General features: G+C 41.7%; 1 protein-coding gene across 6 annotated transcripts; it reads right to left on the bottom strand.

The window, feature by feature from the left end:
• Positions 1–48014: 48014 nt before the first annotated feature.
• LOC138833389 (endogenous retrovirus group K member 18 Env polyprotein-like) lies at positions 48015–67906 on the bottom strand. 6 transcript variants are annotated; one of them, XM_070031747.1, is made up of 4 exons: positions 67539–67898; positions 61683–61767; positions 57996–58216; positions 54956–56909 (listed from the first exon to the last, which is right to left on the bottom strand). In XM_070031747.1, exons 2-4 carry the CDS (start codon positions 61748–61750, stop codon positions 56614–56616), a joined length of 585 nt encoding a protein of 194 aa, XP_069887848.1. In that variant the 5' UTR covers positions 61751–61767; positions 67539–67898; the 3' UTR covers positions 54956–56613. The 6 variants fall into 6 exon arrangements, 1 of the variants encoding a protein (XP_069887848.1); XR_011373870.1 differs by lacking the exons at positions 54956–56909; positions 61683–61767 and adding an exon at positions 48015–48862 and having other exon boundaries at positions 57774–58216; positions 67539–67897; XR_011373871.1 differs by lacking the exons at positions 54956–56909; positions 61683–61767 and adding an exon at positions 48015–48862 and having other exon boundaries at positions 67539–67892.
• Positions 67907–71844: the final 3938 nt, after the last annotated feature.

The raw sequence follows: 71844 nt of genomic DNA, 5'->3' as shown, positions 1-71844 counted from the left end.
GGCTGAAAGGAAAATGGAAAAGTAGCCTGAAGGTGTCTTTACCTTCAGAGGTGGTAGGGGTTGCAGCTTGATCACATGGTGACTTCACCTGACAACCATTCACCTTTGTCCTTGAGGTGGTTTTGTTCCAAATGCTACAGCAAGTAATCACCTTACCTTTCATGTAGGTTTCCTGTATGTTTATATACTTATTTGTTGTATTTACATTTCAGCTGAAGCCCATAGATCTGAGGGTCAGGAGGCATCCTGGACTCTGCTCCTCCTACTGTGGCCTCTAGATGACTGGGTCCAACTCCTGAGCACACCAGTTACACTGGCTAGGTTGGAGCATAAGGGCAAGTCTTCATTGGGAAAGAAATGAGACCTGTCTCCATGTACCATGACAGTGGTTTCTGCCCCACTTTCCTCCATTTCAACGCCATTTCTTCTGTGTGTGTTTTCTCTATAATCCTTTACTCATCACTATCCCAACATAAAGCCATCATCCAGGAGGACCCGATTTCTCATTTATTTGCTCACAATGGTAAAAGATAAAACACATATTTGAAAGACCCTAATGCATACACCCTGAAGTCGTTATTGCAACTTCCTCTGTTAGCCCAATTTTTCTCCTCAGGTAAACAGAGTGTTGTGAGTGCTGAGTTTCACATATGAGACCACTGTGAACATGTAGAGCCTATTTTTGGAATCACAAAGTGTATTAATTAAAATATGTTCTCTTCCTTTCAGTGAGAGCTGGAGAAACCTCTGAAGGAGCAGGAGACCTGAGAGAACATGGAGGTATAGTGGTGCCTGTGGATGGACCAGGCCTCTGTGGACTTGGTCTGGGATGACTACTTCTGGACATGAATGGAGATTCAGTAAGATTGGATGTGACTCTCCACCACTGCGTTGTTTGCGTTGGTTCATCCAGGGCTATTAGATTTCCACACAGAGGAAGTGCTGAGGGCTGATGCTGTCTTGGGTGACAAGTGTGTGATGGGGAGGAGTTGGGCACAGCTGGACTTTGCTCTGTGTACATTGGGGTTAGGAGGCTGAGCCTGCAGAGCTGACTGATGAGATTTGTAGCAAGAGGAGGACTGGGTCTCCTGGTGGACAAGTGCAGTTCAGGGTTATTTGGGGAGCAGATCTCCCCTCAAAGAATGAGGTGGGATTCTGGTGATAGAAGCAGTGAGGGCTAAAGAGGGTAAAGGATAGGCACCTGGTGAATGACAGGGTTGACACTAATGCTGAAGGAGAACTGAGAGGCGGAAGGTCATGAAGGGTGCTGTGGGATCCTGAACTCCTCGTGGTCCAGTGTTCAGTGAAGAGGGTACGTGGGGAGGGAAATACTGTTAAATTCCATGATGTTTCCATGCCTTTTATTTTTTTCCTTTTGTTTCTTTGTTGTGTGTATATGTTTGTGAGTGTTTGCTCGTACCAAGTCTTTATCTCAGTGCTTTTTTTCTTAATTCTCTCTCTGCTTCCTTTTCCATCACTTTCCTCTTTCACCTTTCCCCATCTTTCCCCCTCTCTACTTTCTCTTCCCTCCTCTTCTTCTACCTCATACCGTCTCTTAGTCTACTTTTCCTTCCCCTCATCTTCTTCCTCTCATCTCCCTCTTCTCTTACCTCTCTCTCTCTCTTCCTGTTCTTGAATCTGTCTCTAATTCTGTCCATTTCTCTGTCTTTCATCTCTCTGTTTCAGTCTTTCTTTTTCTTTCTCTCCCTCTTTCAATTTGCATGTTCATGCCTGGTGCTCTACCACTTGAGTCACACCTCCAGGTCTGCATTTTTCTAGTTAATTGATGATGGAGTCTTCCTAGACTGGCTGTCACTGCAATCCAGGTAGCTTCTAGGATAGTTAGGATTACAGAGCCTCCAGCATCAGGCAGTGCACTTGACTTTGCTAATCTCTTGTGGCACAGGTTTGTTTCTCTGTTCTTATGAAAGGTATTTGTGTATTTATCTGAAGGACAGCTGTGTCAGTGACACATTAAAATGGGTGTGGAAGGAAGGTGGTGTTAGTCTGCTGTGCAGAATGGACAGGGAGAGAAGGACATGTATAGTGCAAGTGTATCAAGACCCTTAGAATATCAGAACATGTGCACACTCAAGGACATGTGCACCCCCATTTCCTAGTGAAAGAGCAAGCAGCTCCCTTTGCATGATTGATTAACAGCTTCCTTCTCTCTTTACCAAGATGTCTCAGAAGCACACAAACAGATGGCTGCTCAGGAATTCCTCTGGGAATCAGCCTTCTACAAACCCAACCTGATGTGCACGTTGAGAGGGAATTAGGAAAGAAAATGTGCTCTTTTCTTCCTTCAAGTTCAGCTCTCAATGCAGAGCTAGATGTGTCAGAAATGATCTCCTCTGTGTGATGCAGAGACTGCCAGGAGACAAGGCCTTGCTGCCCCAAAAGCTGCAGTTGAGGCTCAGAGTGAGGGAGTGGGCTTCAATTCACATCTGTGGGTTTGGCTTAAGAGGCTAGTGTCTTGTAGTCCTAGTGCAGTAGAGAGTGTGCCTCATCGCTGCTGTTATTTCAGTGTTGGGTTGCATTGTGGAGATGGGGGAGAGGGGTATTATGCCAAGCAGGAGGCAAGTCATTTTATGATTCCATGCCAGTCTTGTCTTAAGGGGCAAGATGAGCTCCCTGTCTAAAACTCAGGTCTACCTTTGACTTTTCAATGGATAGTCTGATACACAGGCATGCTAGACCACTCCTAAACCTTTGTGGAACAGTTGGAGTGCATTTGGCTCAGTAGGTGAAGGAGACAGGACCAAAAGTTGGCCCAGAGAATGAGGCTCCCACAGCTTAGCTAGAATATCACACAGACCATTACATGGGCTTCTAACCAGCAGGATGGGACCAGTGCTGGAGGAAAGACTTGGAAGAACTGAAGAGGGAGGAGCCAGTGTGGGATGGAAAAGCTTCCCAGAGGAGGAGCAGGTGAGCTGGTGTGTGCACACCTTCTCCATATGTGAGATTGAGGTGCACAAGGCTTCAGGCAAAGGGCATGGAAACACAGGTGTGGAGACCACAAGGCAAGGGTGAGAAGGGCTGTGGAAGGGAGTCATAAGAAAGCAGTGGGAAAGAGCTTTGACCATGTGCAACAGGACACTTGTCAAATAAGTGTGTGAGGGAATGGGTAGGCCTTCAGTCAATGGACATTTATTGAGTGACCACAGGGTGAGAGACATCATGCTGAAGACTGACACAATGCTGAGAACAGCACAAAAATATCTCTCCTTGTGAGTTTACACTCAAGCATGGAGAAAGACTTTACCCAGATTTACATAAGTAATAAAGAGAATACATCAGAAGGAAGATGTAAGGCAGAAAGGATGAGTGGTGGGAATATTCTGTGTGTGTCTGCACCCATGTGTGTGTGTGCATGCATGTGCACAAGGTTGTATTTTTGAGCAGGGTATCATAGAGTAGATCTCTTTGGTGGGTGGGAGTGGGGGAGGATGGGGGATGAGCAGCTGGGTGTCTGGAGAAGAGCATTCCAGGCAGTAGAATAACAGTGGCCCCCAGCCTGGCAAGGTTATCTTGGGCTGCTGCAGAACAGTACAAATGCCAGTATGGCTGCAGCGAGGAAGCATGCGCTCAGTGGTAAGAGACAGGATCAGAGAAGGCACGGGAGCCTCAGGCTCTGCCCTTCACTGAAGGAGGACTATGAGCAATGCTTCAGCAGTGTCCTATGGTTTTCCTGTCTGCTCTAAAGCCACATTTCTTAATCTTCAAATATAAAAGGGTGTGTCTGATATTGGTGTTTCTGTACCTGCATTATTTCTTTTTTTTTTTTTTCTTCTTTTATTGTCAGTTGTGGGGCTTGTACTCTGAGCCTGGTCACTGTCCTTGCACTCTTCAGCTCATGGCAAGCACTCTACTGCTTGAACTACAATGCCACTTCTTGTTTTATAGTAGTTTATTGGAGATAAGAGTCTCAAGGGCTTTCCTGCCTGGCTGGCTTTGAACCGTGATCCTCAGATCTCAGCCTCCTGAGTAGCTAGGATTATAGGTGTGAGCTACCAGCACCCGGCTCTGCATTATTTCTTGAAGCTTAGTGTTCTACTGTGCAATTTATATTGTTGAAATTGTTTTCTTTTTATTTGTTTGAACATGGGTCTAGGGCACTGTCTCACTAGCACTCTACCATTTTGAACCATAGATCTGCTTCTGGTTTTCTGGAGGTTAATTGGAGAAAAGAATCTCATGGACATTTCTTCCCAGGCTGACTTTGAACTTTGATCTTCAGATCTCAGCTTCCTGAATTGATAGGATTACAGGCGTGAACCTGATTTTATTTTATTTATTTATTTATTTTTTACTTAAGGCTGAATAACATTCCACTGAATGTATATGCTCTCTTTTTATTGGTCCAATGATGTACACTTGATTGATTCCCTATCTTTATTGTGAGTGGTGCTACTGTAAATGGAAGTACATGCAGACAAAAAGAAACAAATAACAACAACAACAACAACAAAAGCAAGTATTCCTTCACTGGAATCTGATGGCTCATGGAATCTTGCCTTGGTAGGAATTTGCATGAGAGTCTTTTCTCTAGTTAATGACCAAATACCTGGTAGTTGAGCTGTGGCTTAAAGTAGTTGAGCATTAACCTTGAGCTAAAGAGCTCAGGGACAGCATCATGGCCTCAAGTTCAAGCCCCATACCACCACCACCAAAATCACTAAAAATATATTTGTTAAACCGTCTGGGAAGGTGGCTCAGGGGTAGAGTGCTTGCTTGCATGCATGAGGCCCTGGGTTCAATTCCTCAGCACCACATAAGCAGGGGGAAAAAAAAAGAAAAAAAAACCAGAAGTGGCACTGTGGCTCAAGTTGTAGAGCATTAACCTTGAGCTGAAGAGCTGAGGGACAGTGCTGAGGCCCAGAGTTCAGGCCCACGACTGGACCCAACACCCCCCCCTCCAAAAAAAATATTTGTGAAAATCAAACCTCACACAACTTACCCATTTTGTTGTTTGGTTTGGAAATAATATAAATGATTTCAGATTGACTACATTTAAATTCCAAAGCAAGTGACCAACCCTGCAACAGAAAGGCAGGGATGGGGGCTCAGGGGTGGTCTTTACCCACCCTGACTCCAAAGACCCTAAAATGAGCCAAGACATGACTAGAAAGATCTACAGCCAAAGAAACATACATGTGAGGGCTGGGAAGGTGGCTCAGTGGTAGAGCGCTTGCCTTGCATGCCTGAGGCCCTGGGTTCGATTCCTCAGCACCACATAAGCAAAAAAAAAAAAAAAAAGTAATGTACATGTGTTGTCAGGAGAGAGGCCACAGGACCTAGAGGAAAGTTCTAGCTGGGCTCCTGAGACTCTAGTCTCCATTTTCTATTTGAAGCCTCTGGTACCTTCTATGTACAGATGATTTTGCCAATCTGAAAGTCATTCTAAACTGACTTCCCACTACAGGGTGTTATGTCAGTGTCAGCCCTATTGAACTGAACCCAATTCTCAGCATCACTGTTTAAAGAAAGAACAAGAACACAACTTGTTTTCCATACAATACTTAGAAAGCAATCTTGTTCCCCAGTTATAAGCACCATAAAGACATCTCCAAGGAATAAGAGCACACAAAGTCTGTCAGATGACATTGTACAGACTGAACTCAGCCCTGGCTTGAGCGAGCATGCACTGCCCTCTGCTGGTCAGAGATAGGCAACAACTGACTCTTGGGAGACCTGAGACAGGGACTTTTGGTGAGCCCAAGGCTTTTGGTGTGAGTGATGGTGCTGCTTTATAAAGCTCTTTTCTCCCTGTTCACCCAGCAATTGCAGGGACTAGGTTTGCTCTGTTTGAGAAAGCAAAAATTTCAAAACTTACTTTCTTCCCTTTGAGACATCGGCAATCTCTCCTGTTCCCATCTCTTTTATTTACTTATCCTAAGCACATACGTTTATTCAGCAAATATTTTCTGATTGCTACTAGTAATGTGCAAACTCTTTCTGGTTACTAGGAATGTCTGTAGGAAAGATAAACATAATCTTTGTTTTGGTGTTTATTTTAGGGGCTCAGCGAACATGAGTGTTAGTAATTATGGGCAAAGTTTACCAGTGGCAAGCAAGGGTGCCAGGTTCACATTTTCTCCTCCCTGTAGAGCTGAAACATGAAAGAAGTGATATTTTTCCCACAAGGCCTTTCTGGCATCTTGGGGGCTTTTTTGTTTGTTTTGTCAATCGTGGGCATTGTCCCTGAGCCTTTTTTTTTTTCAGGGTATCCCTCTACTACTTTGAGCTACATCCCTGCTTCCACTTTCCTGGTGCTTCTTTACAGATAAAGAGTCTCAGGACTTCCTGCCCAGGCAAGCTTTGAACCATGATCCTCAGAGATCAGCCCCCTGAGTAGCTAGGATTATAGAGATGAACTGCAACTCCAGGCTTCCCTTGTTATTTAAAATAGAATCCCCTAAATTGCAGAAGACTTTCAACTGAAGTTGATTCAAAGTCCACTAGATGGCAGGATTGCCTACTTTAATACCAAAGGCAAGCAGAGTCACAGATTCTCCTTTACAACTCAATACAGAGCCTCAGCTCTTCTGACAACTCTGGGATGTCCATTTGACTTTTTTTAAAAAAATCAATGATCAATCATTAAGAGTCAAGATACAGTGCTGTCAAATTACATCTAAACTTACAAAGAAAAATTGCTGTGGAGGCAAAAAGTAGTAAGTAGGGAAATACAAGGTTAGTATTTCTATTTCTTTTTTTTATTGTGAAAATACCGTACAGAGGGGTTACAATTACATGAGCAAGGTAAAGGTTAGTATTTATAACCTTGTCTCTAATTCTCTATTTTCCATTCTTCATGGTCTTCTGGTGAACTCTGACGTGAATCACAAGTTTCTTCTCCTCACAATCCTTTATTTAGCTGGAGGACAGATTGCTAAGAGTGACAAGGGGCAGGTATAGAGGATTCCTTTGAGTTGGAAACAAAACTTAGTCTAAAGCTCTGGCTTGAAAAAGAACTGGGAGCCAATGGCTCATTCTGTAATCCTAGCTACTCACGAGGCTGAGATCTGAGAATCACTATTTGAAGCCACCTCAGGCAGCAAAAATCCATGAGACTCTATTTCCAGCCAACCACCAGAGAAGTAGACCTATGGCTCAAAGTGGTAGAGAGCTGGCCTTGAGCAAAAGAGCTCTGGGACAGACTCCAGGTTCTGAGTTCAAGTTCATGACTAATAACAAACAAAAAGAAGGGGAGTGTGTTTTATCACCATGGTTGTATTGGTCAGCTTTGCTTTACTACAGTAACATACTTGAAGCAATTAGCTTATAACTGAAAAGTTCCCTTAGCTACCCACAGTTTGTGGGTTCTAGTCCAAGGTCAAGTAGTCTCTTGCTTTGAGCCTCTGGCAAAGATTGTATATCCTGATAGGAACATGTGTCAGAGAAGATGCTCAGATGACAGGCAGAATAGGGGAGCAGGAAGCTCTTGACCTGACAACCTCCCCATAAAGACTCAACTCTTAAAGGGCCCCTAATATCTCCAGTACTGGTGTTTTAGAGATGAAATCCTTAGCACATTCAATACCCAAACTATAGCAGTGACTTTTTCAGGGTGAGACCTTGAGAATTTTAACATCTTTGAGACACAACATCTCCAAGGCAAAGTTATAAAACTAGGAGACTGTAATATCCAGTGATTATGAGAACTAAATAATATCATAATATCATAAGGAAATCCTGCTAAAATAGAATTGGAGGCAGGCACTGGTGGATCACACCTGTAATTTTATACTTACTCAGGAGGCTGAAATCTAAGGATCCAGGTTCAAAGCCAGGCTGGGCACGAAAGTCCGAGAAACTTTTATCTCCATTGCACCACTAGAAAACCAGAAGTGGTGCTGTAGCTCAAGTGGTAGAGCACTAGCCTTGAGCTGAAGAGCTGAGGGTCAGTGCTCAGGCCCAGAGTTCAAGCCCCATGACCAACAACAACAACAAAAAAAGAATGGATCCGGGAGCCTTATGGCATCTCCATCCTGCCTGTACCTGTCCCTTATGTATAGGGTCTTAGCTTCTCCCTCTGAGGCATGGCTTGGTCCATTTGGTGGGTATAGGGTTAGATAGGGTGTAGGGAGTGCTGTAGGGAGTCTCCTTGGTTTCTCTGTCTCTACTGAGTCATTACTGCATTGTGAGATTTGCATGCATCATCTTGCTGGGTCCTTCTCCTCAGGCATCTTGTTGAATCATCTCTCTCCCATATTGGAGCTGGTCCTTGCTGTTATCCTTTACCTAGCCAGGGAGGCCTAACTCCTTCATGAAGGAATATGGAGGGAAGCTCAGACACAGAGCTACCTAAGAGAAAAATCTCCTCTTAAGTAGCTACCATATTAGGAAACAAAGGGACAGAGAGAGAGGCAGATTTGCCACAACTCCCCAATGTCTCTTCAAACTAACAGCAGTAAACATTGGTGGAACAATGAGTCTTCATCCCATCTTTCTACCTCTAAAATATGCATATTTCTTCATCAGTCTTTCTCTTACTCTCTCTTATTCTTATCTTCACTCCAACCTCCATTCTTCCATGGCCTTTTAGCCCCAATTGCCTCTACCATGCCTCTAATTTTCTTCTTTTCTTCCATCCATCCTCAAGCTTGCTCGTGATTCCCAAAGGTAGGGCTTGGAGATATTCAAGACCTTGAGAAATAGAGAGGTTGATGACTCCTATGTTGAATGAGAAAGAGGGGGAGTAAATAAACCTAAATGCAGCCTTCAGCATTCAGAAACATGGCTCGTGTTTTCATTGGCCCCAGAATTGTTTTGGAAAGCAGGAGAATGTTCTCTCAACACTTTTAATTTATTTATTGTTGCAAAGGAGAAGTGTAGCCTTGGAGATTTGAAACAAGTGAACTTCCAAGGCATAGTCCTAGGTATCAATATCACTTCCATCCCATTTGCACAGTTGTCTAGTAACGTGTGAGTGAGCCCCATCCATCTCTGACCCACTTGCATGGTCTTGCAGCCTCTCTCCTGTGGGAGTAAGACTTGTGTTAGTACAGTGCCAATCCCCTTATTAACTGTCTTCTTTGCAAGTGAAAACAATGTTTTAAAAAATGCTCACAGGTTTTAAAAAAATGCTCACAGGGCATAAGAGAGCAAGGCATGATTGGCTCTGAGAGATAAAGTGGGATGAAGCTGTATTTCAAAACTGTTATTTAAACAGAGTTGGCAGCTTCATCCATAGTAACTCTCTCTTCAGGATGGACAGAAACACAAACTCCCAAAAACCAGTCTGGCCAAGAAAGCTACATGGACGTCCAATGATTCTGACCTTTTATTCTGTTTACAAGAGAGCTGAAGTCCTGGCAGGAAAGGGGACAGGTCCTATAGGGACAAAATCCAAGTGGTGGTGTCAATGCAGTGATAATAGTCCCTTGTCATTCTGGTGTCATCTCTCAGTCTGTCCAAATCCAGGTGTTGTGAACTCCCTGGGGAGTAGTCTATGAAGAGATAAAAGGGGAAATGCAGTTCCTTGATCAGTTTCTCAGGAAGTGCTGAGAATCATGTCAGGCAAAGTGACATTCTTTTTCTATTGCTGGAGTTTTCTTTTTTTTTGGGGGGGGTCCGGTCTTGGGGCCTGAACTCTGGGCCTGGGTGCTGTCCCTCAGCTCTTCAGCTCAAGGCTAGCGCTCTATCACTTGAGCCACAGCGCCACTTCCGGCTTTTTTCTTTTTGCTTATGTGATGCTGAGGAATCGAACCCAGGGCCTCGAGCATGCAAGGCAAGCGCTCTACCACTGAGCCACCTTCCCAGCCCCTCTATTGCTGGAGTTTTCTGAATTGTCAATATGACACCATGCCTAGTACATCTCCAAGTGTGTATCTATAGGGAAGAGCATCATTTTCTGTTTTACTTTGCAATACAACACTTCCTCTTGCATTCTTAAATAGCATCTTTTTGTACAGATCATCCATGAAAGCTCTACTTTGGGACTTAGCTATATAATAGATATGTCTTACATTTATGGAGCTGACCAAGTCCATCTGCAGTTCACCTTTGTCTTATTAGAAAGAATTTGCATGGATCCAGTGAAACCTTGTATGATGTGTTCCTCAGGCAGTGGTAGGAAAGGACTTACAATTATGTGGCATCTCCATCCCTTCCATAAACTCCTTTCTCCAATCTTCCATCTTGTCTTGATTCCAGTAGGAATGGTAGGCATCTCTGAGGGAGGTATATTGGGCCAACATACAAGTCAGTAGCACTATATTTTCACAGAATACATTTCCCTGATGTGGTACAAACTCTATGTGTATCTGTGAGGGAAGCAGTCGTTGAAGGGGAGGCTTGACCTGGGAGGACACCAATGAGGTTTTACTGGGATAATTCAGGAAGGATGTGATACACTGCTGACACAGTAGCTACAGAAGAGAAGATGGACAGTGCTCCCTTTGTGTGTGTTCAAGGAAAAGATAGCAAGACAATGGTGAGGGACCTGAGGTGTGGTAACAAGGGTTAAAAATTTGATTTTTACTGAGTCCTCATCCATTCCGAATTAGCTAGTGTGAGGATGCTAATATTTGATCAAATTTTTTTAATGAAATGTCCCTCTACAGTCTAAAGAGTCATTTTACTTAAGTCAAATGATTGGGAAGCTATAAAGAAGCATGTAAGGCCAGGTGCCAGTAACTCATGCCTGTCATCCTAGCTACTGAGGAGGCTGAGATCTGAGGATAGCCATTTGAAGGTAGCCTGGGCAGAAAAGTCCCCATGAGATTCTTATCTCCAATTAACCACTAAGAAACTGGAAGTGGCACTGTGGCCAAGTGGTAGAGGGCTCACCTTCAGTAAAAGAAGCTCAGAGATAGCACCCAGGCCCAGAGTTCAAGCCCCAAGACTGGCTAATTGTGTATATATACTACATATATATGTGTATATATGTATACACACATATATACATGCACATACCTATATACATGTATATAGATAGATATGTATATGTATATAGAGAGAAACATAGACATATATACAAAAGCATACAGGAAGCTATGGGCTCATTAATAGGAATTATGTGGAGGAAGAGCTTTTTTGGACAATGGTTCCAATGTATACTGAACCAAGACTGTTGCTGGTGGCTCATGTCTGTAATCCTAGCTATTCAAGAGGCAGAGATTTGAGGGTAGAAGTTCAAAGTCAGACTGAGGAGGAAAAGCTATGAGAAATCTCAAATTAACCAGCAGAAGTCCTGAACGTGGAGCTGTGGTTCAACTGATAGAGCGCTAGCCTTAAGGAAAAAAGCTCCGGGACAGTGCCCAGGACCTGAGTTCAAGCCCTAGTACTGGCATGAAAACCAAACCAAACCACACAGAATAATCATAGGGCTTCTATCGCAGGCAGCTCACCTTTATACTCCATGAGCAGCCAGAAGAAATCTCCAAATTATCAAAGCCACCATATTGGATAATCTTTTTTCCTAAACAATTAACTTTATGTAATCCAAGACTTCAGTCAAACAAGAATCTCACTTTAAGGCTCATTTAAAGTGAGATATATTCCCAAAGTAATCAGAAGGTAAACTAGCTAGAAAGGATTTCTCAGTAGTGGGATGTTAAGAAAGAGAAGAAAAAGTGACACTCAGAGTTCTCTTACTAGTCTTCACAGATCATGATGTGTGAAAAGAATCACTTGAATTTATGTGTAACAAGGAAAGACAGTGTGGTTAATTTCCAGAAGGCCAATTAATGAGATTTCTGAACCAGGAGCTCAGCCTGAAATCCTAGCTATTAAGGAGACTGAGATTAGAGGACTGTGATTCAAGCCAGCCTAAGTAGGAAAATCTGTGAAAGTCTTATTTCCAATTAACCACTATAAAGCCAGTAGTGGATCTGTGGCTTAAGTAGTAGAGGGACAGCCTTGAGTAAAAAAACTAAGGGAGAGTATAAGGCCCTGAGTTGAAGCCATACTACTGACAAAATAAAGGAAGGGAAGAAGGGAATGAGGGAGAGGAAGTTAGGGAAGCAAAGGAAAGAAGGAAGGAGAATAAAATTGAATCACTGATGATAATTACTCTTAGTGATTCAGGAGTTCTTGGTTGTAATGACTTTTCTGTCATTAGAGGGCAGTGTTGAGTTTCCTAATGCAGTAATTACCAGAGCAAAATTGTGAGATCCTTTAGAGAGCTCATCAGAACTAGATCCTAATTTTGGCTCCACTAATTGCTCATTGCTGCTTTGCATCATTTTGAACTAAGTCCTTCTATGTAAAATGTGGTTCATATTTATACATAGTTACAGGCAACAACAACAACAAAAGACCTATGAAAGTCTCTTCAAATAGGAACCTAGATGGCCTTATTGAGTGGGGGATAATAAAGCAAGGTTTTGTTATTATCTAGGGAAATAGAGGGCAAGCATGATTAAGATTGAGATTGTGTAATATGAATTCGGCTTCCATCAATGTCTAAGTGTGATCTTTCATGATAAAGGCTGGCTTATGTTCCTCTTCCATATTACATGTTCCATGGTCATCATTCTCTCATCCTGACTGGGCAGGGATGTTTTCTTTGTTCCAAACCAAGTGAGAGTCAGTTCATTAACATGAACTCCTTACAATGACACAGATCTTGAATTTTTCTACCTTTCTATCATCAATATCTAATTCTAAAATAGAATGAGTATGTGGTGTTTTGCTTGTTTTTGTTTTTTAGTTTAGGCTGGACATCAGTGGCTCACACCTGTAATCCTAGCTACTCAAGAGGCTGAGATCTGAGGATCATAATTCAAAGCTAGCCAGGGCAGGAAAGTCCATGAGACTCATCTCCAATTAGCCGTCAGAAAAGCCAGAAATGACTTTGCTTTTACTGTGGTTCAAGTGGTAGATCATTAACCTTGAGTAAGACAGCTTAAGGACAGCACCCAGGCCCTGAGTTCTAGCCATAGGATTGGCACACACACAAAACAGTGTTCAATGTTTTCAGAAGTGGTGAGGTGTGACTCAAAGTAGTAGAGAGCTAGCTAGTAGAAGCTCAGGGATAGCACCCAGTTCAACAACAAATACCACACATATACATTGAAGCCAGCTCAAGATTTTTGTCTTCAGCTTTATTAGTATATAACTGTCTCTTCTAGTGCATAGACAGTAAGATCTCTGCTTAGTGTCTTCAGCTTCACAGATGTTTTAGTCTGTGAACCCTGGGGCTTCCCACTGTGTGACATTCACATGCAGAGGGAAGGCCTCCCTTTCCTGCAGCTTCCTGTATGTTATGTTCCAGCAGCTTCTGTCACCTTCTTGCAGCTCAGGCAGGCTCTTCCCCCAACCCCCCCCCAACCCCTTGGTCCCCACTCCCCTACTCCAGCCTTATCCTTTCAGGTCTCCTGCTTGGGACTCTCTGAATTATGTCCAGTCAGAGTCCTGCAGATTAAGTGATGCCTTGGGTAGGATTAAATCCAGAAAAGTTCCTTCTCCCATAGTCCAACTTCTTCTCTCTTTAAAAAATATCATTTTGGCCATTTCTAAGGTCTTCATAAGTCCTTTGTGGCTGAATGCTGGTGGCTCACACCTATAATTCCAGCTACTCAGAAGGCTGAGGTCTAAGGATCTTAATTCAAAGCCAACCCAGGCAGGAAAGTTTATGAGACTTTTCTCTCCAGTTGACCACCAAAAAGCTGGAAATGGAGCTGTGGTAGAGGACCAACCTTGAGTGAAAAAAGTGAAAAAATTAAGAGACAGTGCCCAGGTTCAAGCCCAGGTATGGGAACAAAAATTAAAATCTTTTATCCGCTATTTGGCTCCTTGTTTAAATACTGTCTGTGGGAAGGGTAAATTTGTTAGAATCTTTATTATAAAGATTAGAACATCACTCAGTTGGTATTCCTAGGTTATAAAATGAGCTGAACTAAACAGAAATAGTGGCTTAGAGATACCATGTCTCATTAGATTTTATCTAAACCTTCTAGCAACTTTTTGTAAATTTGAAAAGGTACATAGAATAATAATTTCAGTAGTCTATTTTCTTCAACTCAACTGATTGCAAGTGTTACTATTTCTACAAATTACCAGTACAACATTAAGATGCTTTTCATTATTTTTACATTAAACCTGCAGTATGGATAATGGATTTTCAGCAGCCTAATTTAGGTGCTAAATCTTCAACAGTTTAAAAGAAATAATGTACTATTAAAACCATAGCTAAGTTCAATAAAAATCTTTAGATTGGTTCTATTTTAGTTGGACTTCAACGCAGGGCCTAGGTACTGTTTCTTAGCTCTTTCACTCAAGGCTAATGTTCTACCACTTTGGACACACAGCTGTACTTCTGGTTTTCTGGTTAATTGGGGATAAGAGTTGTATGGACTTTCCTGTTCAGACTGGTTGTGAACCACAATCCTCAGATATAATCCTCCTGGGTAGCTAGGACTACTGATAGGCATGAGAAAGTAGCTCCTGGCTTGTTTAAAACTTTTTTTGGGGGGGTCCAGTCGTGTGGCCTGAACTCTGGGCCTAGGTGCTGTCCCTCAGCTCTTCAGCTCAAGGCTAGCGCTCTACCACTTGAGCCATAGCGCCACTTCCGGCTTTTTTTCTTTTTGCTTATGTGGTGCTGAGGAATCGAACCCAGGGCCTCAAACATGCAAGGCAAGCGCTCTACCACTGAGCCACCTTCCCAGCCCTTGTTTAAAAGTTTTAAGGTAAATCAACAGAAAATAAAATAAAATTCAGTCACATGTTAAATGTCCCCAGGTGCTTGTGACTATTGGCTACCATATTGGACAAACTAGGCTTGGATGACAAGAAAGGATTTATTTTTATTTTTATTTTTGCTAAGCAAAGGAGATTTTCTAGAAGACTTGAAGTATAATGTTACAGAAATTAACATCTAATATGCCTGTAATCACTTTTAGGAAATGCAAGAAATAAATTATGTCTTTAAATATTTTAATATCTATGGGGCAGAAAAAGTTCCCTATGTGGGAGGCTGAGTATGGGAGGATTGTGATTTGAGGACAACTTAGGCAGAAGCTGGATGTGGTGGCACACAGCTGATGATAGCTAAAAGTAGGCATATCTGTCTATGGATCATGCCAGGGTGGAAAGTGAGACCCAATGCTTCACAGCAGCCAGTCAGAAATCTGGGCAGGGAGGTTGGGTAGTATCATGCCAGTCTAGGAAATACAAAGCCCTGAGTTCAAACTCTATTATGGAAAAAACAAATATTCCCCCATTTTACAAAAATCTTTTTCTAACACCAAAGCCAAATTAGTTTGCATAATGTACATCATTTGTGTGCAGAATATGTCAACAAATTACTGTTGTTTTAATACAACATATGTTCCTCCTTCTATGAATTTGCCCTTTTGGGATTCACATTTAATAATATCCTGGCTATAAAAGCCCACTGTGAAAGTGTTCCTTTTGTTATTGTTGACTGAATAATTAGAATGGTGATGTTGACTGTTTAAAAAATGAACTTTTGGTATGGTGGTTATAATTGCCTTCACTCCTGAGACAGAAGAGTGCTTGAATTGGCTGAGGTGAAATTCCAGCTTAGTGAAATAACTCTCATAAATGGTGTTTGACTGTGGGAACTAACATGTAGTTACAATTCAAATTTAAATAGATAAAATGTTTTCTTTTTCCAATTTGAAAAAGGACCATAGGGGAACTATCTGTTCCTGAATCAGAGTAGGAAACCCAAGGAGGACTTTCTGCTTTCTACCACCTAGGGAGTGTGGGAGGAATTCTTAGTAACTATAGCAGAGGAGGGGATCATGACTGGGAAGATTTTTTTTTAGAGGAGAATCTGTGCATGTGTAAGATTGTTATCCCATAATGTAAGTATATGAGTGAGATGCGACCTGTGTGCATGAGGCCCTAGTAGGACTTTATTGCCCAAAGGTCAAGCTAAAGGCACAAGGGGTTCCACTACACACATACCTCAATTTCCATTAGAACTGGCCTAGAATTGTAAGCACTCCCTGACCACAAAGGAAGTGGCATGGGAGGTACTGGGGAAGAGGAAGAGCTCAAGGTGTCTAGGCACCCATGACTAGGAGAGGGGTGTTGATCTGTGCATTCTTTCTCTGGGATGTGGAAGTATTAACATTTAGATTAATTTCTCAAGGCAGTTGTGCTATCGGATTTCTCTCTCTGGCCAGTTCACTTTAAATGTCTGTAACGCCTAAGGTCTCCTGTGAACTTCAGGAGTAGAAATGTTTGTGGAGAAGGGATTGAATCCATTCCGTCGTCCCTCAGCACCTCTGCACAGACCTTCTCTGTGTTCAGAATGGCAATGCATTTGTAAAGGTGTAAGCCTTTACATTCCCAGGACCTTAAAAGGGCAGTTTCTCCAGGTCTCTGAATGGGGCAATTGCTTGGCCAGGTCAGAGATAGAACCTCCTCCCTCCTCCTCCTCTACCTCCTCCTCCTCTACCTATTCCTCCATTCCCTCCTCCTCCATTCCCTCCTCCTCCTTCTCTCCTTCTTCCTCCTCCTCCTTCTTCCTCCTCCTACTCCTCTTCCTCCTCCTCCTCTTCCTCCTCCTCCTCCTCCTCTTCCTCCTCCTCCTCCTCCTCTTCCTCCTCCTCCTGCTCTTCCTCCTCCTCCTCCTCTTCTTCTTCTTTTTCTTTTTCTTCTTCTTCTTCTTCTTCTTCTTCTTCTTCTTCTTCTTCTTCTTCTTCTTCTTCTTCTTCTTCTTCTTCTTCTTCTTCTTCTTCTTCTTCTTCTTCTTCTTCTTCTTCTTCTTCTTCTTCTTCTTCTTCTTCTTCTTCTTCTTCTTCTATTCTTCTTCTGTTCTTCTTCTCTCCTTTCCTCCTTCCCTTCCCTGAAAGTATTCCAGCCACCCCATATTTGGGAAGTAAGTCTAAATTTATTGATAATGCTAAGTTTTGTGTCTGTATATGCTTTGTAAAATAAAACAAAAAAAAGTCTTATGCATTGCTTATCAAAAAAGATGTGTTTTATCTCTTTGAAAGACTTAACTCTGAGCTGTCTCAGGACAGCACAATTTCAGACGTCTATACTCCTGTGCATCTGTTGGTCTGCCGAGGTGACAATAAAGACTCCTATAATTTGGCTTATTAATTGTGGCATCTTTTGTTTTGTTACTGATTGGGTTACAACAATCAGAGCTCAGCCTCCTAAGTAGCTATGATTATAGGTGGGAGCCACTGCCTTTCTGTTCACATCAAATATTCATGCAACTGTTTCAAGTCAAGTACACTGAAGGGAGAGATTGGGAGAAGAAATCTGGGGTTTGCAGGGTGGCTATCAGATGAATGATTCTAAATTACAGAACGGAGACAGATTTATATGTAATCAATTTGGATTTGCTTTCCCATCTTTAAGTGTAAGAACCAGCCAGGCAGTTCATGTCTTTGCAACCAACTGAATTCAGTTCTGAGTCTCAATTTTCTAGTTGCCAAGTGTTGGGGTCTCCCTCTCCTTGTCTCAAGAAGTAACGCTGATCAAAACGTATTGTATTTACTTATTAAATGAAAGCTCCTATGCATAACTACTTAAAGATTATTCTTTGAAAAGAAATTTTTTTTAAAAGAGGAGAAAACTTTAGCAATGTGGCTTAAGTAGTTAATGTAACTAAAAAGGAAAATTTTAAAGGCCATAAAAGCTGGCCAAAGCAGGAACTTGTAACAGGATGTAACTAATACAAGGAAATAGGACTTAATTAAAATAGCTTTTTATTTCAAAGGTTATGCAAAGTTGTATGGAGAAAGAAACCAAATTTTGACCAAAGATTGTAACTCTTTTTTTTGTCCTAGGACTTGAACTCAGGGCCTGGGCATTGTCCCTTCCTCAAGATTAGCATTCTAGTACTTTGAACCACAGGTCAACTCCTGGTTTGGGGGTGGGTAATTGTACATAAAAGTCTCACAGATTTTCCTGCCAGGGCTGGTCTCAACCCTTGATCTTCAGATCTCAGCTTCCTGAATAGCCAGGATTACAGATATGAGGTACCAGAATATAGCTTGAAGACTGTACTTCTTATACTCCCTCCCCCCAGTTATGTATTCAAAGCTACTGATCCTGTCTATATTTCTGAAGAAGGGCTGAAGTGCTGTCTTCCCCCCTGTTTACAAGGTAATAAATGTCCTTTCTCTCGTCTTCACTGTGTGTCTTTATTTGGTTTATAGGGACAAGAGGCTGGAGCTGGTGTGTGGAATAGCTGGAAATTGGACCTAGGGTCTCCTATGCAGTAGTACACCAGCAATTCCTTCTACCATCAGGCTGTACCTTGAATGATATACCTGAGGAACAACCACATATGTCAAATGTCAGGTTTCTGAATGGAAGATTATTTTGAATTTTCTTTTGCAGGTTTTGTTTGTGGAGATGGCTGTAGTGGCATGCATGACCAGTTAAATTTCCTAGAGGACAAATGGGTGAGAGTGAATGGGGGAGGGGAGACAAGGAAGAGATGGAGGTCACTGGATTCTATTATATGGGAATAGTTTGCAAGATACAGAGAAGCCACATCTTGAGAGGTCAAATTGGGAATCTTTTTTTTTTTTCTTTTGGTCAGTTGTGGGGCTTGAACTCTGGACCTGAGCACTGTCCCTCAGCTCTTCAACTTAAGATGAGTGCTCTACCACTTGAGCCACAGTGACAGTGTCACGGAATTTCCTGCCTGGGCTAGCTTTGAACTGTGATCCTCAGATCTCAGTCTCCTTAGTAGCTAGGATTATAGGTGTGAGCCATCAGCGCTTGGCTGGGAGTCTTTAGTAAAATGTCGGTGACTACCGGTAGATTCCTGTCCCAAACACCTGCAGCCCAGAACAGAGCTTGCACAAAGCTTTTAAAGGCAAAAACCATGTTGTGGGTGGGGACAAAGCTCACCACAAGCTAACCATATAGGATAACAATCAGGGGTGAGCATTCTCTATAGCAAAACTTTCCTGGGGATAAACAGTATCACATATATGCAACTAAAAAAATGGCCTGTCTCACCTCAAGGCTTTTCAAGAAGGTTCCCCTAACAAGTTCTCTTTTGGTTATGGTTGTTGTTGTTGTCAGTCATGGGTGCTGTCCCTTGAGCTTTTTTGCTCAAGGGTAGCACTCTACCTCTTTTGGGTTTTTTTGGTCGGGTCATGCGGCCTGAACACTGGGCCTGGGCGCTGTCCCTCAGCTCTTCAGCTCAAGGCTAGCACTCTACCACTTGAACCATAACACCACTTCTGGCTTTTTTTCTTTTTGCTTATGTGGTGCTGAGGAATTGAACCCAGGGCCTCATGCATGCAAGGCAAGTGCTCTACCACTGAGCCACCTTCCCAGCCCCCACTCTACCTCTTTGATTCAGTTTTTCTGATTGTTAATTCGAGATGATATAAATCTCACAGACTTTCCTGTCCAGTCTGGCTTTGAACCACAGTTCCCAGATCTCAGCCTCTTGAGTAGCTACATTTACAGGTGTGAGTCACCAGTGCCCAGCTTGTATCTAACTCTTGAGTGTTTTTTGTCATCTGTTTGTCACTGTATGCTCAAATCAGCCATCAAAATTGAGAACAATAGCATTAGGTGTGCTCAGAAAAAGAGCCTGTTCTCCTGTGAGTGATTTCATGACTTTCCCCAGGGGTGGCCAGACCTGTACTCAGTCCACAAAGACACCATGGCCTTCTTCTGATGGACTCTAAAGCATGAAGGGGGAGCCCCATCACCAGCGGCACTTTGTGGACATTATTTCCCACGCGTCCAGAGTTACATAGGATACCCTGCTCCCTGGGAAAGAAAGGGAGGGAAACTCCAACACTTGGCAACTAGAAAATTGACTCAGAACTGCATTTAGTTGGATATAGAGCAATGAACTGCTTGGCTATTTCTTGCACTTAAAGATGGGGAACCAAATCCATATTGATTACACACAAACTAGTCTCTACTCTGTAGTTCAGAATCATTCATCGGATAGCCACACTGCATGCCCCAAGATTTATTCTCCCAATTCTCTCTTCAGAGGCCTTGATTGGAAACAGTTCCATGCATATTTGATGTGAACAGAAAGGCAGTGGCTCCTACCTGTAATCCTACCTACTCAGGAAGCTGAGGTCTAAGTATACTGATTTGAAGCCAGCCCAGATAGAAAAATCTATGGGATTCTTATCTTCAACTAATGAGCAAAAAGCTAAAAGTAGAGTTTACTCAAGTGGTAAAATGCTAGCCTTGGGGAAAAAAATACTAAAGGACAGCCAGATCTTGGAGTTCAGTCCCTGTACTAGAATAAAAAGAAAAGGAAGGAGGGACAGGGAGGAAGGAAGGAAGTAAAGAAGAGGGAGGAAGGAAGAAGGAAAAAGAAAAAGGGAGGGAGGAAAGAAGAGGGGGTTAGAGGAAGAGAAGAAGGGAAGGAAACCTAGTCTCATATGTATCACTATGGTTCTATCTCTAGGCAAGTAATTGCTTCATTCAGAGACCTGGAGGAAGTTAATACTCTTTAAAGGTCCTGGGAATGTAAATGCTTACACCTTTACAAATGCACTTCCATTCTGCTGAAGAGAAAGGGTCTTTGCAGGAGCTCTGAGGGTAGATAGAATGGATGCAATCCTTCTCTACAAACATCATTTCTACTTTGAGGTGGAGACCTCAGTAGTTACAGCCATTGAAAGTGAGTTGACAAAGAGAGAAATCCAATAACACAACTGCCATGAGAAATTAATCTACATGATAATACTTTCACATCCCAGACTCCTCTGGGCCCAGGGTTTGAAAGAACTGTAGCCAACTGCAATGTTAGCAGAAGGAATTGCTAGTCAAGGGCACCCTGAGAAGAGATGAAGATCTCGTTCCTGATAGGATGGAATTCAATTAGAAACCACCACCCAAATTTTTCAAAGCAAACGAGCTTATGGCCTTTCCCTGATGCCTATGCCCAACGTCCAACAGAGACAGACATGTGGCATTTTCTGTTTCTTTTTGGAGTCCCAGGTTGGGAAAAGCATGTACTCAGATAGGACTATGGGAGAACTGAGCGTCCACATCAGGATACCACTAAAAAAAATGTATACCAAAAACTAATGGACAACAAATCAAAAGAGCTGCTTTTGCTAGTACTCTGCTGCTGCTGCTGCTGCTGTTCTGTTCTGTTCTGTTGCTCTAGCTACTGAGCCAGTATGGTGGAGTGGGGATTTTGCTGATTGGCTGTCTCCCTTTTCATGGACCCTGTTGATGGGTTGTCTCTTTTACAGACCATGGTTGGAAAGTTGCATGCATGGGGAATATCTTGGGAGCATCTTCCACTTAGTCCATTTCTTGCTCTTGGTGCACCTGGTCATTTTCTCCTGGCTATTGTGATTTCTCTGTCCACCATGTTTCCTTAAATGGGGTCTCCAAACTGACTTCCATCTGACAGCTATAGAAACACATGTTCCTCAATTGGGAATGTTTTCCTAAGTCTACCTGTCCATTAATGGGAACCAGTGAACCTGGTTAGCTCTGTGAGTGAGTTGAAGGAATCTTTACTCAAATACTCATGGCAATGAGAGGAGTTGTTACCATTTTGGAGTGAATTTCATACATGCAATTGCAAAACCCTGTATTCCATAATTTCAAGAAACATGTTTAAGCATGATTGCAAATGAGAAACTGTTGTAGTGAAAATCAAATTCAAGAACATATGTTGCTTTTTTTAAGTCAAATGTTATTTTATTTAAAGATATAAGTAAAGCAGGTGTTAGTACAATGTCAAGGACACTGATGACACAGTAGTTTAAAAAGATCCCTTATGAACCCCACACTATGGTGAAAAGATGGATATTAATCAAATTGTACTAATGAAACTGCACTGAGGGTTCTTCAAAAAATAGCCATCTCATTACTGTCATCCTAGCTAAACAGGAGGCTGAGATCTAAGGATCATGGTTCAAAGCCAGCTACAGCAGGGAAATCTATAATGTTCCTATCTCCAATCAACCAGGAAAGAGCTGGAAGTGGTTCAAGTGACACAGTACTAGCCTTGAGTAAAAAATGCTAAGAGATAGCACCCGGCCCTGAGTTCAAATCTTAGTACCAGCAAAAAAGAAAAGAAAAGAAATGGAGAGAGGGATTGGAGAAAGGAGAAGGAGTGTGGGGAAGGAGGGATGGAGAAAAAAGAGAGAGCAGAGCTTTGTTGTGTTTGAGTGATATGTGACCTAAAATGACACATGATAGGAAAGTAGCCCTGAGAAAGGAAGTGAGGGAAAGGGGAGGGGTGTAATAAAGAGTTTTGCGGGACTGGGAAAGTGGCTCAGTGTTAGAGTGCTTGCCTTGCATGCATGAAGCCCTGGGTTCGATTCCCCAGCACCACTTAAGCAAAAAGAAAAAGCCGGAAGTGGCACTGTGGCTCAAGTGGTAGAGTGCTAGCCTTGAGCTGAAGAGCTGAGGGACAGCACCCAGGCCCAGAGTTCAGGCCCCATGACCAGACCCAAAAAAAAAAAAAAAAAAAAAAGAGTTTTGCTGTATTTGAGCCATGTAAAGACCTAGTAATGACCTGATCAAGGGCCCTTGAAATGGGACAGGAAAAGCAAATGCTTTGTTCTCTGCAGCAGTTTCAGAGCTGATAAGCAGCTAGCTGGACCCAAAGCTATTCTATGAGGTCATAAAAGGACTATAGGCCAGGTGTTTGGTGGCTCATGCTTATAATCCTACCTACTCTGAAGGCTGAGATCTAAGGATCAAAGCCAGCTTGCACAGGAAAGTCCTTTAAGACTCTTATCTCCAATAAACTGCTCAGAATAACCAGGAGTTGTGCTGTGGCTCAAGTGGCAGAGCACTAGCCTTGAGCATAAAGAAGCTTAGGGACAGGCCCCAGGTCCTGAGTTCAAGCCCCGGGACTGGAAAAAAAACTATACACAGTGGCAACTTTTCTCAAAGGGAGGCAATAACATCCTAAACAACCTTGCCTGGGAACAGGGGATAGAATTGGGTGGACCCAAGTGTATGTTTCTAGAAAATTCTGACACATGATAAACTCAAAGTAAGAGCAATTGCTATTTCAAGAGGGAAATATGCCAGGTACCGTAAACATCAAGAAGTTCTCATAGAAGTTTTTTAACCTTAGACTTAAAGCTACAAGGCCAGTTCTAGCCACGTGAATATTGACAGCCTAAAACACTGACTTTTCTTACCTGCTGTTTCCTTCATAGCCAGAGAGGCCCAATTATGTCACCGCCTTCAGCCCAGCAACAAACCATACCTGCTAATGCTTTCACCCCACCAGTGGCCACCACTAGAGCTGCAGCAGATCCTTATCTTGCTGTGTCACTGCCTGGAGAACTCAAGGAATGAAATCCACAGACAGCAAGGAGTAAGTGTTAAAAGTTTTCAATTTATGCATGTGAGAAGAGGAGAGAGAAAACGTTCTTGCTGGGTGCGAGGGGTCATGATAGCGGTTTGCCAACTAACTGGTTTAATCTATGGTGGGTTCTTTTCTTTTAATCTATATAGGTGTCATTTAACTTTTATGCTAATGATTTGCTGGAAGGTGACTTGCTCATTGGTCACGAACCATGATATTTTTAATTGGTCATTCCCTTTTAGCTATTGGGGCATGGAATTACCTAAAGATCATCCTCAATCTCTCTCTCTCTCTCTCTCTCTCTCTCTCTCTCTCTCTCTCTCTCTCTCTCTCTCTCTCTCTCTCTCTCTCTCTCTCTCTCTCTCTCTCTCTCTCTCTCTCTCTCTCTCTCTCTCTCTCTCTCTCTCTCTCTCTCTCTCTCTCTCTCTCTCTCTCTCTCTCTCTCTCTCTCTGTCTGTCTCTCTCTCTCCTTTTTATTTATTTTTTTGCTGGTTTTGGGGCCTAACTCTGGGCCTGGGTGCTATCCCTCAGTTCTTCAGCTCAAGAGTAGCACTCTACCACTTGAGCCACAGTACCACTTCTGGCCTTTTCTGCTTATGGGTGTTGAGGAATCAAACCCAGGATCTCATGCATGCAAGGCAAGCACTCTACCACTAAGCCACCTTCCAGGACCTATTTTTCTTTCTTTTTTTAAGAGAAATCTTGCAGGCTTATTCCTGATTTCTTCTGCTGGATTAATCTACCTATTCCAAGATATCTCTTTCTTTCTTTCTTTCTTTCTTTCTTTTTCTTTTTCGTTTTTGTCAGTCCTGGGGCTTGAACTCACAGCCTCAGGGTTGTCCTTGAGCTCTTTTGCTCAATATGAGTGCTCTACACTTAGAGCGACAGTGCCACTTCCAGTTTTCTGGTGGTTAAATGGAGATAAGCTTCTCACAGAACTGAGCTGGCTTGGAGCATTGATCCTTAGATCTCAATTTCCTGAGTAGCTATGATTACAGGCGTACCAGCTCCCAATACTACAGTTCTTTACATCCACAGCACTTGTGTGAATGTAACATACTACATACAGTATAGTCTATGTGCTTTCTATTCCTGGGCATAAGGCCTGCTAATGGATTCACTACCTGTGGAAATGGCCTACGGTAGACTTTTTTGATTGAATGTTAGGCCCATTTCTCACAAATCCATTTTCTTCCCTTCTTTTTTCAAATATGTAAGCAGCACCAAGTTTTTATTTTCTCACATGTTGCTCATCCATTACGGGCTTTGTAGGTGCCTCCTCTAGTCACCTTCTCCTTTCCCCAGTACATCTGAACATCACCCCTGAAAGCTATAAGGGCTGGAAGGAGCAGCTGGCTGCTCCTTTATATTTGAGCTTAAGTGAATTAGAATGATCCCATCTCTGATCAGTCAATTCCAGGCGAGGCCTAATGTGGAAGAAAGAGCCTTCCTCCTGGATTTATTTATTTATCTATCTTTAAGTAGTTGTACAAAGAGGTTTCAATTCAACACATCAGTTTAGAAGTGCAGGGCATCTTTTTTAAAAAAAAATTGGTTTTTGGGTTTGAACTCAGAGCCTAGTTGCTGTTCCTGAGCTTCTTTACTCAAGGCTAGCCCTCTGCCACTTTGAGCTACAGCTCCCCTGCTGGTTTTCTTGTAGTTATTTGGAGATAAACTCATGGAATTTCCTGCTCAGGTCAGTTTGGAACCTTTATTCTCAAATCTCAGCCTCCTGAGTAGCTAGGATTATGGGCAAGAGTCACCAGCTATCAGCTGTACAATGCAGCTTGATCCACGCCATTCCTTCCATCATTCTTCCCATCTCTCCCAACCCCACCCAAGTTACCTAGTTCCATTTTAACAGATGTACATTGAATATGATGATTGCATTCTCCCACCCTTCCTCTCTCTATCCCTCCACACCATACCACGTCATCCACCTACCCCCCCACCTCAATTTCTAGCTTCCTGTTATCCATTTTGTTTGACTATTAGTTTTTCAAAGAATTCTCTCCTGCATATACCACGTTATTTCTGTTAATGATATACCATATACTTTAGTTAATACATTTGTAGTATGTATCTATGTATGTGTGTGTGTGTGTGTGTGTGTATATGCACATGACCCAGTGTGTGCTTATATATATTTATAAATGAGGTCTCTCTTCCATCTATGAGAAACAACATGTGATCTTTTGTCTTTCTGGACCTGAGTTACTTCCTTTAACATAATTTTTTAGCCTGACACCGGTGGCTTACACCTGTAATCCTAGCTACTTAGGAGGCTGAGAGCTGAGGATCATGGCCCAAAGCCAGCATAGGCAGGAGGGTCCATGAGACTCTTATCCCCAATGAACCACCAGAAAATTGGAAGTGTCACTATGGCTCAAAGGCTAGCCTTGAGCAGAAAAAGCTCAGGGTCAGCATTCAGACCCCAAGTTCAAGCCCCCCATCCAACAGAAACAAAACCAACTATAATTTTCCCCAGGCCCATTCATTTCTAGGCAGCTTCCTTTTCTCCCAGTATAGGCATTTGCAATTGCTGGCTACAGAAAGAGCTATTTAAACTCAAAAAAGTCTGGTACCTCACAGGGCTAAGGGGAGAGGTGAAATGATATAGACAGATCCTTGATGATATTATTAAAATGCAGAATCCTGCTAGCCTTGAAATTCATTTAAATGCTATACTTGCCAGTTCTATGAGCCTATAAATCCCCTTTATTGTTTAAGTCAATTTGAACTGTACTTTTTTCTTATTTCTAGCTCTAATGCACCCCAAATGCTATTGATCATTCCATTAAGGATAGCAATTTGACATGTTCAAAAGTCTTAAAAGTGTGTATTACCCTCCAAGCCAGTACTTCCTCGTCTCAGAATTTATCCTAGGTGAACAGTTGAGTGGCTATGAAGATATTTACATGCTTAAGCCCATACATAATGTTTCTCAGAACAGCTAAATAATGAAAGTGATTTAAATGTAAATATAAAGACACTGCCAAACACTGTCCAGCTCATGGATTATGATAAACGAAATAATTACACACAGTTGACAGTGAAAGCTAGACCTCACTGATTAACTGGTTTTGATAATCTACTCTTATTTTAAAATATAGAACAACAATGATGTAATGAAAAATACCTTTTAAGTATCAAAGTCATTACTTCAGAGTTTCTCATCCCTGTCTATATATTAATTATCTAGGAAAACCATTTAAAATTAGGCTCTCTGGTGATATGCATTTGAGTGGTTCAAGGGTACAGTGAAAAGTAAAAATTATTATTTTTTTAACCTGTAACTGGGCTTGAATTTGCTGCTTATGGCTAGGTGCACTACTGTATGAACCATTTCTCCAGCCTTGCTTTTTGTTGGTTATTTTGGTGATGGATTTTTGCAGACATTTTTGCCCAGTCAGGCCTCAAACTACAATCCTCTAAGTCTTAGTCTCTTGAATAGCTAGGATTTCAGACACAAGCCATTAGTGCCCACCTTACTACTTCTTTAATCCTCAGTTTTGCAGTTTTGACAATTCTTCTAAATATTACTAGTGTCACCTGCCTTGTGTTGATGATCAGATCTCAGATAACTTGTTAGTGGCTTGTGATACAGAAGGGTCTAGACTGTATGCAGAGAAATTTGATTTTAAAAGCCATCATGTTGACAGTAACATTGAATTGTCTTTTAGTGCATGAGGATCAACATGAGAGGAATTCTGGAGCAAAGAAAAAAGACTGAAGCCAGGTACCAGTGTTTCATGCCTGTAATCTTAGCTACTCAGGAGGCTGAGATTTGAAGATTGCAGTTCAAAACAGAAACGTCAGAAAAGTTCAGAGCAGAAAAGTCCATGAGACTCTGATCTCCAATAAACTACTCAGAAATTGCCAGAAATGGTTCTGTAGCTCAAGAGGTACAGCATTACCTTTCATCAGAAAAGGCTTTATTTATTCAAGGATGTGGGCTGAATGTTGAGCTAGCCAGCAAGAATTAGATTGCCTACAGAAGGAAAGTAAGGTAGTTCAGAACCATGAAAGGTAGGAGGATCAACTAGCTTCTAGGTACAGCTACATTTAGAACTCGTGTTTCTTACTGGTCATCATATGGAAAATTCTAGAAAGTGTCAGACAGAAGGTGGTGTTCTGTCTTTGTGTGAAATCCTGAAGAGCCTCAGAAGGAGATGGAATACTAGTGTGTGTGTGTGTGTGTGTGTGTGTGTGTGTGTGTGTGTGTGTGCGCGCACACGTGCGCATATATGAACAGACCTAGGGTTTGAACTCTGGGTCTGGATGCAGCGTCTGAGCTTTTTTTCTTTTCTTTTCTTTTTCTTTTTCTTTTTTTTTTTTTGCTCAAGGCTAGCACTCTACCACTTGAGCCACAGTTCCATTTCTGCCTTTTTTTTTCTTCGTAGTTATTTGGAGATGAGAATCTCAGAGGCTTTCCTGCTTGGGCTGACTTTGAGCCACAATCCTACCACTACTCAGCCTCCTGAGTAGCTTGGGTGACAGTTGTGAGCCGCTGGCAGCTGGCAAAGGATTGTTTTGAATAGTCTAGAACTTTGGTTGGGAGAGGGGAAATGGTGGTAATTATTGGCTGTAAATACTTGGAGAACTAAGATATGAAAATAGAATAGATACTTTTATGTGCAGCAGAGAAGATAAAACCAGAGCCAGTGGAAAACTGGGAACTGGTGACTCACACCTATAATCCCAGCTACTCAGGAGGCTGATATCTGAAGAGAGTGGTTTGTAGCCAGCCCAGGTAGGAAAGTCTGTGAGACTCATCTCCAATTAACCAACAAAAAGCTAGAAGTAGTGCTGTGGCTCAAGTGGTTGAGCACCAACATTGAGAAAAAATTAAAAACATCAAAAGCTAAGTGACAGTGTCCAGGCCTGAGTTCTAGCATAATTCCAGTATGCACGTGCACGTGTGGTGTGTGTGTATGTGTGTGTGTGTGTGTGTGTGTGTGTGTGTGTGTGTGTGTGCATGTGTGGTGCGCACGTGCGTGCACGCACACATTCATATAGACACAATTTTTTAAAAAAGATCAATGCACAATTAAAGAAAAAAAGATCAAGAAACAGCTTTTAGCTTAATTTAGGTTGGTCCCAAATAGAACACATACACTTGTATAGAAGGAGGTTGCCCATTCCTGGGAATGTTCATGTTATTCTGTTTTATAGGCTAGAATACTTTCTAAATGGATTAACTAATTTGATCTCCCTAGGGGGGAAAATACATTTAGTCCCATTTCGTGGATGAGTGTCCAGACCTCAGGAATCCTACCTTCTCTGCCCAAAACAAAACAGTGATGTATGGGTCACAGTCCCACACACACTCCTTTTCCAGGTTTTTCGTTCATCTTGTTGCTACAGAGATGGGGGATAGGTAGATTCCAGTTTCTTTCTGAGTTTTCTCTTTTCTGAGAGTCCAGGGTATAGCATCTCTGCTTTTCACTTCCAGGGTCTACACATGTAGTGCAGTGACTGACAGCCTGCTTCCTGCTGAGTCTTAGCTGGCTAATCTAAGTTTTTGAAGGGCCAATTATACAGTGTGGATACCTGGAACATTTCAACTTTGTATTTCCTTCCAGTCTACTAGAATATTCTCTTTCTCCTCCTCCTCCTTTTCCTTCTTTTGTACCAATCCTGGGGCTTAAACTTAGGGCCATGGTGCTGTTCTCCAGCTTTTTTGGGGCAAGACCAGTGCTCTACCACTTGAGCTGCACTTCTGACTTTTTTTATTTAGTCGTTTATTGGAGATAAGAGTCTCATAGGCTTTCCTATTCAGGCTGGTTTTGAACCTTGATCCTTAGATCTTAGCTCCTGAATAGGTAGGATTATAAGAGTGAGCCACTGGTGCCTGGTTTTAGTATTCTCTTTATACACAGTTGTAGTCTGTCTCTCAAGGTGCAACTCAAATCTCATAACCCCCTAGAGCCTTCTAAGGGAATGAAGTTTGGGACTTCTTTGAGCACCTGTAGTATGTATCCTGTGTCCTATTTGTCTCAAGTCATGGAAATTCTGCTCTCCATTCTTCACATATGCCAGCCATAGCTTCTTGCTTGTGCTGTGGAATCCTCTATGGTGTATTTTCCTCTCCTTTTCTGGGGAACTGCACACCACCCACGGCAAAGCTGGAGTTCACCCGAAAATGATAAGCATCTACTTGATGATTTTTGGTTTATCTCCGTGGGGTTTTGATCTTCTTATTAATAACATCTTACAATATGCCCCAAAATATTATAGAATTTCAACTCCAGCACTCAACCATCTAGTGTTTGACTTGTGGCTCTGCTACTTTCTACAAATGTAATCTTTATTTTTTGTCAGTCATGGGGCTTTAACTCAGGCTCTGGGTCATGTCCCTGAGCTTTTTTGCTCAAGGGTAGCACTCTACCACTTTGAGTCACAGTTCCACTTCCTGTTTTCTTGAGGTATTCTCAAGGGAGGTTGGCATAAGACAAAGAGGTGTACAACCTGGCTAGTTTCTTAGGACTGGGTCACCAGGACATTTCATTTTCCTTAGAAGATACTGGAGCCTCAGCTGTTTGCTTACTGAGAGGCTAGGATTACAGGCATGAGCCAGTGGCACCTAACAAGGACCCTCACCTAAGTGAGGCCCTATGAAATTAATAAATAAGGGTTCAGTAGCCATCTTGCAGGCCTGTGAAGTAATGTAGGTAGAGGAAAGGCTGCAACTTGAACTTGAATTCAAGGCCTTAGTGCTGTCCTTTTGATGCTCAGTGCTAGCACTCTACCCTTTGAGCCACAGGTCCAATTCTGTCCTTTTGCTGATTAATTGAAGATGAGTGGCTTTAGAGTTTACTGACTAGACTGGCTTCCAACTGTGATCCTCAGATCTCAGCCTCCTGATTAGCTAGGATTACAGGCATTTACTTTGGACAGATGCATACAAGCCTCTTCACAGAATTTTCACAGAATTGTAGAGACATATCTCATCAGTTTCTCCACCACTTTTATACTACCGTGTAGGACTTAGCCAGTCCCATAGGTGTCCTCTTAGTTCAGAAAAGGAGAACCATAGAGTTGACTTCCTTCTCTCTTCCTATTGGTACAGATCCCTTCATCATAACTGGGAGGAAGATGAACAAGTAAACCAGTAAGTGGATGTTGACACAAAAAGAAGTTCTGTTCCTGAAAACTGGGTATCTTTGAGGCTTTTGAACCAAAGTGCAAGTTTGTTTGTCTACCATTTATGAGGGTTGAGGCTTGGCACTTCAGTGAATGCCAAATGACACAGTTGTGAATGTGGTGGCAATTGTGGATTCTCGTGGGTGACAGGGAAAGCAGTGTGCAGAAAATCAGATCCTGTGGGGAAACAACATTCTCACTGGCTATCACAGGGTGAATTTTGGAGAATTGTCTTTCAGAAGCTCCTGGAAGTGTGTTGTGATGATCATTCTGCTCCCAGGAGTCTCCTCCATTTCTCAACATGCAAGTCTGCATATATGATGGACAGCCACAGCATGAGTCCTGGCAGAAAGGGGCTGTGGTAGAAGGCTCAGGCTCAGGCTCTCACTTTCCTTGTCACCAAACTGCCCACAGCATCATTTGTTTCATCTTCACTGTGTGGATGGACTTGTACAATGATGACTTTTATGAGCGTAAGAACCATGACACCCTGAAAGAACTTACACAGTATGTCAAATTCAACTTGCCCTCTTCGGACTGGTTTTCCCCTTACATATTCTTCTTGAAAAGCTGGAGGAGTGTGTGACCAGTGAGTCCAAGAAAAAGAGGAAGAAGTCCTTGTTTAGATGCCTCAGAGCCTGTGAATAGGGATGGAACCTGGGTGTCTAGGGATGGGCCTGAATGGCCAAGAGCCCCTAGTACTACCCGGCATGGCAAAATGTTCTTTTATGGATATTCTCTGCCAGGTAATTTTTCTTTTTGAAAATACATGAACATAGCCACTCATCAGTGTTCAGTCTAAGTTCAAACTATAGAGATCCCCCATTAGATCCTTATGGAAGTTTAGTTGCACCTTAACTTCTAGAGTCCACTCTAAAATCCTGTGCCTATTTCCATTCATAGGTTAGCATTACTGTAGAGCAGCTTCTCCTGAACTCCAGATAAGGAATCTATTAGTGATGTTGGTGTTGGTAACCAATGGAGATCAGGAGCCATCCCTGCACTCCAGAAAGCATGTGAACATAGAGGGGTTTGTTCCATTTGTAGCAAAGCCCAAACAGGTTTTGAGCCCTGTGCACATTCCAGTGGTTCTGAACCCTACATGTGATGCAGGTGTACCTGCATGAACCAGCAAGGAAGAACATGATCCAGAATGACTTCCATTGACGTTTAGAATCCACCTAGATCGGCTCCAAACTAGTCAAATCAGCACTTGTTTTGTTGTGCAGGATAAAGTATTACCCATGGGGCTAATGGAAAATGCCCCCAGTCTATGTTCAGGAGAATCAATAAGCTCCTAGCCAGTGATATCTGGAAAAATCTGAGTTTCTACAAAATCATACAATGAGGTCCTAGAAAAGCTTTGAAGCCTGACTTAAATGTGACAAGCAAAGAAATTGGCCAGTTTGAGGCAATTTAATATCCTGGGTGGTATTTATTGTCATTTTGGGAGTAGAAATCAGATATTTATGACCTACTAAAGTACTGTTCAATTGTGCTATAGGTTCTGAGTCCAGAGATTCAAATTTCTTTTTTTTAATTTATTGTGAAAATACTGTACAGAGGGGTTACAATTACATGGGCAAGATTTCTATAACCTATTAGCTCTCTATCATCTATACCTCCATTTCCAAGGAACACAAAGTTTTACAGGACTTCTACATTTCTTCTTCTGTTTCCACAACTGTTCCATTTATATAATTGTTGGTTTGTAAATCTGGTAGTAGAGCTGCATACTTATAATCAACCACAGCTTTTGGAAAGGCAAATCTGAATGCCATCCCAGGGCAAAAAGTGAACACCTTGTCTGAAAATAAACTGAAAACCAACTGCCTAGGGCAGGGGTCAAGTAATAGAATACCTCCCTAGTCAACTTAAACTTCTGAGCTCTATGCCAGGGCAGCTTATTATTTTTTTCTCTCTCTCAGTGATTCCCAAATTGAGAACACAAAATTCCTTACATCATTGCATTTTTTTTCCACAGTGTTTTTGTCCAGGATCAAAACCATCTGAAGATAATTTCTCCTACATCAGAACAAATAATAAAAGTATTACACACCTCTAGCCTCTAGCTTCTTGGCTTCAGCATACCTGCTCACTCGGCTTAGTCTTCCAACTCTTCTAAAACTGCATCTTTCAAACTATTATTCCAGCCAGGTGCTTGTGGTTCACACCTGCAGTCGTAGATACCAGGATGAGATCTGAAGATTACAATTGAAAGCCAGCCTGGGCAGAAATAATCTGCTCTAACCATCCAAAAAAAAAAAAAGCTGGAAGTGGAGCTGTGGTTTAAGCACTAGAGTGCTTGTCTTGAGCAAAAAAGCTAATGGACGGCACATAGGCATTGAGTACAACTTCTTGGCCAGAAGAAAACACAAAACCCCATTATTCATAAAAATATCCTTTGCTTGTTCAAACTGCTATAATTTTGTTTAAATTTTAATTTCAGGTTTTAGTCTTTTATTTTTGTATTATTTCCTTAGCTCCAGTTCTGTCTCAATTTTCCTAATTCAGTCTGTTTACCCTTGAGTCTGGATAAGCATCGTCTGGACTAAATGCACATTACCAACTTAGGTTATTAATTGTCAGGACTAGTTTAGTAATAGAAAATGGTTTTTGTTGCTGTTGTTGCTCTGGTACAGGGATTAGAACTCAAGTCTTGGATGCTCACAAAATGCTCCCAACTCCATAATTGCAGAGGTTAGCATATATTGCTTTTCTTATAAAATTCTTCTTAGATTTACAGTATTTTTTTTACAATTTGGCTATGGCTCCATTTCCTGTTTTTTAACTAATTAAGTGAATATGATGGAGTTATACAGGCTTTTCTGCCCTGGCTGACTGAATCCTAGCATCCTCAGAACTTAGATTACAGGTGAGTCTCCAGCATACATTAAATTGATTTTTTGAAGTTGTCCCACACTATCATTTCTAAAATAGTTACATTGCATGTCATATCTGTAAAATTTAGGAAAATGAATGATTGATGTCAATAAGTCCACCAGAAAAGCGGTATGGACAGACTCCAGATGGACAAAAGTAGGGAACTAACAGTGAAATCAGAGGTAATGGCAGGTACAGGGCAGGGAGAGGATAGAAAGGGGGATTAAAATGGAAACATTCAATACAATACACATTTTAAAGGATATGTATGCCTATGTACATATAGACAGACACATATGTACACAAACCTACCCAATGTAACATATACATATATTTCTTCCCTTTTTCTTCCTTTCCATTTCTTTATTATGCTTCTGAGTAATGACCTAAGGGTCTTTTACATACTAAACACATCTGAGCTTCCCTTCTGTCATTAAAGAATGACAAGCCAAATGTTTTCCTTCCATGTCAGTCTTGAGTAGCTAGGAGTACAGGTGTGAGCCACAAGTACGTACTCTGAACAAATTCTGGTATATCAAATTGTTAATGGAGAAGACTCATACACATGATTTTTTTAAAAAAATGAGATTGATGATGAATACTTGCTTGTCTGAGAGAAGGCATGGATTGAGACTAGAATAGCTGAATTCTAAATTTGTGATTGTTTTCTGTTTGGGTAGTGCTTGTAAGTGTTGATTCCAATATATTAAGTCTCTAAAGATTTTGGGGGAAAAAAGGCATGGGTTGTGGAGGTTTGGGTTGTTGAGGTTTTTTTCCTTCCCACAAGCTCCCATTCTTCCTTTTTCTATTATTTTGTTTCTATCATCCTAGTTGTATATTTTAATTATTGAGGCTTTGGAACTCACCAATGTGAATTTTGCAAGCCTTATTATAATAATGTATTTCCTGACAACAGTAAAATAGATTTAGATTTAGACAATTATCATTGTCTAAATGGTTCCGTAATTAATTGGGAAGGAAATCCATAATTAAATTAGTTATATGTAAATACATGTTATATTCTTTACACTATATTATATATAATATATTATGTAAGATTGAATATGATTTTTTCAAACTATGAGAGCATTTAACATTTTTAGTCTCAAGGGTATTTTTTCACAAACCAGTATAAAGCATTATTGGGGAAAGTGGTGATATAACTTTGATTATAATTATATAAATATATATTTGTGTGTGTGGATATAATACTGTTTATAAATAGATGAATAAATACATGTGTATATACATTTGTGTATCTATGTATGAAGTGAATATAATTAAGTTGACCACATTATGTCCCAAAAAAGGGCTATGAGTTGTATGTACAAGGTTCAGACCTATAATCCTAGTTGTATAGGAAGGTGGGTTCTGAGTTTTAGCCTCTTTTACCATCATGGCATTAGACTTTGAGAGGAAGTCTGGGCCCCTCCAGGATAGCAAAGACACATATGCCGTTGGATCACCCTCCCTGACCCCAGAGAAAAGTCAGTAGAAATAAGGACAAGCTTCTTATCCTATGATAATCTATTCAATTCCTGTACCAAGATGGCCACCTGTAGATGGAAAGTTAGCATTCTCTCCAAAAGGATCTCAAAAGAGCCTTCTGAACTATAGTCTCTGACTATACTGAATTAAAGATTATTTTTGTTCCCAAGCTGCAAACACATATAAATATGCCAATGGCTCCAGAGATGGACAAAGTCTTACAAATACTCACATAAAATTATATACTATGTTTCAATAATTCTGTGACAAATCATCAAAGGCATGTCTTGATTTTTTCTTTTCTTTTTCTTTTTTTTTTAAAGAAATGGAAACACACTGAGTGCATCAGGGGGTGAGGGATGGTTTGGTTGCTGAACTTTTGAATGTACTCCTGGGCATGGGAGATCCCTGTCTGGGTGACCTTTTGTGGGGGTGGGTGTCCTCACAGCTTCACAAAACAATGGCCATAACTTCTATGACATCACAGATACTTTTGCCATGGCAGCAGATAGGTTTCAGGCACTGATCTGGCCATCAGGTGGACTCAGATACACAGAGAGCACAAAAGATGAGAGGAAATGACTGCTAGACACCAGGCTACAGCTTGATGAGCTGTCCTGACTGGTAGCTAGGATTACTTGAGCTGGAACAGGCTTATTCCCATGCTAAGGCTCCTGAGCACTAAAGACCAGGCACTAGGCAGGGGTTGGAGAAACAGAAGTGAATGTGGCTGCCTCCATGCCTATTTCATGCTGAGAAGAAAACCAGAAATCATAATGACAATCTCTATAACTCAGAGGCATGACATTGGTGGTATTGTGGGTACAACTTCACAGTGGGGATAGGAAGAGACATCCCTGAGGAGGGGACATTTGATCTGAAAGCAGGGCCATCATCCATGCAATTTTCTAGGAGCAGATGTTCCAGGTAGCAAGAACAGCAAGCACATTCCCAATGGTGGGAATGGACCTGACTTGTTTAAGAAAAGGAAGAAAGCACTGACATGCTGAAGTTCATGGAACAAGGAAGGACTGGTACAATGAAGAAGAAAGAGATCAGAGATGAAGAGAGGAATAAATTAGATATTGTGTGCTACTTGTTACAGGAAGAAAAGTTCTGATTTTACTCTAAATCGGACATGACTCACCGGAACCAATGTTCTCAAATTGTAACCAGACACACCAGACTAACCTAGAGAAAACTTTTAAAATGTGATCCTAGCTGGGTACTGGTGGCTCATACCTCGAATCCTAACTACCCCCAAGGCCAATATCTGAGGATGAGGTTTGAAGCAAGCCCAAAGAGGAAATTTGGTAAGACTGGCTTTCAATCAACCACCAAAAATCTGGAAGTGACGCTGTGGTTCAAGAGGTAGAACATTAGCTTAGAACAAAAAAAAACCTAAGGGACAGTACCCAGGCTCAAAATTTAAATCTTCACAAGACAAACCAACAAACAAAATGTGCCCCATTGTTCATCATTGGGCAATCTAGTTCAATATATTTGGTCTGAGCCTTGGAAATTATATCCTTAGCAAATGCTCTCCTCTGAATTCTGCTTCATAGCCAGTTTTCAGAGCTCCAGCATCACCACTGTCTCCTCCAAGTTAGCACAGCAGCCTACCACTGGAAATTTGAAGAAATCTTTTTAGTAATCATAAGAAATCTGATCATTTGTCCACATACATCAAATCAGTAGTTGCCACATTCCACTATTCTGAATGTATTTAATCCCTTTTTGAGTTAATAAGCCTTAAGGATTAAAATCTATAGAATAGTTACTAAATTAATTCAACAATCATCATTCTTCCAACCAATCTATAAGTTTATAAAAGCAGAGACTGCCGGGCACTTGTGGCTCAGGCCTGTAATCCTAGCTACTTAGGACGCTGAGATCTGAGGCTCATGGTTTAAAACCAGCATGGGCAGGAAACTCCGTGAAACTCTTTTTTTTTTTTTTTTTAATTGTATTTTATTTTATTTGAGAACATACTGTACAGAGGGGCTACAATTACATGGGCAGGATAATGCATACATTTCTTACCAAGCATTGCAGCCTCCTCCTTTGTTTACCCTTCACTTCCCTTCCCCGCCTCCCCCCTCCCCCCACCCAATTTTACAGCCCTCCCCCCACCCAATTATACCCCCCTCCCCCACCCACACCGACATTGTAAAGCTGTTTTTGACATGACATTTTCTACTTCTCATTGTTGCAACAGGTCCACCTGCATCCTGAAACGACTTGTTTGTCCCCATCTCCTCCACATGTTATACTGACATCAAATATAGTGAAAGCAGGGGTTAAACTGTGGGGGAGGGACATACAAAGCAACAAAGAAATAATCTTATAAATGCGTTAGAAACACATGCATGAAAGAAACGAAAACATTAAAATACATATTTAAGGGTTCATTTTCCTAACATCACATTATCTGACCTTTTCCGCTTGACACATACCTATACTAGATATGGCAAATAAGGGAAACCATGGGACCTATGCTTCTTTGGGACTGGCTTACTTCACTTAATATAATTTTTTCCAAACCTTTCCATTTCCTAACAAATGGGGAAATGTCATTCTTTCTGATGGAGGCATAGAATTCCATTGTGTATATATACCACATTTTCTTGATCCATTCATCTACTGAGGGGCATCTGGGTTGGTTCCATATGTTAGCTATGGTAAATAATGCTGCAATAAACATAGTTGTGCTGGTAGCTTTAGTGTGGTCTTGTTTGTACACATTTGGGTAAATGCCCAAAAGTGGGATTACTGGATCATAGGGGAGATCTATGTGAAGTCTTTTGAGGAACCTCCATACTGCTTTCCAAAGTGGTTGAACAAGTTTACATTCCCACCAACAATGAAGTAAGGTTCCTTTCTGTCCACATCCCCTCCAGCATCTGTTGTTGTTAGAGTTCTTGATTTTTGCTGTTCTAACTGGAGTGAGGTGATATCTCAATGTTGTTTTGATTTGCATTTCTTTTATGGCTAGGGATTTTGAACATTTCTTCATGTGTCTATTGGCCATCCTTCTTTCTTCTTCAGAGAAGCTTCTCTTTAAGTCCTTCGCCCACTTATTTATTGGGCAGTTGTTTCTTTGAGGATTTGTTGTTGGGTGGTTTAATTTCTTGAGTTCCAAGTATATTTTAGATATGAGACCCTTGTCTGTTGTATGGCTAGTAAAGGTCTCCCAATCCGTGGGCTTTCTATTGATCTTGCGAGCTATGTCATTTGCCCTGCAGAAGCTCTGCAACCTTATGCAATCCCATTTGTCCAATCTTTCTTTGATTTGTTGTGCTTCCGGGTCTCTATTCAGAAAATTTCGACCTGAGCCAAGGAGACCTAGGGTTTCTCCTATTCCATCCTGTAATGTTTTCAGAGTGTCTGCTTTGACTTCAAGGTCTTTGATCCATTTGGAGTTGATTCTGGTGCAGGGTGATATATAAGGATCTAGCTTTAGTTTTCTACATGTAGTTAACCAATTTTGCCAGCACCATTTACTGAAGAGGCTGTCTTTCTTCCATTCTATTGTTTTAGCTTCCTTATCGAAGATTAGATGGCTATAGGTCTGTAGGTTCATTTCTGGGTTTTCAATTCTATTCCATTGGTCCTGACATCTGTTCTTATGCCAATACCAAGCTGTTTTGATTACTATGGCTTTATAGTAGAGTTTGAAATTTGGTATTGATATTCCTCCAGCAGTGTTCTTTCCGTTGAGGAGCGTTTTTGCTATTCGGGGTCTTTTATTGTTCCATATGAATTTTTGGATTGCCTCCTCTATTTCCTTGAAGAATGAGGGTGGAATTTTGATAGGTATCGCGTTGAATTTGTAGATAGCCTTGGGAAGTATTGCCATTTTCACAATGTTAATCTTGCCAATCCAGGAGCATGGGAGGTTTTGCCATTTTTTAAGATCTGTGTTGATTTCCTTTTTCAAGATTTTAAAGTTTTCATCATAGAGGTCCTTCACTTCTTTGGTTAAGTTAATTCCTAGGTATTTTATTTTTTGTGGGGCTATTACAAATGGAGTTGCTTTCCTAATTTCAGCCACACTTTTCTCATTGTTGGCATATAGAAAAGCCATTGATTTTGGGGGGTTAATTTTATAACCTGCTACTTTGCCAAAGTTTTGAATCAGCTTGAGTAATTTGGGAGTGGAGTCTATGGGATTCTTTAAATACAAGATCATGTCATCTGCAAAGAGGGAGAGTTTTATTTCTTCTTTCCCTATTTGGATCCCCTTTATGTCTGCATCTTGTCTTATTGCTGTAGCTAGGCATTCTAATACTAGATTGAAGAGAAGTGGAGAGAGTGGGCATCCTTGTCTTGTTCCTGAGTTAAGAGGAAATGGCTTTAGTTTTTTACCATTGAGTATAATGCTGGCTGTAGGTTTGTCATATACAGCCTTTATTGTATTGAGGAATGTTCCATGGATTCCTAATTTTTCCAGAACCTTCATCATAAAGGGGTGTTGGATCTTGTCAAATGCTTTTTCTGCATCTATTGAGATAACCATGTGGTTCTTATTCTTGCTCCTGTAGATGTGATGAATAATATTAATTGATTTGCGTATATTGAACCAGCTTTGCATCCCTGAAATGAATCCTGTTTGATCGTGGTGTATGATTTTTTGGATGAATTGTTGAAGTCGATTGGCCAAAATTTTGTTGAGAAGTTTTGCATCAATGTTCATCAAAGAAATGGGTCTATAGTTCTCTTTCTTTGATGAGTCCCTGCCTGGTTTTGGGATGAGGGTTATGATGGCTTCATAGAATGTGTTCGGTAGTGAGCTTTCTCTTTCAATTTCATTGAAGAGTTGGAGGAGTATTGGTGTGAGCTCTGCTTTGAAGGCCTTGTAAAATTCCGCTGTAAAACCATCTGGTCCTGGACTTTTCTTAGCTGGGAGGTCTCTTATTGCTGTTTCTATTTCAATGCTTGATATGGGCCTGTTAAGCTGGTTTAACTCATCTTGGTTTAGTTTTGGCATGTCAATATTTGCTAGGAAAAGGTCCATTTCTGTCAAGTTCTCAAACTTATTAGCATAAAGTTTTGAGAAGTATTCCCTTATAATGTTCTGAATCTTGGTTGTTTCCGTGGTGATGTTTCCATTCTCATCTCTGAGTTTATTACTTTGGGTGTGTTCTCTCCTTTTTCTGATAAGGTTTGCTAAGGGTCTGTCAATTTTGTTAAGTTTTTCGAAGAACCAACTCTTTGTTTTGTTGATTCTTTCTATAGTTTTTTTGGATTCTAATTCATATAATTCTGATTTAATTTTGATTATTTCTTTCCGTCTACTGGATTGGGGTTTATCTTGCTGCTCTTTTTCAAGGAGGTTTAGATGTGTCATTAAATCGTTGGTTTCCGATCTCTCCAATTTGTTGATGTAGGAGCTCAGAGCTATAAACTTTCCTCTGAGTACTGCCTTTGCTGTGTCCCAGAGGAGCTGGTAATTTGTGTGTTCATTTTTGTTGAATAGCATGAACATTTGAATTTCCTTTCTAATCTCTTCCATGACCCACTCATGATTCAGCAGTGTGTTGTTCAGCCTCCATGTGATACCGGACTTTCTTTGGTGGCTTTTGGTGTTGAATTCTAATTTTATTCCCTTGTGGTCAGAGAGAATGCAAGGTATAACTTCAATGTTTCTGAATTTAGACAAGTTTGCTTTGTGGCCTAAAATGTGGTCTATTTTAGAAAACGTTCCATGTGCTGCTGAGAAGAACGTGTATTCTGATGCTGCTGGGTGAAATGTTCGGTAAATGTCTGTTAAGTCTAGTTGATCTATGCAGCTGTTTAGATCTGCGGTTTCTCTGTTGAGTTTTTGCCGAGTTGATCTATCTAGTGGGGAGAGTGGTGTGTTAAAATCCCCAACAATTAATGTCTTTGGATCTATATGGGATTTGAGGGAAAGTAGTGTTTCTTTGATAAATTTGGGTGCTCCATTGTTTGGGGAATAGATATTTAGAATTGTAATATCCTCCTGAAGGAGAGATCCTTTAATTACTATGTAGCGACCTTCTTTATCTCTTCTCACGAATTTTAATTTGAAGTCTATTTTATCTGATATTAGGATTGCAACTCCCGCCTGTTTATGAGGGCCGTTTGCTTGGTAGATTTTGTTCCAGCCTTTAACCTTGAAAATATGTTTGTTTTTACGGGCAAGATGTGACTCCTGCAGGCAGCAGATAGAAGGGTCTTGTTTTTTAATCCAACTAGACAGTCTATGTCGCTTAATTGGAGAGTTCAGTCCGTTAACGTTAAGAGATAGGACTGAGAGGTATTTGGGAGTTCTTGCCATGTTATCCACCTTCTTGGGGGCTGTGAAAACTGGGTTCTTCCTAAGGTTCTTAGATTCTCAGTTTGGGTGCAGTTTCTTGGCCTTTGTTGCGTTCTTGTTGGTTTTCTATGTGTAGGACATCTTTAAGAATCTTTTGCAGGGCTGGTTTGGTGGAGATGTATTGTTTCAATTTTTCTTTGCTATGGAAGGTTTTTATTTGGCCTTCAGTTATGAAGGAGAGTTTAGCTGGGTACAGTATTCTTGGTTGATAGTTGTTTGTTTTTAGGGCATGGCATACGTCGTTCCAGGCTCTTCTTGCTTTGATTGTCTCTGCTGAGAAATCTGAGGTGATTCTAATTGGTTTCCCTTTATAGGTGATTAACCTTTTCTCCTTGACAGCTTTAAGGATCTTTTCCTTGGTCTGGGTTGATCCTGTGTGGATTATAATGTGATGGTGGGATGTCCTATTCTGGTCTGGTCTATTTGGGGTTCTAAAAGCTTCTTGTATCTGAATAGGCCTATCTTTTTGCATGTTTGGGAAGTTCTCTGCTAGGATCCTGTTAAACAAATTTCCTAGACCATTAACTTCTGTTTCTAGGTGCTCCTCTACACCCATTATCCTTAGATTGGGCCTTCTGATGGTGTCTTCCAGGTGTTGGATAGACCTATCATATTTCTTGGACTTGTCTTGGATGGTTGTATGTTCTTTCTCTATAATATCTAGGCTGTCTTCAATCCCTGAGATTCGATCTTCTGCATGGTCTAACCTGCTGTCAAGACTCTCTACTTTGTTTTTAATCTCTTTTCCTTCTAATTGGTCAGCTTTGATGGCTTCAAGTTCTTTGTTGAAGCTCTGTCTTAGGTCTTGTATGAATTTCTTTACTTCCTTAATTTGGTGTTCAGTGTTTGTTCTCAAATCACTTAGTTGATTGGTTATGGTTTCTTTGGACTCCCATTCCTTCTGTTGGGTTCCATTCAGCATTCCCTTTGTGGTCTCCCTGACTTCCTTCAGCTCTTTGTTAATGGATTCCATGAATGCCTTTAGTGATCTTTGTGTATTCTCTACCTGGTCTCTTAATTCGTGAATTACTCTTTGATTAGTTTCCTCCCTTCTGTGGGATTCCTGCAGTTCTCTTTGAGTGTTCTCTGCCTGCTCATGCCATTCCTCCCTTTCTGTTTGAGTATTCTCAAGTTGTTCACCCAAATCCTGTATCAGATTTGAGAAGCTTCCTCACGCTTATGATATTCCTGTATAAACTTCTGGGATGCCTCCTCTCTCTCCCTATCACGCTCATACAGAGTCCTTTGTACATTGTCAAACTTCTCATTTATCATGTTTGCTATTAGTGTTTGTAGAGCTATTTGGGAACTCTCCTCTGGATTATTCTTTATCTGTTCTAATCCCTGTTTATCAAGGTTGGGAAGTGAGATACCCGAATTTGCCATTTTTCTTGTGTTTTTCTGGCTTACTCGGCCCATTTGAGATAAAGATTGCACCAGTTTTGTGCTAGAACACTATCTTAAGGCAACCATCAACCAAAGTTTGCATTTGTACAGTCAATAGTCTACAGATACAATCTAGTTCAACAGATACATCTATTCAATATCAAACGACTATATGTTAAAGGACTTCGAACCCCAGAAAAGAATTTGGAAAACCAGAAATTATTAGGATTGGGGAGAGATGTGGGTGAAAAATAGGAATAGATTGGTGTGGGGAAGCACAGGGAGAGTTAACTATGTCCTAATCACAGTGCAGGAAATGGGTTGGGTAGGATGCAAGTAGAGAGAGAGAGAAAAAGAAGAGACGGAAAGGGGAATAAAGAGAGACCAGAAAAAGAATAGAAACGTAAAAATTAATGTTATTATAGAGGTTAAAAGACCGTCTATTTAGAGAGGAATGTGAATATGTTCAGAGAAGGGGAGGGACATAGAGGAGATGTGAAAAGCTTTAAGGATGGGAAAGGGAGAAGAAAAGATCAGAAGTTCAGTAGAGCTAGATAAAAAACAAAAAGATAATTAAGAAAGAAAGAAAAAGAGAAAGAAGACAAGAAAAGAAGGGAAAACTCTCATTCACGTATTCCTAAAATAAAAATTATAAGATTAGAAAAAAAAAGTTACTGGAAAACAATTATTTTTTCAGAAGAGGCAAAAATTAAAGATTAATAAAAGTTTTAGAAGGGAAAAAAATTTATATATATATATATGTATATATATATATATATATAAGGTAACAAAAAACAAAAAACAAGCAAAAAAAAAGAAAAAAAGAAGAAGAAGAAAAAAAAAAGAAAAAAAGTCTTTTGATTTTTTTTTGGGGGGGGGAGGAGTGGGAAGAATCCTGTATCTCCCTTTTGTCTGCAACCAGTCTCTTGTTGGAGTCTCTGGTCAGCTTGTGGTCCTGTGGCTTGATTGGTTTCTTAAGTCGGTTGGTTGGAAGAGGCAGAAAAATGCTCTGCTTTACCCAAGATTTTGAGATCCCCCTCCCAGGTTAGTTTTCTGCTTTGAGAGTCACAAAAGAGGGGGATGTGGTGATGAGGCTAGGTTCTGGGTAGAGTTGAGGCCTTTCAACAAACAGTAGCTTTTCCCTGGGGCTATTTTGTGATAAAGCTCACAGTGCCCAGCCTGGAGCCATTCTCAGGGTTTCTGTTTTTCAATTGATTGTGGTGGCTGCTAGAGGGAGGGGCAGCCTCTGGCTCTGGTTACCCAGTGAGGCAAGCCACTCCGATGGCTGGCGCCTGAGCTGGGTGACTTTTCCCTGGATGGAGCTGAGTCTGGCAGGTCACTTCGCCGTTAAGTTCTTGTGACCTGCTAAATGACTCATTTTATTCCAAGGCCTGAGCTGGAGCTAGCAGCTCCTCCGAGCTTTGTCGGTATCCAAGATGGAGATCACCGGTGCTGGGGGGGGGAGGGGTGGCCTTCCCTCCTCTGCTCCCTGAGGAGTGAGGACATCGGGCTTGTACTCACGCCGAGTCTTGGATCCTGGGTCGTCTCTGGTCTGCAAACAGCAGGATGAAGATGTTCGCTCCTTGTCGGTTCTTGTTGGTGTTGAGTAGAATCCGCTCGTCCGCTGCGTCTGGCTCCTTCGTCCCCGACTCTCTGTGTCTCAGGTATGACTCTGCGGCGGTGGTCGCCGCCGTGACCCCGCCGCCGGAGCGGCAGCTGATGCGTTTCCTTGGCTTCCCCTCTCTTGTCTAACTCTCTGTCCTGTGATGGCACACTTGGTGTGATTCTCTGGCTTAGGACTGTTCACTGGAACTCTAAACCTACTTTCTATGCGAGAGCTTGTTCAGATTCCAGCTTCTCCTCCGCCATCTTCCCGGAACTCCCTCCGTGAAACTCTTATCTCCAATAAACCATCAGAAAACTGGAAGTGGTGCTCTAGCTAAAGTGGTGGAGCACTAACCTTGATCTGAAGAGCTGAAGGAAAGGGCTTAGGCCCAGAGTTCAAGTGCCACGACTGACCTAAATAAATAAATCAATAAATCAATAAAGCATAGACTATATTGAAGTGTGCATATGATAATTTCTAACTATAATACTCTCATGAAATTGGGTTTTACAGAAACATCTTGATTGCTTTGCCAAAGGAAAGGATAAATGATTTAAATAAGCTACCTAACATCTCAGAAGGAAAATGTTACTGGGTTTAGATCAACTTCATATACCCAGTACTGAGGAAATAAGTTTCAGAAATGGCAGAGGCAAAGTATTATAAAAATCACTTTATCATGAGGTACAACCAGGCTGCCTAGATCAACCTTGCAGGAAAAAAGGGATGAATGAAAAGCAACTAAGGCTTCTAAAATGAGCCAGTTGGTGGTGCTTTATGCTTGTAATCCTCAGAAGCCTGAAAGCAGAGGGTTTGGATTCAAAGCCTTTCCAGGAAGAAAACCTTTTTCTCTGCAACCAGCAGATAGAAAACATCAGCTCTTTGCCCACAGCCCAGCTGGATGCCTTCTTCCCACAGAGCTCCAGACAACCAAGACCCCTCATCTGAAATATTGTCAAATATATTAAAATATTATCTCCTGTTTGGGAGATAATATTTGAAAGATATATCAAAAACATTTCACTGACTTCTAAAGAAAGAATGAAAGAGGAAATATGTGCTCACTAAAGGGTAAGTTACCTACCAAAATGATATTAATATGGCTAGATGCCCATTTGGAAACTTATCCACTCAGCCATCTTTCCTCACATCTTGTCAGTTAGCCTGAACTGTCAGATTTTTGGATGCAAGGGATGTGTATGAGTATGTAGGTTGTAAAAGTAATAATGAAAAGCTAAACACTGGAGGCTCAAGCCTGTAATCCTAGCTACTCAGAAGGCTGAGATCTTAGGATCCCAGTTCAAAGCCAACCCATGCAAAAAGACCCTTACCTCCAATTAACCAGCAAAAGACAGAAAGCTGAGCTGTGGTTCAAAAGGCAGACTACCAGCCTTGCAACAACAACAAAAGTTAAGGGACACCATCCAGGCCCTGAATCCAAGCCTCAGTAGTGGCTCTCACACACAAAAAATAACCATGATACCACCACAGGATGTGCATATCTTAGGTAAGGATGCAGATGGATGGGATGATGACTGTATTGTAGCCCAGTCTGTGAAAAAACCTAGGTGAAATCTTTCCTCAATACATCTTCATTTCCCTCTACACATTTAAAATCACACACACACACACACACACACACACACACACACACACACACACACTTACATGGTTATATTTGTCTATATAATTATGTAAAATACATATCATACACACTTGCGTCTGAATTTTGTCCATCTTTTGGTTTTATAGGTAGTACAATATATCCAGGGTTTGGCTCATACTTGTAATTTCAGCTGCTCATGAAGGTGGGATCTGAAGATCACAGTTTGATGCCAACCCAAGGAAACAAATCCTCAAGATTCTTATTTCAATTAAGTAGCAAAAACCAGAAGTGGAAATCTGACTTAAATGACACAGTGATTGCATTGAACAAAATAATCTAAGCAAGATACCAGACCTCCATTCAAGCCTACGTACTGGCCCACTAGCACTCCAAAAGCCAAAATCCCCAAAAGACCAAACCAAAAATATGTCAAAATATTTTATAATTTTTGAAGCAAAATCCAATGAGGCAACGTAGTTTGTTGAAGATTTGGTGGTAAAATGTTGAAAAACCCCAAATTCCACATGTGTTTAAATGATTCAACAGACAAGCAACCAAGTAAAAATTTCCCAATAATGTTCCTTAGTATCCACTGGGACCCTTGACAAAGATTTTTTTCTATGCTTTTCAAAAAATCAGTTATTTTTCAGTAGTATAAATATTATAAGTTATAGAAGTTTTTTAAAGTTCCAAAGTGAATTGAATGTAAAACAAAAAGCACTTAATATTACCAGTTTCTATGACTCTGGTAGAAAACCTGTAATACTGTGGCCTTTATGAAGGAGGAGAGGGAAGACTGGTCATGAAATGTTGGGAAGAAGAGTTTCCAATTGACTGTTTGAAACCCAATCTTCTGCCCCCCACCCCAACAGGCAGAGGCTTGAACTCAGGGATTAGGTGCTGTCTTGAGCTTCTTCTGCTCAAAGCTAGCATTCTACCACCTGAGTCATGGCACCACTTCTAGCCTTTTCTGAGAAGTTTGTTAGAGTTGAGAGACTTATGAACTTTTATGTTTGGGATTGACTTCACATCTCAGTCTCCTGAGTAGCTAGGATTATAGTTGTTAGCTTCCCATGCCTGGCTTACATTCCACACTATTGAACACATAAAATTCAATTAGGAGGCTAAGATCTGGAGAATGGTGATTCAAAGCCAGGCCAGGCAGAAAAGTCTGCAACTCCATCTTCAACAAGCAAAGAGCTGGACTTGAGCAGTGGTTCAAGTAAGGTGAGTATGAGACCCTGATTTCAAATACCATTATGGGCAAAAACATAACAAAATAAAGCAATGCCCCAAATTAAAATAATAAAATTGCTCAATACCAAAATAATGGTCATTAAATAATGGTTTGAAAAGTAGAAAACAAATACACCCCTCCATAAATCCACATATAAAAATCTTCCAGCCAGATACCGGTGGCTCAAGCCTGCAATCCTAGCTACTCAAGAGGTTGAGATCTGAGGATCATGGTTCAAAGCCAGCCCAGGCAGGAAAGTCCCTGAGACTCTTATCTCAATAAACTACTCAGAAAACCAGAAGTGGCACTGTGGCTCAAGTAGTAGAGTGCTAGCCTTGAGCTGAAGAATGAGGGACGGTGCTTAGGCCCAGAATTAAAGTCCCATGACTGACAAAACAAAAAACAAAATCCAAAAAACAAAAAACAATAAACAAAAAAGAAACTTCCACAAAATATTTGAAATGGGTGAATTTTCAATAAGGAAACAACATTTTTCTTTCTGTTTTTTTCTTGCAACAGCAAAAGAGATGGTTTATTGTACATGTGTCACACTTGGCCACAACTATGAACAGAACTAGTCCAGAATGTCACAGGTCTGGGGCACAGGATCATCAGGGGATGCTTGGTTATGAGCAAGGTGTGTCTTTCAGAGATGATCTTGGCAATGAAAGTTCTGGATCCACTGGGAAATCACAGCGGCATGCAGTCCAACATCTCAGCGTCCCAGCCTATGGCATTCCTTATTCCTCCTGCTCCTCTGGCCTTGATGGGTGCACAAACTGGTTTACTTAGACCTCTGCCTCATCTTTCTTCTTTTGCCCTTCAGCCTGCGCATTCGCTTCCTCTACTTGGCTCTCATGGTGCTGTTTTTTCTAGGAAGATGGTGCTAAGGCAAAGAGCAGGAAACAACATTTTTCTACCTAAAGATGTCTGTGGGGTTAACAGTGGAAGAAATAGATTTATTACCAGATATTTAGACCAACATGCCAATTCTGACATATCTATGATGATAGAGACTAGCTTTAGAATGATAAAAATAAACCAAAGGACTACATCCCAAAGTACTGGACAAGGCTAACAAAGCCGAGTAGGGCATCAGGGTATAGGGTAAGAGCTATGTAGAAAAACTAGTTGTTCCTACAATGAAAAGTATTACCAGGCCTAGCAATTCAAGTTCGCCATACCAAGTAGATTTTGAAAAATAGTCTGTTACTTATTATATTAAAGAAAAATTTAAACTTGTAGGCTCTTCAACTTTATATCAAACAACCTAAACTTTGCTCAGGGGACATGGTACTTAATATTTGGATCATCAAGTGCCAATTCCAAATTTAATTATACAAATAATAACTCTACTAATAGAGAATGTTAATGGTTTCTTACAGATGGAGCTGAAGGTAAAACTGCTAAGACTTTTCCCACGTAAGAGACTATTCTTATTACACCTCTTCCCATGGTCTTCCAACTGCCTCAGTTCATTCATTTTTTTTTTTAACCAAACTCGAATATTTCCACTTTATTCACCCAGATGTCCTTTTAACACTTCAAAGGCTGTTTTTGAGAAATAATAAAATTTTCAAAAGCACAAAAAATGCCACCCAAGTTAAGAAGTTTTGAGATCAAGCAGATGAAAGGGAAAATTTGAGTAAGGAGCGAGTTTAGTGTCCTAGCCATGACAAAATCCTAAGAGTTAGTGAGTGAACACATGACTCTGCACATATCCACAGAGTTGAGGTCACATGATGATTCTGGCTCCTGGTCCTCCTCTTTGCTTTCCTGGTCTGACACACCATTCTCTGGGATGCTGAGCTCTTCTTTAGGCTTTCTTCATTCCCCTCCAGTAACTCCTGCTTTATAGGCTTGCACAAGATAGACTTTTTCTTCATTTTGATATTTGGTTTAGGTTGAGAAAGCTATTTTTTCTCCAATTCAATGCTGTTTGCCTATAAAAATCACAATAAGAAAAACCCAACTAAGACAAGCATCCTTGGTTAAAGGCATTCTAGGTTGTAATCTCTGAACTTTTAGGGCCTACTTTACTCTTGGCTTTGACTGTCTTTTGTCTTCCTTCTCAATCAAACTCTCCCCATCCCCACTGCTAGGACTTGAACTCAGGGCTTAGAATCTGTTCTTGTTTGCTTTTTTTCCCCCTCAAGGTTAGTGATTTTCCACTTGAGCTGCAGTTCCACTTCCATCTTTTTGGTGATTAATTGGAGATAACTAAACCATGATGCTCAGATCTCAGCCTTCTGAGTAGCTAGGATTACTCAATGAATTTTCAGGAAGAGGCATCATGATGTTATGGGATTTCATGAAGTCATAAATATGATGATACCCAAAACCTTGAACAAGGACATTCTCAACTTCACCCCAGCATAACCATTGAAGTGAGGGATTTTAAACACTTATACATTAGTACTGCTCATACTCCCCTCAGACTTCAGGATCACACATCACTTTTGACTATCAAGCCTCACTGGTTACCTGGAACTCCCAACAACAGTTTCTGCTTTCCTTTTACTTGGAGACCTGAAACTTGAAGATTAGGATTTACTTTGTTCAATTTTGAGTCTCCTCGGTATTTTTCTTCAATTTTTGTTAATCAGTTTTAACTTGAAGTGATACTCTGCTAAGATCAAGGCAACCTAAGACATAGCATATCATTTTTAATTGTCTCTTTGCTTAGTTTACTTTAATCAAAGGATTAAGAAATCTATTATAAGGTTTTTGGTGGGGGTAGCATTGTGAAGGGAAGGGCAAATGGACAAATGTGGTGGAAGTACTTTATGTGCTCCTACAAAAGTAAACAATGAAGGTGGGGGAAAGTGGCTCACAACTTTAATCCTATCTATTCAGAAGGTTGTAAGCAGGAAAAATCAGTGAGTCTTATCTCCAAAAAACTACCAAAAGGCCGGGCGCTGGTGGCTCACGCCTGTAATCCTAGCTACTCAGGAGGCTGAGATCTGAGGATCGCGGTTCAAAGCCAGCCCGGGCAGGAGAGACCGTGAGACTCCTATCTCCAATAAAAACCACCAGAAAACCGGAAGTGGCGCTGTAGCTCAAGTGGTAGAGCGCTCGCCTTGAGCTGAAGAGCTGAGGGACAGCGCCCAGGCCCAGAGTTCAAGCCCCACGACCGACAAAAAAAAAAAAAAAAAAAAAAAAAAAAAAAAAAAAAACTACCAAAAGAAAGGAAATGGGTTGTAGCTCATGTGGTAGCATGCTAAGATTAAGCAAAAGGAGCATAGATATGGTACTCAAGCCCCGAGTTCAAGACCTAGAATAAGCACAAAACAAACTAACAAAACCTGCTGAAATTGCTTTAAGAAGGGTCTATGAGAGAAAAATGGTTAGGGTAGATTTGATTTGGGAACATTTGGTATCTGTCACAGTATATGCGAATAGATCCACTATAGGTTGCTGTGGAAATATTATTCCTTGTTCCATTATGAGCTATTTGGATTCACTATTTCAGTGTGAAGTGATATTTCTTGAGAGAAAATTGTCAGTTTGGAGCCCAGCACTGCTGGATCATGCCTATAGCCTTAGCTGCTCAGGAGGTGGAGATCTGAAGACCAATGTTTGAAGCCAGCCCATGAAAGAAAGTCCATGAGACTCATCTCCAAAAAACTACTAAAACACTCCTGGAAGTGGTGCTGTGACTCAAGTGGCACAGCACTAGTCTTGAGCAAAATTAGCTCAAAGACAGCACCCAAGCCCTCAGTTCTAACCCCAGGATCAGCATATACACAGAAAAATTTTAGTATGACTTCTGAACGAGGTTTTGTACCATTTTTCCATGAGTTCATTTTCAGACAGCACTATGTCCTGTGGGAGGCTTCTGTGTTCTGGCTTACATGGCATTTCTATTAGATGATATGTAATAGGCATCTACACAAAATTCCCTCACTCAAATTATATTCTTCAGTTAACAATCTATTATGGGAAAGAATTGAATTTCCCCATTTGTTTAAGTACTCAATGAATTTAACAGTATAAATTTGTAGATTGCTATTTAAGTTATATTCCATTTCTATTAGTTTACGCTCTTAAAGTTCTTATTCTTAGTTTATGTAAGTATGTATGTATGTATGTATTTTGTTGGCCATGGGGTCTGAACAAAGGGCCTGGGAGCTGTCCCTCAGCTTTTCAGCTCAAGGCTAGTGCTCTACCACTTGAGCCACAGTACCACTTTCTGCTTTTCTGCTTATGTGGTTCTGAGGAATTGAACCCAGGGCCTCATGCATGTGAGGCAAGCACTCTACCATTCAGACACCTTCCCAGCCCCTCTTTGTTTAGTTTTAAAGTGCCTTTAATGACCTTTCTTAATATAAGATGATATAATTCTATAACTATATCTAGTTTTTTTAATAGGTTGATGATTTCCCATAGATTCACCGCCATCAAAAGATACAAAGTATTTCCTTCACCCTTAAAAGAACAGCCAACTTCTGTTTCCTCAGAAGTTGCACAGAGGTTCTTCCTGCAGAGTATCTCATACTTATATCTAACACCATGTGACAGAACAGACAATAACAATGTCTTGTTATTCTGTTATCCTCAGAAAATAAAATGCTATTCAAAAAGACTTTGGACCTTTGTTTCCTCATGTTATTTATAATTTAAGGGAGCTCAATGCCAGACATTACTATTTTCTGTAGTTGTATGTTACAAGATCTACATTCATTCCCATGGAATATTTTATTTTTGTTGGGTGTGGTGGTCCTTGTACTAGGGCTTCAACTCAGGACCTGGTAATGTCACTTCAGATTTTTGCTCAAGGCTGGGACTCTTCCACTTGAGCTACCTCACTGCTTCTGGCTTTTTAGTGTTAACTGGAAATAAGACTGGGTAGGTGATGGAGTGGGTATGACTGTGATACATTGTATCCATGTATGGGAACGTCACAACCTCCTTCTTGTACAACCAATACTTGCTAATAAAAAGAAAGATAATTAGAGGTCTAATTGTTCACAGTAAGTTTCTTGTAATTTCCCTTCTTATGTCTTTCTCATTTTTTTCATGCTAGCATGTGTTCAGTGCTGACCCTTAGCTCTTTTTCTTATGGCTAGTACTTCAGCCACAGCTCTAGTTCATTTTTGCTAGTTAATTGGAAGAAAGAAACTATCTGATATTTGTGCCTAGGTTGTCTCTGAACCTCAGTACTCAGATCACAGCATCCTGAGTAGCTAGGATTACAGGTGAGAGCTACTCAGATCCTTGTTGTCTCCTAAATTATCCCATGTCCATTTCACAATGGCAGTCCATTTCCATGCTTCCCAGCTTTGCAGAACTAGCTTAATTATAATCCAACACCAAGTCTAACCTCACCACAGATGCTATTTTTTGTGTCATTCTCTGACTATAGACACCCTTCTCCTGGCTGATGCATTGCAACAACCTAGATGGCTCTCATACTACGCCACAAGGATAGGAAGCCAGGAAACACTAGCTTAGAAGCTGTAAAATCAGAGGAGCAAAAAGATATCGTAGTGCATTCTGCTGTGATCTTATTCTGATTTAAACAGCCTTGTCATCTATTACCAGGAGTAGCTTTGACATCACATTCTGAGTAGTGACTGGGTGTAAGCTGGTGTGTCCGAGCTGACTATAGTATTGTCCTGAGCCTGTGCAGACTGAAGAGACAAGCCAGTGCCAGTAGCACACACATTGGAATAACAAAGCAACCTATAGTTAGGCATTGCCACTCTTTGTTATAGAGTAATGAATGAATGACTCTCTAATTTCTTGACAAGAAATTCCTGCAGACCCATATGCAGCTGCCTCATCAGAGCAAGTAAAGAGCATGGTGCTGCCTGGAGGAAACACTGTGAGAAGCTGCCAGAAAGCATCTGTTTACTGGACTCATGGGGCTCCTCTGTCCTCTAGAATTAATGACAAATGAGGAGCAAACACCTCCCCCTCTAGGCAGACATACACAGGAAGAGCATTGCCACAGCACAACAGGGGACTCCCAAGACATACACTTGATCTGTGCTGTCAGAACTGAGAGTTTTATTTTTGGGGGGGAGGGTCCGGTTGTGGGGCCTGAACTCTGGGCCTGTGCCCTGTCCCTCAGCTCTTCAGCTCAAGGATAGTGCTCTACCACTTGAGCCAAAGCGCCACTTCCGGCTTTCCATTTTGCTTATATGGTGCTGAAGAATCGAACCCCCGGGACTCAGGCATGCAAGGCAAGAGCTCTACCACTGAGCCAACTTCCCAGCCCCAGAGCTGAGTTTTTAATGACACTTCATCCCACAGTGCTCCCTAAACCTTCAACCCAACCCTGCTCCTTTCATGTCCCTGACAATGTTTAGAGGCATCCAACATCCAGACTGAAGATGTTCCTTCATGTTTGGAGTAAGTCTGATCAGACTTTATATGGATCCACTGCTCAGTCAGGACTCTCGATCCCTCCCATCCCCATTTTGATAATGTGTGTCTCTTGACCTATTCCTGTCTTCTCTTTTCAAGATTCAGTCAGGGCCGGGTACAGGTGGCTCACACCTGTAATCCTAGCTACTTAGAAGTCTGAGATCTGAGGATCGTGGTTCAAAGCCAGCCCAGGGAGGAAAGTCCGTGAGACTCCTATCTCCAATAAACCACCAGAAAACCAGAAGTGGCTCTGTGGCTCAAGTCGTAGAGTGCTAGCCTTGAGTTGAAAAGCTCAGGGACATCACCCAAGCCAAGCCCAGAGATCAAGGCCTATGACTCAAAAATAAATAAATAAATAAATAAAAGAAAGCAAAAACATACAAAGCTCAGAATGGCAAGCAGCTGAAAACAGGATGGAATAAACCAACATTATCTATGACAGTTTTCAGATTATGCAGAGAAATGCCTGCATTGTTGAAGCCCAAGCCCATCTGATAGCTGAGTTTTAGCTGGCTGGCATGCCCATGATGCCAGGTAATGGTATTCACCAATTTTGTGATATTATTGGATGAGACCAATAGGCTTCAAGTTGGGAAGCTGAAAATTTTCTATTGATCTAGAAGGAGAAATATATCAAGACAAGAAATGGGATTAACACAATGCCAAAAGCAAAAGGCCATCCAATCCAAGGAAGACAGAATAACTCTGTCTCTGAAAAGATGATTCTCTCAAAGGAATCCTGAGCTGAGTATGGTGATCTATGTTTGCAATCTCTGAATTTAGGAGGCTGAGTCAGAAGTTAGGTTGAGACTAGCCTAAGTTCCATGCCAAGAGAAGAACACAAAACCAAAGCTCATCTTACAAAATAAAAGAAGGACTGGGAATGTGGCTTAGTAATAGAGTGCTGGCCTAGCACATACATGAAGTCCTGGGTTTGGTTCCTCAGTACCACATAAAGAGAAAGGCTGGAAGTGGTACTGAGGCTTGAGTGGCAGAGTGCTAGTCTTGAGCAAAAGAAACTCAAAATGAATGGTGTTAGGAAAAATGTAAAATTAATGAAATAACATCTCTCTCCCTCCCCTATATCCCTTCCTGCTTTCCTCCCTCCCTCCTTTTCTCAGTACTAGGGTTTATACAAAGGATTTCATGCTTAGGCAGGTGTTTAACTCTTAATCCACACTACGGCCTTTTTGTACTTTAGTTTTTAAGTTAGGGCATCCTGTTTTCTTCCCATCCCAGGACCAGCCTCCCATCTAGCTGAGATTATTGGAATCAGCCCAGCTTGATGATTGTGATCAGATCTCACTTTTTGCCTGGGTTGATCTTGGATTGCAATCCTCTCAATCTATGCCTCCCAAGTAGATGGTACTACAGGAGTGATCTATTATGCTTAGCCTTTAAAATGATCACTTAGAGCTGGGCACAAGTGGCTCCTGCCTGTAATCCTAGCCACTCAGGAAGCTGAGATCTGAGGATCGAGATTCAAATCCAACCAGTGCAGGAAAGACCATGAGACTCTTATCTCCAATAAACCACCAGAAAACCTAAGTGGTCCTGTGGCTCAAGTGGTAGAGTGCTAGCCTTTAGCTGAAGAGCTAAGGGACAGCAGTACCCCGGCCAAGAGTTCAAGTCCCAAGACAGACAAAAAAAATCACTTAGGAAGATAAAAGAAAAACTCCTGAATTCTCACATTTATTTAAATAGCGGCTGCCAGTCATATTTCATAAAGCACTTATGGGGCCCATGAAGTCTTTTATTTTTAAAATACAATAAAATAGTACTAGAGCAGTTGGGATATTGTTCTGCCAGTAACACAACTGTAAGAGCCTCGGAGGGAGCAAGCAAGCCGGCTACAGGCCAGCTCCACCGCCGCTTCTTCTGAGCAGCAAGCAGCCATGACTGGGGCACAGGCTCCTCAGGCCAGACCCTGCAGGCAGGGCAGCCCCTCCAAATCCCTCCAGTGGCTGACCTCAGGCCTCAAAGGCTCCAGCGCCGAGCTTCCTGGGCTCATCCCTAGGCTGGAGGTGCAGTGTGAAACAGCAAAGGAGCCAGCGAGACTCCTCCAGTGTCAGGGCAACCAGGCAGGAGTGGAGCCAAATGGCCAAACTTGCAGCAGCGACTGCAGCAGTTGTTGCTGCCTCGTGCAGCATGGGCCAGGGCTCCTGCAGCTGCTCAGGCACAGCCAGAGGTGGAGAAAAACTCCAGGACTGACACAGCCCCCTTCCACCCAATCTGCCTAAGATCTGGGAGCTGGAGTGGGAGCAGAAGGAGAGGGGTTCATATGGGTGTTGGAGGCATAGGCCTGCAAAACCCCATTTGAGCACCTGTGTGCCCTGAGGGTGGATACAGACATGCATCCCTTCCTTCCAATTTATTTATTTTTGTTGGTTGTGGGGCTTGAACTCTGGGCCTGGACGCTGTCCCTCAGCTCTTCAGCTGAAAGCAAGTGCCCTACCACCTGAGCCACAGGACCACTACCAATTCTTCTCGGGGAGGAAGGGACACCCTTTCCTCCATGCTGGGCAAAGGTTCTGCCCCGGTGCAAGACTCAGGTAATGGTTTGCTCAAAGTACCATTCGTGCTTCATCTACTTAACCACGTAGAACAATGCCTGGAGACCCCCCCCCCATGTGTAAATCACCTGTGCTTTACCTACTTTTACAACCTTGTTTAGTGAAACTGCTCCACATTTGTTGACAAGGATTAGCTTTTTCTGTTTAAACTCTCATTGTCTGTGCTCCCATAAAACTGTTTAACTCTCTGCCCCTGACTGAAGATTTACTTCTCCTGCTTGTGTGCTGTATATAAGCATGTGATGTTCCAATAAATTTTGTCTATACCCACATGGTGTAGTCCCTTCTTGCCTATACCACACATCGTGTTCCCAGATCCCGTTGTGGAAACAGCAACAGATGGGGTTATGCCGGTTGATGCCTCTGACATCTCCCCCCTTTTTTGTTTTTTAAGTACAACCGTAAGCAAGAGATCCTTTGCAGAAGGGATTTGCAGAAACTATTTTGGAATGTAGACAGCAATATCTTGACAAGACATAATGCAATCAATCCTGTAGAAACACTATGGGTAAAACTGTGCCACCAGGTTCGAGGGTCCAATTGGTTTAGCACAGATGCAATTCCCTCAGCCAGACCTTCATATCCCACCCCAGGGAGTTGTGCCAAGAAAGTCTCAATGACTTCCTGCTGTAACTAGTGGATGTCCCAAGTCAAATTTCCTTGCAAGACTGGCAGGTGGTAGTGAAGTCCCTGCCAAGTAATGTTAGAAGTGTTGAATCAAGTAGGAGTGATGCACAGTTTATTGAGCTCTAATCACACTTGAAGGTTAGCTGTTTCTGCAGATCAATTATCTGGTCTCCCATCCACTGCACCGTGTGTTGCAGGGTGTTCAGACGGGAATCAATGTCCTGTTTAATATTGTGCTGATGAGTCCATAGCTGGTGACAGTCCAGCCACTTCTCTACAAAGTCCTTGGTTTGGATGGAGGAATGCAGGGCCACTCCGGCAGTCGCAGCAGTCATGGTGATAGCAGTCATTTCAAGGATCACAGCTACACTCAGACCCAGGAATCTCCTAGTTCTCTTCAGCAGTTGCTGGAAGACTCCTGTCAACAAACCAACAGTGGGGCTCTCCTGCCAAGGTCGGGTGAGGTTAACAGGCACCCAGACCCCTAAGCGAGATCTTAATATCAGGAGAGACTGAGAAGGCATATTAAAAGAAATAGTATGATTTAAGCATGTAAAGAGTCCAGGCTGCGTGGGTTCTCATTGATTGACACTGTCCCTGTGGGCTAGGACATAGGAAAGTTTAATACAACCCTGTACAGTAAAAGAATGGTTCCTGTAAAATGTATAATTTGCCTCATGGGCCCTAGTAAAGTGACCAATCCAATTCTGAGTTGTATAAAATTGGGTGGCAAGTTTTATAAATGCCACTGCTCAGGCCCTAAGTGTCCCCTGAAGTTTATATGTGGCCTACGAGGCACAAGGCCTCCATCATGTCAGGTGAGCAAGCCAATGGGTTCTACATGATTTATAACTCCATTGTATAGACGTCACCATCAGAAGAATTATTAGTATACCAATCACCAACATGCTTTTCAGAATAATTGGCAATGAAACATCCATGAGGACCTCAATCTATAAATGAGATGTTATCATTATGCTGTATAATCTTTCCTCTAGGGTTTTGACACTGAGACCACTGAATAGAAACATAAACAAAATTCAATAATTAATGTCCTGGCATACTAGGTTAGGTGGTCGCCCAGTCTTATTTGTATAAGAATGATCCTTACCAATAAAATTTAAGGAAATTGTGCTGAATAGCCCCATATGATTGTTGATTTTATCATCAGGCAAGATGTATGCCCATACCTGTCTTCTGGTTGGTAAGCAAGGTGATGTCCCTAAACACAGTGGTAAAGACTCAAATCCTAAGGAAATAATATAAGGTATGCCTTCCTCACCTGGATGAGTAGGGTCTGCATGATCCCATGGTGGAGGAAAATACATGCTGTCATTTGTATACGCCACCGGACCTTGGTCTAGCTAATCCACTAATTTTAACAATGGTCGGTGAGTGACATAGGCCCAATATGCATGTTCACTACTCACTGCAGAAGTATTCACAAGCAGTGCAATCATGGCCAAAACAGATATTCAGGTATTCTAGGGGTTTTTGTACTGACCAGGGTGGCTTCGGTCTTGTGTCAACACCTTATTCTGACCCCATGTTGCTGGGGTCAAGCTGGTTTTCTTAAGATAAGGATGATGGCTTCCTCCAGACTTCAACCTTAGGTCTGCAAATCTGCGTACTAGATGTTCTTCCTCAGGGTTGTGTTGTGTTGTTTTTGCTTCTCTGGAGGTCGGATGAGTCAAAAAGGGACCCAGATGTTGCCAGTAGATCCATCTGGAATGATAGAAACGCTATTTTCACTTATGGGGCATTAGTCTTATTCTTCATTGATTAAATTTTTTAAACCATATGGGAATAGATAGTGAGGTGGTGCTAGAGGGATAAAATGCTTTTCAGCTTTAGTGAAAGGATCACTTTGAGTGAAATTTTAAAAATTTAGAGTAAATAAGGTTAAGGCAAAAGTTCCCTTGGGGATTCCCCTTTTTTGTTTTTTTAATAATTGAAGCTTAAATGTTTTATGGGTGTGTAAACAGTTGGCATTAGTCTACACAGGTTCATTAAAGAAGTTTTACCTAGGGACTAACTTTAGTAAACTCCCCTAATATTTTTCTGATTGTACACTGGCTTTTAGAATATGGTGTGGGGTAGTTTGTCAAGGTGACAACTTTTTACTAATTACATTTTATTCCAAACTAGAGTTTAGGCATAATTTTTTAACTTTTCATAACTGTATGGACCCTTTGGGGGGCGGCTATAGCAGCATAGCCTGTTTAGTACTTTGGTTTGTAAAAGATTTAAATAGTCTAGGATGTTTAAAGGTAAGCTCCATAAGAAGTTCCACTTGTAGGTGTTCAGTGGCAGTTTTGTAATTGACAAACAAGTTATAAAAGCAGACCTAACAGTTAGTGATTACAAATTGCATCAAGGCAAATAGGGTGGTTGAGTCCACACAACTGCCTGTAGACATCCTGGTATCTAGGCTGGAGATGGGGGCATTGCACCCAGCTTCAAGGCCTGGAGGTGGGACAAGTCTTACCTTGAAATCCTAGGAAAACATTACCTCCCCAAATGGGCGAAAGCATTGTTTAGCTCCTCAAATAGCCTAGGTGGGACAGGCAGGCCATCCTTTGGAATACAGATGTTTAGTGTAGCTCCTGGTGCTTAACTCTCTACTTAAGCCCTTATCTTTGAAAATTTAACATTTGGTCTAAATCCTGATATAAATGATCTTTTTAGTAATTATCAGACCACAATTTTGTTTTATTTTGGTGTTTATACCAATGTTTCTCTGCTTACCTGGGACTTATTTGTCTCAGTTAAATTTGAATTTTCTCCTTCCTTGTTCTGATTAATACCCTATCTCTTTACTTTTGATCTGGTCCTAACAATTTCATATTTTATTCTTAAACAAATTTATTTGTTTAGTGTCAGCCCAGAATTTACTGCCAATTAGGGTTTTAAGCACATACAGAGCAGTTTGGATTTAAGCTATTCCCCACAATTCACAACCTCAGCCTTTTACAGCCAACTATTACAAATGGTTGACAAGTTCTTGCCCAGTTATGCATGCTTATAAAGTAGCTTGCCATGACCTCCAGCTCTGATCAATTTTAGAAGAGCCAAACATTATTGCCAAAGTCCCAGGAGTGCCTCTTTCTATGTTAGGGTAAACGCAACCTTGACATTTCCCTTGGTCACTGGACTTGAACTTAGTGCCTGAGTGCTGTTTTTCAGCTCTCCAGTGCAAGGATTGCACTTTGCCACTTCGGACTCCAAAGCAACTCTGCCCGCTTTTTTGGCACTCTGCTGGCTAGTTAGAGATGATAATCTTTCTCTGCCTGGACTGGCTTTGAACTGCAGTTTGTAGATCGCTCACCTTTGGTCCTCAGCTCCACCCTCATCTGGGCCCCCTCCCATTTCTGGAGTTCCCTCCATACAACTGGTCTCTCCCTCTCTCCACCCAGACCCACCTGAACTCCCATCTACCTCACTTCCTTTTCTCTCAGATACTTCTGCTACCAGGATGATGATGGAGGTCATGTGCTCCCTCTTGGGGGAAATATGGCTCCTCTAATAAACCTTGTAATAATCTTTCTCCTTTGCCTGCCTGCCTCTGCATGGTCCCATAGGATGGATGTGTCTGATCCTCTTTCACTGGTGGCTCCATACTGGGATAGGTTCCCCAGTGCATTTGCTCCCCCTGCACTTCAGAAGGGAGTTCAAACAGCTGCCCTGGGACCTATTCTGAGATCCTTCACTCCAGTCACCAGAGGACCATCAAGGTAACTTTCTCCTGACTGAGTGCTCTACCAGCCCATCCAGCCCCACTAATTAATTCCCACTCCAGGGTAAGTGACAAGTTTGTCTGAGGTCAGGGTTTCTGATTCCAATATCAGTGGTAAGGCCACCTGAGCCTTTCTGGGCTAACTGAGCCCCACCCTCACCATCTGACCAAAAACTTGGCCAAGTGCTGGAATTAGCCACTAGAGGCCTACCATGGCCCAAGGACCCACCTTGGACCAACATAAGGACAGTCTCCACTGGTGGGGCCACCACCTATTTAGGAGCCAACCTGCACTGCAGAGGACACTCTACTCTAGGCACATGGCTTCAGGTCACTTACCATGGGAAGGACACTAAATTTCTTTACATTAAGGCCACCTGGCCTTGGAGGGCTGTTGAGTCCCCATCATTAAATTTGGCCCCACATTTAAAACTCCACTTCTGAGAGTGCTTGAGCAAGTAGCTCTCTCTCTCTCTCTCTCTCTCCCTCCCCTTAAACTTTGCCTCTTGCCAAAATTACCTGCTTGTAACCTCTTTCACAAGTATTTCATATGCTAAACGCTTTGGTTAAGCCCTGGAAGAATGTAACCAGTAATTGCTTGTTTCTACTCATTAGATAGAAAATGGGTGAGTTTAAGTCTAAACTCCCTGAAATAAAGGCCAACAAGTTTGGATATTACCAAAAGTGTATTAATCTTCTCTCTAGCATTGAGCAAGTGGTGGATGTGCCAAATTGGCATCTTGGTACTTCAGCTTAGTACTACCCCTTCCTCCTCCCCTGTCCTGTGGTGCCATTATGCTAGGCCAAGTGTATGTTCCTATTGCCTCCTGTTCACTAGGTTTCTTGTTGGCAAAGTTTTGTATTTTAAAATGACCACATGGTTCCATCATAATTAGAAAATTAGTTCCACTAAAATTTCAAAACTTTAAAAGTCTATTTTAAAATCTAAGCACGCTCTATAATCTGTGCACAAACATGTCTGTCTGTGTCTTATTTGACTATATGTAAGTGATTATGGTTTCAAGGTTACTCTGCCTACTAAAAATCTTTGTCAATGGAAGCTGTGAATTAATCTAAATTGCTTTAAAACTTTGTGACCTGACTAAGCCAAAGAAAAAACAGGCAGTTTTAAAAGACCTTGGAAAAGGACTTAAAAAAGACAATGTCCTTTACAAAGTAAATGAAATTGGTAACTAAGTTTGCTGTGAATTATGTCATTCCTATGTCCATTTATGCTAAGAGTTAACTATTGTTCACTGACCATGGCTAGTAAACTAAAGCTAAGGGTTTCATTCTCTGTTTTCTCCCCTGTGTGCCGATCAACTTCAATTAAGATCAAGGGACCAGAGTGACTATGCCCAGTCACAGCTGCCTAAACCAGTGGCACCAGCCTGCAAAAGCCAGTGTAAACCAGGTCTCTAACCAGTATATGTAGAAATATTGCAGGTTACCAACAGGAGGTGCAACAGTCCATACATGTTGGGAGATGCCACAGTCTCTCTCAGACTCTGGCCTTGCTTCATCTCACATGACCAAAAGCCTGTTAATTAAGGGTAAAACACAAGACACATTAGATATTTGGTTCTGTAAATGTTCATCGCCAGAAGTTAGACCATACGGGGTGTATGAGCAAAGGATAGAAATTGATTTCTATACTATTTTACAATTGGAGGTAAATTCCTAAAGGTAACAAAGACTGCAGAAAAAAAATATGGCCACTCTTTCTATTCACTGCCCACAGGACAGCCTACAGGCAAAGAATATACAGCCCAGTGTTTCAATGATGCATTTAAATGCAAATTAAAATAACTTTACAAAAAGGATTTAAAATGACATCCCCCTTGCAAAAATTTGAGAAGTTGTGGGGAGTGGCTGGCCTCCCAGACAAGTTTAAAAGATAAAATTTTCCTAAAGGTTTATTTCAAAGTAAAAAGAAATAGGATTATTCTAGTTTGCCCCTAAAATTTTTTGTAACAGTTGCCGGAAGGCCCACAGTAAAAGATAGGACAAGTTTGTCAAATGTAATTTAATAAGTAAAACCATGCTTATAAAACTACTTCCAGCCGGGCGCTGGTGGCTCACGCCTGTAATCCTAGCTACTCAGGAGGCTGAGATCTGAGGATCACGGTTCAAAGCCAGCCCGGGCAGGAAAGACCGTGAGACTCCTATCTCCAATAAACCACCAGAAAACCGGAAGTGGCTCTGTAGCTCAAGTGGTAGAGCGCTCGCCTTGAGCTGAAGAGCTGAGGGACAGCGCCCAGGCCCAGAGTTCAAGCCCCATGACCGACAAAAAAAAAAAAAAAAAAAAAAAAAACTACTTCCAATGACCATCTTTGTTGCTTTTAATTGGAGTAAAAGTGACTGTTTGTAAAAAAAAAAAAAAAAAAAAAAAAAAAAACTCATTGATCTGCAGTTTGAAGCCAGTCCAGGCACAGGCAGACTAAAGTCCCTGTGAGATTGTCATCTCTAATCTGCCAACAGAGTGCTCAAAGCTGAGTTGTTTTGGAGTTTAAAGTGGCCAAGTGCTAGTCCTGAGCTGGAGAGCTGAGGGACAGCACTCAAACCCTGAGTTCAAGTCCAGCGACTGACCAAGGAAAGTGCCAAAGATGTATTTATCCCAACATAAGAAAGGCACTCCAGGGACCCTGACAATGTTAAAACATCCAGAGGCAATTACAAACAAATGTTTGGATGACAAAAGTGGTATCAGGTCCTGAGTTACTTGAGCTTGGTCCTCCAAAAAATTGATCAAGCCAGAAGGTCATAGAAAGATAAGTTTGTAAACATGCCTATCACCCATGTTGGTCTAACTGGGCAAAACTTTCCAGAGATCTGTGATAGTGGGTAATAAAAGCTAAGATTGTAGAATGTAAATCCCAAAACCCCTGTATCTCCTCAAAGTCCTAATTGGCAGTAACTTTTGAGCTGGTTAAATTCATCTGTTGAAAAGCTTGTAGAGCTGAGATTATGTTCCTATTGAGATCTGTCTAAAGGCCTACATAGGTAGGCATTCCTCTGCCAGACAGAAAATGCTTTTATAAACCAGGGTGTTAAACAGGCTATGCTGCTGTAGCCCAAGAAAAGGCCTGTACATTTGTTATAGGTTAAATGTTGTCTATAAGCCACTTTAAGCAGGCTACCCAGAGGCAGTGGGTCATAGAGTGCCAATCAGTCTCAGGTTAAAAGCATCTACTGGGCTTTCTTTTAAAAATCTCTGACAAGTAATTGTTAGTCAATTGTGAACAAGTTATAGGTAACCTCCATTTCATTGATCTCCTTGTTGCTTTAACTGGAAATAAAAAGAGCTTTTGTAAGAAAGTTCAAAGCCATCCTGGGCACACAAAAAAAAATCCTTCTAAAACTCCATCTCCCTACTAATCAGCACAGAACCAGGACTATCCAGCCAAAGGCTGAAAGTGGCATTGTGACTCTAAGTAGTAGAGCATTAGCCTGGAACAGAAGGACTCAGGGACAGTGCCCAGGCCTTGAGTCCAAACTGTAAATGCCAACCGGGACAAGCTATCCCAGGAATGGATGTTGAGACAATGGCCAGGACAAAGTCAGTCCTGACCATGGAAAACCATGGAAAAGAGTAAGAGATGCTACCCTAAATGGAGTCACTTTATGCTTTATGCATTGTTTCTGGCAAAACTGGGGCTTCAGCTTCCACCCCCACTACAAAGGCAGAGGAGGGGTCCCGCAGAGCAGTGGGGACCTCACAGATGAAGTCCTTCAGGGGAGGGGGCCTCACAGAAGAGGCTGCAAAAAGGGGTGTACCTCACTGGGAGGCCGCAGAAGTGAGAGTGCATTGTGGGGAGGCCACAGAAGTGAGAGTGCCTTGTGGGGGAGGCCGCAAAAGAGGGGAGGGCCTCACAGGGGAGACTGCAGAGGAGGGGAAACTGCAAAGGCACAGAGGAGGAGTTTAAACTTAAACTCATCCATACTTTTACCTTCAGTTACAAGGGAGAGGGAAAGAGGGAGAGGGAGAGGGAGAGAGGAAGAGAGGGAGAGAGGGAGAGAGAGAGAGCCAGAGCTATCTGCCCAAGCACTCACAGAAGTGGAGTTTTAAATTTGGGGCAAAATTTGATTGAAGGGCTCAGCAGCCCTCCAAGGCCCAGGTGACCTTAATGTAAAGAAATTTAGTGTCCTACCCATGGTAAGGGACCTGATTCCACGGGTCTATATTAGAGTGTTCTCCACAGTACAGGTTGGCTCCTAAAGGGGGTGGTGGCCTTGCCAGTGGAGAATGTCTTCATGTTTGTCCATTTGCATTCCTTGGGCCATGGAGGAGGGTTCCTTGGGCCAAGGTAGGCCCCTGGCACTTGGCTAAGGTTTGGCTCTGATGAGGGGAAGGGGGGCTCGGTAAGTCACAGAGGCCCAGGTGGCCTTACCACTGAGATATCAGAATCAGAAACCCAGACCTCAGATAAACTGGTCACTTACCCTGGAGTGGGATTTAATTAGCAGTGTTGGATAGGCTGGTAGAGCGCTCAGTCAGGAGAAAGTTACCTTTGTGATCCTCTGGTGACTGGCATATAGGATCTCAGGATGGGTCCCAGGGAAGCTGGTTGAACCTCCTTCCGAAGTGGAGGGAGGATCAAACCCACTGGGGAGCCCATCCCCACAGGGGCGACCAATGTAAGAGGATTAGAAAAAATCCATGCAAGGGGACCATGCAGAAGCAGGAAGGCAAAGGAGAAAGATTATTACAAGGTTTTTTAGAGGACCCATATTTCCCCCAAGAGGGAGCACATGACCTCCATCACTATCCTGGTAGCATGAGGATCTGAGGGAAAAGGAAGTGAGGTAGATGGGAGTCCAGGTGGGTCTGGGCAGAGAGAGGGAGGGGTCAGTTGTATGGAGGGAACTCCAGAAATGGGAGGGGGCCCAGGTGTAGGTGCTCATACTTCGAGCTCATGAATCTACCTGATTCTGGGGCCTGGATGAGTTGCCTTGATCTCTTCTAAGTCATTTACCATATGAGGCTTTTCTGAACTCATACATCACTGCAAATTGCTAGCATTCCTCCCTAGCACATCACTCAATATATTTTTTCCATCATATATTTAAACATATTTATGTGTATACATTCTCTACCCTCCCCCAACCCCACACACAAAGGCATAGACCTTCAAAACAAAGCTTTTCTTTTTTTCCTTGCTACAGTGTCTAGAACCTAATAAACTCAATAGATACAAAAGAGTGAGCTGGGTACTAGTGTCACACATATTCAGGAAACTGAGATCTAGAATCACTTTTTCCATTTATTTCCCATTTTGATTAAAATTTAAGCATTAAAGGAACTTTTAAAGAGAATCAAGACTTCCTTTTTTCTGGAGGTTTCCTTCACTCCCTTTCACCTAGTCCAGCTCAACCTATGTCCCCCTGGGGGCTTTGGCATCCCAGAAAATCCACAGTCCCCCAGACCCCAGTTAAATTCAGAGAGAATCCAGCATTGCCTTTAGTCATGTGGTGGGCAGAGCAGAAAGCATCCACCACGTGTGCTACCCAACACCTCTAATCCACACCAGTGCCACTTCCATACTCCTAGCCACATGAGCAGCATTGTGTCACCGTCGCTTGCACTGGCATAGGCTTCCGTGGTCATCAGGACAGATGTCCTGAGAGTTATTTCATCTGCACAAGGTGCCATTTCCTGGGTCCAGGTATATTGCTGATCTGGGAAATCACTGGCATTGGAGCAAGCCAGGGCTGCTGCAACCGCACTGTAGGATGCATCTCTCTGCAGCAAAACCTGAGGCCCTTCCTTCCTAGACACAATGGAGATCCTAGAAAATTCCCTGCTTGTCCCTAGATGAGTCCATGAATATATCTACAGCCCTCATCTGTCAGAAATGAACAAAGAGTACAGAATTGTTCAAGTCATTTTCCTTCTTCACAGAAGGGTGCACTATCATCCTGGCCCCCCAGAGCGAGGCAGCACACCAAATGGGGGGATCCACTTGGTTTTCATCCCAACCTAGGAATGATATTATCCCTTCTCATGTTGCTAAGGAGTCAGGATCACATCTTTGTAAACAATCGGTTACCAGGGTAATAGGGTCATAGAAGGAAGACAAGTCATTCTAACCATCAGTGGACCATCCCTAGTCAGGAGGCAGTGTACTTTGGGAGGCTATTGCTCAAAAACAAACATCCTTTTTACCTGTTAATGAAACTGCAAATCCACTGCACCTCACCTTTGTCATTACAACAACAACAACAAAAAGAAAAAGAAAAGGGTGTTTTGGATTTTCTTGTCAGGACTGGCTTGAAACCACAATCCTCAGATTTCAACCTCCTGAGTAGTGCCAAGATTTTTTATGAGACAATTCTCTCAAATTAACCACCAAGAAAGAAGCAAAAAGGAATAAAGAAAAGTCCAGGACTTGAGCTGAGGCTCAACTGGAAGATAATGGACAGCACCCATGCCCTGATTTCAAACCTATGACCAGCACATCATGATCATCATGATCATCATCATCATCATCATCATCATCATCATCATCATCATCATCATCATCATCATCATGTGAATAAAAAGACTGTAAGAGCCTATTAAGAATATTAAAATTGAGGGCTGGGAAGGTGGCTCAGTGGTAGAGCTCTTGCCTTGCATGCATGAGGCCCTGGGTTTGATTCCTCAGCACCTTATATCAAAAAAGAAAAAAGCCGGAAGTGGCACTGTGGCTCAAGTGGTAGAGCACTAGCCTTGAGCTGAAGAGCTGAGGATAGCACCCAGGCCCAGAGTTCAAGCCCCATGACCAAACAAAAAAATATTAAAATTGAGTGAGCCAGGCACTTTTTGGTGGCTGACATGTAATGCCAGTTAGGAGCATGAAATCTCAGGATGGTGGTTAAAAGCCCACCTGGGCAGGAAATTCCATGAGGCTCTGATCTCCAACTAACCAGCAAAAATGCCAGAAGTAGAGCTGTGGTTCAAGTGGTAAAGCAACAGCCTTGAATGAAAAAGCAAAATAACAGTGACCAGGCCCAGATACATAGGGTAGGACTACTACTAAGTAATCAATTAAATACAAATACACAAATAAAAATCAGAGTGGAAGATGAGCACAAAAGCCAAGAGAATTGGTGGTTTACACCTGGAGCTCAAGCTACACAAAAGACAGAACTTGAAGATCTGGGTTCCAAGGCAACTGAGGCAGAAAAGTCCCTTAGGAATTTGTGAGTATGTATCAGGTGTGGGTCTTGAACCCAGGGGTTGAAATAGAATTTTTTTTTTCTTAAAGGTAGCATTCTACCACTTCCTTTCTTTGGGGGATGAAATGGAGATAAGTTTTATGGACTTACCTGCCTGGGCTTTCAACCCCAATCCTCAGATTTCAGGTGCTGATACAGTACTCTTATCTTCTATGAGATTTTTTATCTTCCATGAACTGCCAAAAAGTAAAAGAAGCCAGAAGTTGATCTGTGTGGCTCAAGCCACAGAGACTGCTTGCTTTGAGGGAAAATGAACAACAAAATCCCTCATACACAGTGGCCCTGCCCTGGTTTCAAACCCAGGAAGTGACCAGGCCCTATGTTCAAGCCCTAGGACCACCACCACCAGCAACAAAAGAATGACTCAGGGACAGGGACTAGGCCCTGAATACAAAGCCTAGAAACAGCATTAAAAATAAAAGAAAAACAAATTCAGAGACTGTGGCTAGGCTCCAGAGTTCAAGGTCTACAACCAGCACCAGGACGGACACACACACACACACACACACACACACACACACACACACACACACACACACGAAATGAACAATATAATAAGAAGGCAAAAGAAGAAGAGCGAAGTCAATGAAATATTTTTAAGTAGTGGCTCATGCCTATAATCCTAGCTACTGTGGAAGCTGAAATTTTAGGATTGTGGTTCATAATCAACCTGGGCAGGAAGCTCCATGACACTTGGTTTTATGTGTGCTAGTCCTGGGGCCTGAACTTGTGCTGTTTTGCACAAGACTAGAACTATTCTACTTCCAAGCTCTTGGTGATTAATTGGAGATGAGAGTCTCAACAACTTTCCTGCCCTGGCTGGCTTTGAACCACCATCCTCTGATTTTAGAGCCTGGCTAATGTCCCTGTCTTCCCATGAGAATCTTTCTTTTTTTGGGGTTGGTCATGGGGCTTGAACTCGGCCTGCACACTGTCCCTAAGCTCTTCAGCTCAAGGCTAGTGCTCTACCACTTGAGCCACAGGGCCACTTCTGGTTTTCTGGTGATTTAGTGGAGATAATTGTCTCATGGACTTTCCTTCCCAGTCTGGCTTTGAACTGCAATCCTCAGATCTCACCCTCCTGAGTAGTGGCTTACAGGCGTAAGCCACTGGCACTCAGCTTTTTTTTTCTTTTCTTTTTTCTGTTTTATGGGTTGTGGGGCCTGAACTCCAGCTCTGGATGGTGTCCCTTAGCTCTTCAGCTCAAGGCAAGCACTTTACCACTGAGCCACTTCCCAGCTCCTCCATAAGAAACTTATCCCTTATGAATCACCAAATTTGTTTTACAAAGCCAGATGTTGAAATGTGGCTTAAGTTTTAGGACATGGGAGAGACTCCAGCACAGTGACCTTGCCCTGATTTCAGGTTTAGGAACAGTCACCACTCCCTGTGTTCCAGCCCTAGGACCAGAACCAAATAAATAAATAACTCCCCCATTTTCACTGTATTTGATCCCATTTTCACTGTATTTGATGTTGGCGTAATTTGTGAAGGTGAAGGGAAAAAACAAATTGTTTAAATAGGGATACAGCTAGACCGATTGCAACAATGAGATGTATAAGAAATTATTTCAAAAAATGAACTTTACAACTTTTGCCTGGTGGGGGTGGTAGAGAACATTACATAAACAAAGCCATTCATGCAGCTGTTGCTCAAGCTGTTAAAGTATGCTAGCCTTGAGAACAAACAATACAAAAAATTCTTCATTCACAGTGGCCCTGCCCTGACTTCAAGCCTCAGGAGAGTGGCCATGTCATGAGTTGAAGCCCTAGCAACAAAAATGAAAATAAATAAATAAATAAAGCCAGAACTTTATCTGTGGCTCAAGCCATAGAGACTGCTAGTCTTGAGAAAGAAAAGGGAAAAACCTCAGACACAGTGGCTCTGCCCTGATTTTATGACTAGCAAAAGTTAAGGCCCTATGTTCAAGCCCTAGGACCAGCAATGAAGAAAAAAAAAAATACAGCAACAACAAAAACTCTGCAAAAATGCCCAAGTCCTGAGTACAAGCCATAAGAGCATCACCTAAAATAAATGCAGAAAGAAAGAAAAATACATAAAGAGCCACAATTTGAACTGTCTTGAGGTGGGAAGCCTACTAGTCTTGAGAAAAAATTAGGAATAATGACCAGGCCTGGAGTTCAAGTACTATAACAAGCTCAAAAAAAAAAAAAAAAAATCTGTTGGGAGCCAAAAGGAGTCTCTCAACATGAAGATAGGCTTGACTATCTCACCAGAACATCTTGTGGCTGAGTTTACAGAACCACTCTCAGAAATCCGACGCTTTCATCCTGCCTTATGCAAATATCCTGCAGCTGCTAATGACCACCCTTTCACCCTGCCCTATGCAAACATCCTGCAGCTGCTATGGCCAATGAAAAAGCTTCCTTAATGGCCAATTTAAAAGCTTCCTTATTCCAAGCATATAAATACCCCAGTGTGAAAAATAAAAATTTGCAGCTTGATCAGAATCCCTGTCTTGCTGTCATTCTTCATGTCTCTTGTCCCTTCATTCCTCTCGTTTAGGTTCATCGCCCTCGTTGACGTCCTGCAGGTTGGGACAAAAATCCACAAAAAAAAAACCTTCAAAACAAAAACCTCAGAAAGAGTGGCCAGCCCTAATAATAAGCTAGATGACCCAAACTTACGAAAAAGAGAAAAAGAATAATAAATTAAGTGAAAAGAAGGACAAAAATATTAGAGCCAATTTAAGATTTTAAAAATATGGTTCACACCTATAATCCTACCTCCTCAAATAGCTGAAATCTGAGCATTTGTGGTTTGAATCCAGCCTGGGCAGGAAAGTAAATGAGAATTCTTTTCATTTATGCTACTCCTGGGCTAAAACTTGAGTTTTACTCAAGGCTAGAGCTCTACTGCTTCCTACCTGTTGCTGGTTAATTGGTGAAAAACGTCTCATTGATTTTCATGCCTAGGATGGCTTTGAACCTTGGCTCTCAACTTTCTTTTTTTTTTCTTTCTTTCTTTATTTTATTTTATTTATTTTTTTTTTGTGAACACACTGTACAGCGGTTTTACAATTACATGGGCAGGTTAATGCGTACATTTCTTATCAAGCATTGCAGCCTCCTCCTTTGTTTACACTACACATCCCTTCCCAGCCTCCCCACCCAACCACCCACCCAATCCTCCCGGCTTTCCCCCCCACCAACATTGAAAAACTCGTTTTCGACATGACAACTTGTACTTCTCATTGTTGCAACAGGTCTACCTATATCCTTAAACGACTTGTTTTTCCCCATCTCCTACACAAGTTATAATGACATCAAATATAGTGAAAGCAGGGTTATACTGTGGGGGAGGGACATACAAAGCTACAAAGAGATAATCTTATAAATGCGTTAGAAACAAATGCATGAAAGGAAAAAAAACATTAAAATACATATCTAAGGATTCATTTTCATAACATCACATTATCTGACCTTTTCTGCTTGACTCATACATATACTAGATATTGCAAATAATGGAAACCATGGCACCTATGTTTCTTTTGGCCTGGCTTATTTCACTTAATATAATGTTTTCCACGTTTTTCCATTTCCTAACAAATGGGGCAATGTCATCTTTCTGATGGAGGCATAGAATTCCATTGTGTATATATACCACATTTTCTTGATCCATTCATTTACTGAGGGGCATCTGGGTTGGTTCCATATCTTAGCTATGGTAAATAATGCTGCAATAAACATAGTTGTGCTGTTGGCGTTAGTGTGGTCTTGTTTGTAAACATTTGGGTAAATGCCCAAAAATGGGATTGCTGGGTCATAGGGGAGCTCTATGTGAAGTCTTTTGAGGAACCTCCAAAGTGCTTTCCAAAGTGGTTGAACAAGTTTACATTCCCACCAACAATGAAGTAAGGTTCCCTTCTGTCCACATCCCCTCCAGCATCTGTTGTTGTTAGAGTTCTTGATTTTTGCCATTCTAACTGGAGTGAGGTGATATCTCAATGTTGTTTTGATTTGCATTTCTTTTATGGCTAGAGAGGCTGAGCATTTCTTCATGTGTCTATTGGCCATCCTTCTTTCTTCTTCAGAGAAGTTTCTCTTTAAGTCTTTAGCCTACTTGTTTATTGGGCAGTTTTTTCTTTGCAGATTTGTTGTTGGGGGATTTAATTTTTTGAGTTCTAAGTATATTTTAGATATGAGACCCTTGTCTGTTGTATGGCTAGTGAAGATCTTCTCCCAATTAGTGGGCTTTCTATTGATCTTGCTAGCTATGTCCTTTGCCATGCAAAAGATCTGCAACTTCATGCAATCCCATTTGTCCCACCTTTCTTTGATTTTTTGTGTTTCCGGGTCTCTATTCAGAAAATTTCGGCCTGAGCCGAGGAGACCTAGGGTTTCTCCTATTCCATCCTGTAATGTTTTCAAAGTGT

Source organism: Dipodomys merriami, unplaced genomic scaffold, assembly GCF_024711535.1.
Source record: "Dipodomys merriami isolate MVZ:Mamm:240054 unplaced genomic scaffold, mDipMer1.0.p SCAF_2041, whole genome shotgun sequence".
Classification (NCBI taxonomy): domain Eukaryota; kingdom Metazoa; phylum Chordata; class Mammalia; order Rodentia; family Heteromyidae; genus Dipodomys; species Dipodomys merriami.
This window is presented reverse-complemented; position numbering and strand designations above follow the sequence as displayed.

Coding starts and splice junctions, on each gene's coding strand:
- LOC138833389 (XM_070031747.1), bottom strand. CDS start 61,750: ATGAAGCAAGGCCAGAGTCTGAGAGAGACTGTGGCATCTCCCAACATG. Junction 58,217..61,682: donor TATGGACTGTTGCACCTCCT/GTTGGTAACCTG, acceptor CTATCATTCCAG/ATGGATCTACTGGCAACATC. Junction 56,910..57,995: donor ACAAGACCGAAGCCACCCTG/GTCAGTACAAAA, acceptor GTTTGTTGACAG/GAGTCTTCCAGCAACTGCTG.